This window comes from Papaver somniferum, chromosome 1, assembly GCF_003573695.1.
Source record: "Papaver somniferum cultivar HN1 chromosome 1, ASM357369v1, whole genome shotgun sequence".
Classification (NCBI taxonomy): domain Eukaryota; kingdom Viridiplantae; phylum Streptophyta; class Magnoliopsida; order Ranunculales; family Papaveraceae; genus Papaver; species Papaver somniferum.
The window spans coordinates 64,289,223-64,361,311 of record NC_039358.1 but is presented as its reverse complement, the minus strand read 5'-3'; the positions used below and the strand labels follow the sequence as shown (position 1 = coordinate 64,361,311).

General features: G+C 37.1%; 4 protein-coding genes across 6 annotated transcripts; 3 read left to right on the top strand and 1 right to left on the bottom strand.

Moving 5' to 3' along the window:
* Positions 1 to 26,624: 26,624 nt before the first annotated feature.
* On the top strand, positions 26,625 to 27,167 carry LOC113324237. The gene has a single exon (XM_026572581.1). The coding sequence runs from the start codon at positions 26,625 to 26,627 to the stop codon at positions 27,165 to 27,167; it is 543 nt and encodes a 180-aa protein (XP_026428366.1).
* A 15,771-nt stretch (positions 27,168 to 42,938) lies between these two features.
* LOC113289418 lies at positions 42,939 to 46,666 on the top strand. 2 transcript variants are annotated; one of them, XR_003331012.1, is made up of 4 exons: positions 42,939 to 43,650; positions 45,194 to 45,400; positions 45,502 to 45,664; positions 46,211 to 46,666. XR_003331012.1 is itself a non-coding variant. In XM_026538670.1 (3 exons), exons 1-3 carry the CDS (start codon positions 43,099 to 43,101, stop codon positions 45,589 to 45,591), a joined length of 849 nt encoding a protein of 282 aa, XP_026394455.1. In that variant the 5' UTR covers positions 42,939 to 43,098; the 3' UTR covers positions 45,592 to 45,867. The 2 variants fall into 2 exon arrangements, 1 of the variants encoding a protein (XP_026394455.1); XM_026538670.1 differs by lacking the exon at positions 46,211 to 46,666 and having other exon boundaries at positions 45,502 to 45,867.
* A 4,274-nt stretch (positions 46,667 to 50,940) lies between these two features.
* On the top strand, positions 50,941 to 55,930 carry LOC113289395 (squalene synthase-like). Of its 2 annotated transcripts, XM_026538645.1 has the most exons (13): positions 50,941 to 51,256; positions 51,926 to 51,968; positions 52,270 to 52,359; positions 52,785 to 52,860; positions 52,943 to 53,012; positions 53,465 to 53,608; positions 53,710 to 53,814; positions 53,941 to 54,087; positions 54,580 to 54,655; positions 55,102 to 55,190; positions 55,286 to 55,377; positions 55,465 to 55,510; positions 55,587 to 55,930. In XM_026538645.1, exons 1-13 carry the CDS (start codon positions 51,062 to 51,064, stop codon positions 55,641 to 55,643), a joined length of 1,230 nt encoding a protein of 409 aa, XP_026394430.1. In that variant the 5' UTR covers positions 50,941 to 51,061; the 3' UTR covers positions 55,644 to 55,930. The 2 variants fall into 2 exon arrangements, with proteins under 2 accessions (XP_026394430.1, XP_026394438.1); XM_026538653.1 differs by lacking the exons at positions 50,941 to 51,256; positions 51,926 to 51,968 and having other exon boundaries at positions 52,270 to 52,399.
* A 404-nt stretch (positions 55,931 to 56,334) lies between these two features.
* LOC113289409 lies at positions 56,335 to 59,389 on the bottom strand. The gene is made up of 2 exons (XM_026538660.1): positions 59,008 to 59,389; positions 56,335 to 57,061 (listed from the first exon to the last, which is right to left on the bottom strand). The coding sequence occupies exon 2, from the start codon at positions 57,056 to 57,058 to the stop codon at positions 56,558 to 56,560; it is 501 nt and encodes a 166-aa protein (XP_026394445.1). The 5' UTR covers positions 57,059 to 57,061; positions 59,008 to 59,389; the 3' UTR covers positions 56,335 to 56,557.
* Between the last annotated feature and the right edge of the window lie 12,700 nt (positions 59,390 to 72,089).

The window sequence follows — 72,089 nt, the reverse complement described above, 5'->3', positions numbered from 1 at the left end:
AAACTGAAATTGTACCAGAAACTCAAGTAGAGTCTCCTGCTCTTGAAATGTGTAACAAAGGAAAAGCAAAGGATATTGATCAGAGAATAGAAAATACTACTCATAAGAGCTTATCAAACACTTCTCAGATGGGTCCTTTTGTTAACAGATCCACTGCTCTGAAAATCTTTGATGTTGGTCCTGTTCAACAACATTCGACCCATCTGGAGAATGGCTTACCAATCATTCTCAAGAAGGTTACCACTCAAAACGTTACTGTTGAAGCCTCTATTTCTAGTCTTGAGCCGACACCTAGTGGTCTGATTCGTACTACCAACTCATCAAGAAGGTTCAAAACTGTTGTTGTCCCAAATACCAACCCAATCATCACTAGAGGAGCATTTAACTCAAACGAACAGGATGCTCTAGCAAATCTCAAAAGGAAGATTAACCCCAAGGCTGATTTGAGGAAACGTACAAGAGCTAATTCTAATTTGGCAAGCATTGTGGTTATCCCTGAAGAACATGACACTACTGCACCTGATTATGCTCAATTGTGTCCTTCAATTACCAAATTTGGGGATTTACCAGCCATCGACCTTTCTTCCTGTTCTCTCAATACCCAACCAACGTTCAATTCCTTTGGGAGATATAATGTACCTGCTGACAATTACCCAAACAACAATGGTGTCCTCAATAATTCCATTCTCAATGTTGCTACTTCTAGTCTCGTTTCTTCCCAAAATGCTTCTCAAAGTGGTGAAGATATCAGTGCTTCTCTTGGTGGTGGATCTGACTCTACCACTCAGGTAAATCAATCTCAACCAACCCCTTTAATTTATACTGCAAATAATACTACAAACCCCTTCCCTGTTAATAACATCAACCTGATTGTTTGGAACATTAGAGGATTTGGAAAGAAATCTGCTAACAAGGAACTTAGTCTACTGTGTAGGAATGTCAACCCAGACATTATTTTTCTCTCTGAAACAAAAATAAACAAAGATATGGTAGCCAGGAAACTTAAAAATATGGGTTACCCATGTACCTTCAACATTGTTTCATCCAGTATGAGGGGTATCTATGTTACATCTACCGACATCATTCATTCTAATATTTTTCATATCCACTTCATGTATGGTGAACCTAATAGTAGTCTTAGACAAGCCTTTTGGTAACAACAATGTCAGTAACCTAATGCTCCCTCTGATGAACCTGTTTTCTTCATAAGAGACTTTAATGCCCTCTTAGGTACTGAGGATAAAAATGGTGGCTTAGAAGTTGATGATCCTGATTTTGAAAACCTTAGAAATCTCTGTTTTGTATTTAACTTGCATGATCCTGGTTTCTCTGGACCTAGATTTACTTGGTCTAATATGCAACAAGGTCCTGATTTAATTCTCGAAAGATTAGATAGATGTCTAATAAACCAAACTGCTGAGGAACTTTGTCCTAAACTTTGTGTCAACAATATCCCCAGGGACTCTTATGATCATTGCCCAATGCATATAAGTTTTAATTATGAGGATGTTTGTATGCCTAGACCTTTCCATTTTATGGATATGTGTATTGAGGATCCTATCTACAGATACATCATTGCTAACTCTTGGTCTGTCAATGTGGTAGGCTCCCCTGCCTACAAGCTCAAAGCTAAATTGTTGAGTACTAAGAAAGGTCTAAGAGATTGGAATAAATCTTCTTTTGGTAATATTCAAACTAATATATCTACCATTAGAAAAGACTTGGCTGATCTCCAACTCTCAAACCCAACTGATACCAATAATACTGCTAGATTAAAATCTAGACTTGAGTACCTTTATAATTTAGAAGAGTTATATTAGAAAGATAAATCTAGGGAGGTCTGGATCATGGAAGGTGACAGAAATTCACCCTATTTCCATAGAGTAACTCTCTTTAGGAGAAAAATAAATGCCATTAGTTGGATTAAGAACTCCTTGAATACTATTCTAACTGATAGAGATAGTATTGGAAATTCTTTCATAGATTATTTCAAAAGCCTTTATTCTTCCCACCCTCAACAGTTTCAAGATGAAATTCTTGCTGACCTTCCTATTAAATTTTCTGAGGAAGATAATGCTTTGTTAAATATGCCTCTTACTCCAGAGGAAATAAAGAATGTTGTTTTCCAAATGGGGGTGGGGGGGAAGGCTCCTGGACCAGATGGTTTTACTGGTCTTTTTTACCAAAAACATTGGGATATTGTGGGAGATGATGTCATTGATATGACACAAACCTGTTTCAGAACAGGGCATATTGCTAAGGTCTTTAACCATAATAATATCGCTCTCATTCCTAAAGTCCCTCTTGCTGAACTTGTTACTCAATACAGGCCAATATGGCTCTGTAACTTTATCTATAAAATTCTTTCAAAAACTCTGGCTAATAGACTCAAACATTTTATGAACAATATAATTTCCCAAAATCAAAGTGTCTTTATTCCTAAAAGGAGTATGCTGATAATATTCTGCTTGCCAATCAGGCCATATATGCTGTCAACCATAATGACAAAGTTGAAGGCATAGCTGCCATCAAACTTTATATGTCTAAAACTTATGATAAGCTTGAATGGGATTTTCTAGAAAAGGTTTTAACTAAAATGGATCTGTCTAACCACTGGGTTAAGCTCATAAACCAGTGTGTGTCCACTTTTTCCTACTCTGTCCTTCTTAATGGGAGCCCAACGGGTTTTTTCCAGCCTGAAAGAGGTCACAGACAGGGAGACCCCCTTTATCCCTATCTTTACATCATTTGCTTTGAAGCTCTATCCTCCTACATTGATAGTCTTCAAAAAAAAGGGCATTTTAGAAGGCATCAAAGTTTTTAAAGATGCCCCTGAAATAACTAACCTTTTGTTTGCTGATAATTCTCTCTTATTTTCTAAAGCTACTACTCAGAATTTTCAAGTCATTAAAGACTATCTCCAAAAGTACTGTCTAGCCTCTGGGCAAAAAATAATTTTTGAAAAATTTGGCATTTTATTTAGCAGGAAGATTCCTGAACATAGGAAATCCCTTTTGGACAATATTCTAGAAATTTCCAGCAGGGATTTAGGAGAAAAATATCTTGGCACTCCTACTGTGTTTCAAGCCTCTAAAATCCAAACTCACATGGGTATTCTCCAAGCTGTTGATGCCAGAATATCTATCTGGCTTCATAAGCTCCTATCCCAAGCTGCTAGGACTACTCTAATTAAGCACATTGACCAGGCTATCCCCCTTTTCAAATGGGAGCCTTCCTCATCCCTAAACATCTTTGTAAACAAATAGACTCCCACCTCTGCAAATTCTGGTGGGGGAAACCTTAGACCCAAAAGATAGAAAGTTGCACCTGCTTGGTTGGGACATTTTATGCTCCCCTAAAGCTGAAGGGGTTTTGAGTTTTAGGAAGGTTGAGCTAAATAATCTGGCTATGCTGTCTAGGAGTGCCTGGAGAATCCTAATTGCTTACTAGCCACTGTTCTTAAGGCTAGATACTTTCCTAGAACTGATTTCTTGAATGTTAAGTATACTGGTAAGTGCTCTTGGACTTGGAAGTATCTTCATGCCATCAAGGAACTAATCAAGCCTTTCATCTCTTGGATTGTTGGGGATGGTCAATTTATTGACCCATGGTGTGATAAATGGATACCTACTTTGGGTTCTACTATACCCAACCCTCTAGTTCCACCTGATCCTAGTATTAAAGTGTCTTATTTTATTGATCCTCAATCCAGAAGTTGGGATGTGTCTCGACTTAACACCCACTTTGATAATGCTTCTGTCCAGAAGATTATCACTATTCCCTTAAGCCAGCTTTGTACTCCTGATAGGAGGGCTTGGGATCTTTCAAAGAATGACAAGTTTTCTTCTAAATCTGCCTACTTGGGCCTCAGAGGCCTTAGGCCTTCCCCTTGTAAAAACCTTTGGAAGTGTATTTGGAAAGTTAGAGTTCCTTACAGAATTCAAGTCTTTTTATGGAGAGCAGCTAGGTGTATATGGTGGATTTTCGACAAAGGATAAATTCGTAAACTCATAATTATACGAAGCTCTGATTCAACAATCAGACGTGAGTATCGAGACACGGGTCTCTCATCGAATTCTCAACGGATAGTACTTTCTCTCAGAGTACATGTAGATATGTAGTCTCACGACTGGACAACGGCATATCTCATGAATACTGAATACTTTCAGTGATTATTTCTATATAGTATCACGAGATGGACGGCTCCTAGACAGCTTGCTCTGCTAGTATAGAGCGATAACGTCTTCAGGAACAAACAACAAGTTTACCCTGACTATATAAAGGATATGACTTACCTGCAAGCTCATATCGGGATAATTAATGCTCCTAGACAGCTTGCTCTGCTAGTATAGAGCCACAAAGTTGATTATTCCTAATTACAATTGCTCCTATTCCATGGTCTAATCCACGACTGGTCCCATGGAATGGCAATAATGATTGTTCTGATTCTATGATCGAATCCACGACTTGATCTCATAGAATAGCAATAACTATATTATCCCATTACTCCGATTTCATGATCGAATCCACAACTGGTCTCATAAATGGTAATAGATAAATCTTAATTACTCTGATTCTATGGTCGAATCTACGATCCCATGGAATGGTAATGCTCACTTTATTATTATGAATTTGTAGTCGAATCCTCAGCTGATCCTATGAATTAATAATAAACATCTTATTACTCAGTTTTGTGAATTATTCTCCACTGAATTCCACAATTAGTAATAAATAATCAACAACCGGGCGTCTGAGCCACCTCTAAGTAAGCCCCGATTCAAATGGTGAAGGTGTATTCAACGATGATGCACTAACAGTCACCGCACGAACGAGTATTTCAAAAATACAACGAAACGATGAACCTATGCAAAATAGAGAAGAAAATAATAAATAATTTAAAATATTGACTAGGGTGCTGGGAGAACGGACACACGACCAACCGATCGTGTCGTGGTCACTCCCACGCCAGTTTTATATTTTTAATACATTTTTATTATTTTCCATGACTTGATGAAAATTCTCTCATTTTATCAAATCTCCTTCGTCTCGAGGAAACTCCTCGGTTTCACGGTACTTCCATAAATTCATAAAAAATAATATAAAATTAAGGAAAGGAGTGTGGGGCGTGACCATTGGCCAACCGGCCGTGCCTTGGTCCCAACCGGCCCCACACCCCACGGTTCCTTATTATTTTATTATTATTATTATTTCTCTAATTTCATGAAAAAACTCATTGATTTCGTGGTATTTTTGCACAAATCATCAAATAATAATAAAATAAAATAAATTATGAAAACTTGCGGGACCGGGCCTTGGCCGGTCGGCCATGCCCTGACCGGTCCCACACGCCCCTTTGTTTTATTATTTTATTATTAGTTTTCCTTGAATTCATCAAATTCCTTGATTTCATGATATTTCTCTCAAATTAGGAAAAATTCCCTCAAATAATCAAAATACCTAAAAATATTAAAAAATTAGGGAAACTCGTGGGATCGGGCCCTAGCCGGCCGGCCATGCCTTCCACGGTCCCACACGCCCTTGTTTTTATTATTTTAATATTTTTTGCTTCCTTGAACTCATGAAAACTCCTTCAATTCATGGAAACTCCCTAAATTCATCAAATTTCTCAAAATTCATGAATTTTTCATAAAATCATCAAAATATTATAAAATTAAGAAAAAGGCACCACGGGACCGTGGTCACGACCGGCCGACAATGCCTTGACCACGGAGGTCCCACGCCTCCTCATTCCTTATTTTATAATTATTTTTCATCATCTCATGGTGTTTTCCTCAGTTTCGTCGAAACCCTAATTTTGGCATATTTTCTCGAATGCATGCTCAATTGCACGCCAGAAAATATCAAAAATCTCAGGACTGAGACGCGGACGCCTTGGGGACACGAGCACGCTATCTTGACCGACCAAGATTGGCTCTTTGGCTCACAAAAGCCGGTCCCATCAATTTTCACAAGTTTTGACCTAATTTGCACAATTGCTCGTATTAGGTCCAAAACTCTCCCAAACACTTTGGATTTTCATGAAGTGATCGTAAGGCGGTCACGGGACAACCCAGGGTCGGTTTCATGACTCCATGGTCGGTCCCTCACCTCGTCATAATTAATTAGGTTTCTCACCTAAGGCTCAGACGAGCATTTTTGAATAAATGATTAAGTCAGCATTTAATCATTCTTCCACCAACAAATCGTCAACTCTTCAAGAGTTCTTCGTATTTGCTCACGTGAGAATATGGAAACTGTATGGTTGATCCACGGTCCCATGTAGTCTCTCCCTCCTTCATCCCATGGTTGAAATTCTGACGAACCATGAATTGATAATCAATTGATCAAATTAGGGTTTCTGAATCCAAGGATCATCATTCCAGATTCTAACCTTAATAATTTTACGACGATCTCATGGTCATTAATTTTATTAATTATGCTCGGTTCAACGACCAGTATTCTAATTAATATTTTTGGTACACTGCCAATAATCCATCAGGCAAGCAACACATGCTCAGACGATCAAATATTCAGCAATTCATCACATGAGCAACACTTGCTCAGATGATAAATATTTGTTCAAACCAAGGAATATTGGTTCAACAATCAATATTCAACGATCCACCGAATGAGCAATATTTGCTCACTTCATCGTAAGAACTATACCTCTGTCTCATGACATGTTCAATTCATGAGTTTCAGAACATCATGTTCGACACTCAGCAACTACATGGACTCATCGTCCCATCAAACCACGAAGTCATCAATTGACTAACAAACCACGAGACGTCAATCGTGTCACTTGGGGGGATATCACTTAGGGTTTTGGTCTGGCGGTCTACGGCACGTGTGTTCAAACACACGATGGAATGTGAGAAAGTCGTGCAATCAGTTGAAGGAATTCACGAGGTAGTGGGTGGAAAATCGACCAAGTCTCCACACGTTGAGAAACTGGTTTCAAACACGATCTCCACTTCCCTACTCCTTGATTCCATCAACTGTCACACTTCATGGAATCATGGTGTCTACAATTCCAGCAATATAAATAAGTCTCTGAATCATGATTAAATCAGCATCATCAGTATCATCAATATCACGTCTCATCGACAACACGAGATCATCAACTCATCAATTGAGCAACTGCTCTCAATTGAGCAATTTCAATCAATCAGAGCTTATCGTATTCGAAATTCACACACCCATAATCTTTGATTACCATTGATTCCACACATTTCTCAGCTTCCCTCCTACAGATCAACCCATCCTCTCTTGTGATCGAATTTACTCTGGAACGGTCATTGTCTTGATTTGGGCCAGAGTACTGCAGATTGATCTCTCGAATCTAAAGCACCCCCTTTGCAGCGGTGCATCTGTGTGAGGTTTAACATTTCGCTCGGTTCGAGGAGTCTCCTCCGTACGTTCGTCTCCTCAATCCCTTAAAAACCAGCAAATCGTTTTTCCCATCTACAGATTAGCGACCACAGTGGGAGATCATTCTCTCAGTTGCAATCTCACAATTTCATAAGATGGTTGATCTCATGTCGGCTTCAGTTACGAATCCTAACATAAACCGTGCTAGAACTAGCAACAACAACAATCAGAATACCCCGAAGACAATTCCGACCTCCAACACTGATGGTGGTGACACTACTCCTCCTCACACCGAAGGTCATCCACTGTCTGAAGAAGTCAGAGGAGATCCACCGCCTACCATTGCTGATCTTATCAAAGGGCATGAGACTCTTGCAAAGAACCAGACTGACATGGCTGCTACACAGAAGGAGCTGTGTAATTATCTCAAAACTCTTACTGACAAGATGTCAGAGAATACTCAAGAGAAGAGAAAGGAGAAGGAGAAATCCTCAGACGACGGTCCTGAAGTAATTCCAATTCATACAGTAGAAGACGACGAAGCCCACAAAACTGCTGCAGACAACTCATCAGTGAAGGGATCATCGAATTTCATCACTCGCGAGGATCTGGAGCACCTTTTGGAGAACCATGGAAAAGACAAAACATCGCATGACCATCGTCATCAACCTCCTTATCCTACCGCTACGCAGAGGATTCCACTCCCCAGAGGTTACGTTTCTCCAACCTTCACCTTATATGATGGAACTGGCAATGCTCGGGAACATGTCTCTCGTTTTCTCGAAGCCCTGGGAGAACATGAACATAATCATGTCGTTCGTCTCAAGGAATTCTCAAAATATCTGAAAAGGCAGAGCATACACCTGGTATAACAACATTGCACCAGGGACTATCAATAATTGGGGAGAAATGGTTAACGCATTCTACAGGAAATACTTCTTCGTGTCAGAACAAGTTACCCTCTCTGACCTTGGAAGAATGTTTCAGAGGGTCAGTGAAAATCCCAATGATTATGTGAAAAGATTCAGAGTCCAAGCCCTGGATTGTCATGACCCAAACGTCACGGAGCAACAACTGGTGGACTTGTGCATCAATGGCATGCTCCCAGTCTACAGGGCCTTGCTAGAAAACCTTCGATTCCAGACTTTCTCAGAGCTTCACGAAGATGCGAAGAGGTCGGCAACCACTGCACCCGCTCTTTTGGAAAGAGCAAAGTCTACAAAGACTGAAGATTCAAAAGACACTCGAGGAAGCAAGCGTTTGATCAACAAGCAGTATAACCTGCAACCTTCAACAAATGCTGTCACGGAAGGGAGTAAGCAAAAAGCAGAACCACAACACAAGCAGACTTCCTCCACCCCTTCAAAGACACACAATAAGGAGAATTCGAAAATCCCTCCTCAGCATACGGAAGATCCAGAAGCACCTGATTTTCCCTGTTCAATGGAAGAAGTTAATGAACTACTCGATGCCTGGATTCAAGACGGCGCAATCAAATTGCATTATGTCAAGAAGGAACCAACTGAAGAGGCCATGGAAAATCCTCGGTATTGTCGCTTCCATAGATACGTCAGCCATCCCACGAGTGATTGCAAAATTTTGAAGCGCATATTCAAAGAAAAGGTCGAATCAGGAGAGCTCAACCTGGGGACTGAGGGGGTGCACAAAAAACCCCTCCCAGTTAGAACTTTTACCATATCTGAACCTCCTGTTAAGGAAACGGTCCAATCTATTTATTGCTGAAGACCTGGCTAAGCATGATCAACACTATGCTGGATACTCTCTTCCGCGCGAGTGTCCATATATGCCACAATCGTGGAATTCCGTCAAACGGGGAATTCCGAGTCAGCGGAAGATATTCAAGGCACGATCTACCAAACCTAACAAGTTTCATGAAGGGGACCAGGTTCTTAAAGCAGTTCATCACGGTCTTCATTCTACAAGGAACTCCAATTGGGAAGGACCATTCATGGTCGCTAAGTCTGTGGTCGGAGGATACTACAAATTGACCAACACAGATGGCAGAACCCTACCAGTAATTCACGAAAATTGGCTCAAGGCGTTTATCTGAAACTATTGGACATTTAAGGTATTGGGCGTTTGAAGCACTCATGGTGTTGGGATTTAACATTTAGGATTTTCTTTCATTTGTATTTCAATTCCTCCAAAACATTTGCAATACTTGCAATCAGTATTTGAATTCAGCAATTTGTCAAAATTCAGTTCATATTTCGTAAAAGAAAATCTCTATCAAATCTACAAGAAAATCCTTAACCATCAGTCAATCCAAAACCAACCCAAGTATAAACCTCACATCTCTCAGAAGTTTAGAATTCAAGAGATCAGCAAGAAAAGGCTTTCGCTCATCAGCATCCTTCAAGATTTGCAAAGCCGCCCTCTCCTTGTTCAACTCCTCGGTCAGCTTGGCAATCTTGTCCTCCTTCTCCTTCACAACATCATTGGGAAAGGTTAAACTCCCAATCAAAGAGTATATCTGGAGTCACGGTATTCCTGGGTCTCGTATGCATGTCATTCACGACACGCAAGATAACTCCTACTTGCATGGTTAAAGCATAAGCACACCCAGGGTTCCTGTCAACGGTCATGTGGCCAAACTTCTTCCATATCGTCTCGTACAAGCGTGCATATCCAATGGGAACGCTGAATCCACCGACCAGTTCATGATACGGGAGTGAAGTGTTAAAGGGAGGATCGAAAGCAACCCCTGCAGTTGGATATTCATACACTATATACGGTTCTCAATCACTGGAGCGGCTTCCACGACCAAAGCAACAGTTCCTTCGGTATTCTCCGCTGCTATCTCGGTTTCTTCTATCACTGAGGCAACAACCATCTGGTTTTCCATAACATCAGCGACCTTCTCATGGCCCGAAGTGCAGGGATGTGTCTCTTCATCAATAACTTCGGAAGGGTTAGAGTTTATCATTGGCTCCAGTATCCTCAACTTCGGTATTTAGCACCTAATACGAAGATTACATGAGGTTAGAGTCACGAAGCCAAAGGAGATTATGAAACACAGTATACCAGCAAGGAAAATCATCAAGTTCATCTATACATTCAAGGCACGAGCAAATAACATGAAAGTCATGAAACACATTTTACGATGAGTCCGTCTGAAGAAACTGAACTCTGCCCTGTACTAGAGACGAACTGGGAGCAATATACAAGGAATCGAGGATGGTCATATTCCATTCTCTTCGTATGGATGTCCCTATGACATGTCAAAATTTCATGACAATCCGATGAACGAGCGAGTAGATGTGGCCAAAATATCAAGTGATGCGCAATCTGAAAAAGTTCTGGAAGTCTCCTGGAAGTTTACTATTTCGCCTTTTTCAGGCTCTGAACGTGCTCAAAACTTAAAAAGCTTCTTTGAAAAGCTTGGAAATTTTCCGGGCTTGAATTTACATGCAGATCATCAAAATCCGACTCCGGACGAAGATTCTACAGCGTTTTACTAAAAGCTGGGTTCTGAATTTTCTGACGACGAAGTTCGACTAAGTTTTCATATATTCACATGGGTTCTCATTCATTCATTCACAAGTCAGCACTTTTATACTTCTATGAAGAATATACAGGATATATACTTACTTGAGGAGTCTCCAAAGTGTCCAAGGGGTTGGAATTGTCCACATCAACGACAAGAGGAACATCACTTCCATCCGGCTCCGAATCTTGGGAATTACCTCCATTCCCATTCCCAGAGGATGATTGAGTTCCAGAATTCTCCATCTCCATGACGACATCCTCCTGTACACGTCCTTTACAATCAATATTTTCATATGAAGCACCACATTTGAACATGTGAAGAAATACTTACAGTTTCCTCCGTCCACAAATCAGCGATTGCTTGTTCAGTAGCAGAAAATTGAAGACCTTCAAGACTCGATGGAGTAAAATTCTGCAACAAAATTAACAACATTGGCTTCATGATTCTAATGTTAATAGCAATGAAAGTCACGGTGAGAAATATTGGGAACTCACCAAAGCACCAACTGGGGACTTTACGGTATTGGGTAACAGCTTATAACCTTTATGCCTGCCTTCTCCGCCATGAATAACCGCCTCAGTCTCTGAGAAATCTACACCGATTCGAGGTCGTATATTACGACCGTCCTGTGGTGAAATCCAGTAATATAATCAGAATACAGTTCTTATAATTTCGTGAAGATTATATGAAGAAACATACCTGAGAGCATCCTGGAGACGACTTTCGTTTATCACCAGAAAGATACTTCAATCTTGGTCGACTGGAAATCATCTCAGCCGAAGGAAGATCCTTGAATGGAGGTCTGGGAAATCTTACAAAGCCACGCAAACGCCCAAGTTGCTGATCCCAGAATTCTACATAACCTGGGGTTACATAGGCGAATCTATCAGAACCAGGAAACCAGTAGCTACTCCCTCCACGTGAGTATGATCCAAATGAGTCCTGAGTTGCTCAACTGATGGCTTCCTTCTCCGTATGGTTGGAACACACTGATCCATACCCATTTGTCGAGCTGCTCTATCAATGTTATACTCCTCCACTGAAAGCTCTCCAAACGTGACTGATAGCAAATGACCAGGGTGCAACTCAACATGAAAGATCTTTCGCCATCACTCAGATGCGCACCAGACGTCAAACTCGTGCTTTCTCCAGTATTGAAAGTCATCGGCTGAGAAACATAATCAGGGACTGACACCCACGGCGAAAATTGAACTCAGATTCTTCATCTAACACATCAATAAAGTATTTTAGAACGAGGCTGCTTGTGGACCAACGCATGATCCTAGCATTATCTTTCTCAGGGAAAGTATGGCGCGCATCAGTATTCGGTCCTTGCAGAACATTACGTGGAGTAGGTGCATAATTCTTAAAATGCTCCCACATCAAAGCTTGAAGAAACATCGTGTTGGCATAACACTCAATCTTCATAGAGCCGTTCGACACACTGGAGTCTATAATCAAGGAGTCCAGGTTGTAATACAAGGAGCCTAAGAATAAACTACCTATCGGAAGTTGCTCACCTTGAGCCATCTTAATAGCAAAGGGAATCACAAAAGGCTTCAACAAGTTTCCACTGTCTTCAAAAACGTCTCTGGACAACCATAAACATAAGAAAGCAGCAATGGGTAACATACCGTCGATGGGTTTATCAGAAACCTCGTCTTTGGGCCACCAGTGTGTCAACCAGGAAGCATAGCATCCTTTACTACCAGCCTTATTCGCTTTCTCCATTGCAGCTGTCAAGACATGAGAAACGGCGGTCTCCTCATCTGAAAGATCCCCAGGAAGATTGCCCGTGATCGGGAGATGCATCAGAGCCGCCACGTCTTCCAAGGTAATGGTAAACTCTCCTCTACATATGAAAGTGTGAGTGGGAATGCACCAGCGAGCAAACAGAGCCACAATACCACTTGCGTCATGATAAATGAACAACTCTCCAGAAGCTTGAATAGCTCTCGTCACCTGCGCCTGGTCGAGCATAGTCCTCACATGAGGAAAACCCAACATATGCCTCGCCCAGCCGGCAAATTTCTCCAAAGGTCGTCGAGAAAGCTTAAACTCTATGATTGATGAGGAAGACCCCTCGTTCAAGACAAAATCGAATCACTGTCTTAGGAGTCACCAATTTCTTCTGAGTAACAGTTCTGGGATTTATCAAAAGACGATACACTGGGGATTTCAAATGTTGCTCAGCTCCTGGAATATCTTTTTCAAAGAATGCATCATCTATGTTCGGGACATTCTTAATCCCAGGGATTTCGTCTTCGTCTCCCCCAACGGAAGTTTCATCCATGCATGTCTCATCTCTGGAGATACCATCATCAACGCACATCTCTTCCCTCGAGGCGTCGTCAGCTTGGGAATTGGTCATCTTTGCTAAGTAGCTGAAAAGGTTCACACTACATTCTACTTCAGTATGCCGTCCAGATATAAATCAAGGAAATACAAGCAAAAATGGTAACTCTTAACTCTTACCTTTTATACTTCCACTAACAATAGTGATAGTAATGCTAGAGTTAACACCTCAAAATCGTTCGTCTCTTCGAAAACTGCAAAAACGAACGAAACTTTATTTAATTTCCGAAACTGATTTTTCATGAAATCACGGACACAATTTTCATAATGTGAACATTCACACAACTGACCTATGAAGTTTACAACAATAAAATATTTCATCATAAATATATTGTCTATCTTCGAAGGTTCCTCAAAACCACGTTTGATTTTTCGAAAAAACAGCAATTAATGCAACTTGCATACATAAACTCTCAAGGATTTTATTTAATGAAAACAAACTCATGAAAATAAAATATATCATCATATTTTGCACAATATATGTCACGGCTGCATATATATAAAAAAAATTATTTTTCCTTCGTGTCGTCGTTGTTTGTCTTTAAAATAAAGGTTTATTTCAAAAATATTGTGAAAGCTCACATCTCATGCATATGATAAAGTTTTTTATTTACATGAAAGCTCATAAGAAAATTTTTATCACTGGACACAAGTTCATCATACATATTTTCCTTCGTGTCATCATTATTTGTCTTTAAAACGAAGGATTTTTCCAATTTCATGAAAATTCACTTCTTTTATGATGAAACCTTGGTATACATGAAAGCTCATACACTAAGTTTTATCACTGGACCTAGGTTCATATTAAAAAAAAATCTCTCCTAAATCAGGGATTATAGTTAGTTTTCAAAACTAACGATCGAACGAACATACGTTTTCAAAAAATGAGGGTTTTTTCATAAAACTCACACTAATATACACACATGTATATAACTTCATCATGATCAAAGCATGAACAACTCCTGAAGATCATAAACATCAGCAAAAAAAACGTACCTGGGAGCGTCGGCCGGAAATTGGCCGACGGCGGCAAAGACGGCAACCAGCGGCGGCAGGTGGTGGTCCGGTGGCGGCAGGTGGTGGTCCGGCGGCGGCGGGAATCTTCTCCTGCTGGTGTGAAGGTGCAGAGATGATGGAGACCTGGTCGTGGGAAAAAAAAAAAGGATTAATCCCTTTTATATCAATTTTATTTCCAAAACCTAATTTTCTAAGGATTTCCTTATTGGGCCCGACCCGCGAATCCTAACCGACCACGAACTCGTCGTCCAAACCAGCGGTTCAACACCAATTTATGCTCATCAAACAACGCTCCAATCATGACATTGAATCCTTCATCAAGTCGTGGTTTGCTCATGCTCTCTAAATCCGGTAATGTCTCAACTTACGACTAAGTTCAATTACTGGTATTATTATTTATGGCCGGAAAATCACCATTTAATGCTGACTGAGGAACACAACTTTCCTCAGTGAGCAGGGGACTTAATGTAGATGGTGGATTTTCGACAAAGGCTAAATTCGTAAACTCATAATTATACGAAGCTCTGATTCAGCAATCAGACGTGAGTATCGAGACACGAGTCTCTCATCGAATTCTCAACGGAGAGTACTTTCTCTCAGAGTACATGTAGATATGTAGTCTCACGACTGGACAACGACATATCTCATGAATACTGAATACTTTCAGTGATTATTTCTATATAGCATCACGAGATGGACGGCTCCTAGACAGCTTGCTCTGCTAGTATAGAGCGATAACGTCTTCTGGAACAAACAACAAGTTTACCCTGACTATATAAAGGATATGACTTACCGACAAGCTCATATCGGGATAATTAATGCTCCTAGACAGCTTACTCTGCTAGTATAGAGCCACAAAGTTTATTATTCCTAATTACAATTTCTCCTATTCCATGGTCGAATCCACGACTGGTCCCATGAAATGGGGCAATAACGATTGTTCTGATTCTATGATCGAATCCACGACTTGATCTCATAGAGTAGCAATAACTATATTATCCCATTACTCTGATTTCATGATCGAATCCACAACTGGTCTCATAAATGGTAATAGATAAATCTTAATTACTCCGATTCAATGGTCGAATCTACGATCCCATGGAATGGTAATGCTCACTTTATTATTATGAATTTGTAGTCGAATCCTCAGCTGATCCTATGAATTAATAATAAACATCTTAGTACTCAGTTTTGTGAATTATTCTCCACTGAATTCCACAATAGTAATAAATAATCAACAACCGGGCGTCTGAGCCACCTCTAAGTAAGCCCCGATTCAAATGGTGAAGGTGTATTCAACGATGATACACTAACAGTCACCGCACGAACGAGTATTTCAAAAATACAACGAAACGATGAACCTATGCAAAATAGAGAAGAAAATAATAAATAATTAAAAATATTGACCATGGTGCTGGGAGCACGGACACACGACCGACCGACCGTGTCGTGGTCAATCCCACGCCAGTTTTATATTTTTAATGCATTTTTATTATTTTCCATGACTTGATGAAAATTCTCTCATTTTATCAAATCTCCTTCGTCTCGAGGAAACTCCTCGGTTTCATGGTACTTCCATAAATCCATAAAAATAATATAAAATTAAGGAAAGGAGTGTGGGGCGTGACCATTGGACAACCGGCCATGCCTTGGTCCCAACCGGCCCCACACCCCACGGTTCCTTATTATTTTATTATTATTATTTCTCTAATTTCATGAAAAAACTCCTTGATTTCGTGGTATTTTTGCACAAATCATCAAATAATAATAAAATAAAATAAATTACGAAAACTTGTGGGACCAGGCCTTGGCCGGATGGCCATGCCCTAGCCGGTCCCACACGCCCCTTTATTTTATTATTTTATTATTAGTTTTCCTTGAATTCATCAAATTCCTTGATTTCATGATATTTCTCTCAAATTGGGAAAAATTCCCTCAAATCATCAAAATACCTAAAAATATTAAAAAATTAGGGAAACTCGTGGGACCGGACCGTAGACGGCCGGCCATGCCTTCCACGGTCCCACACACCCTTGTTTTTATTATTTTAATATTTTTTGCTTCCTTGAACTCATGAAAACTCCTTCAATTCATGGAAACTCCCTAAATTCATCAAATTTCTCAAAATTCATGAATTTTTCATAAAATCATCAAAATATTATAAAATTAAGGAAAAGGCACCACGGGACCATGGTCACGACCGGCCGACCATGCCTTGACCACGGCGGTCCCACGCCTCCTCATTCCTTATTTTATAATTATTTTTCATCATCTCATGGTGTTTTCCTCAGTTTCGTCGAAACCCTAATTTTGGCATATTTTCTCGAATGGATGCTCAATTGCACGCCAGAAAATATCAAAATTCTCAGGACTGAGACGCGGACGCCTTGGGGACACGAGCACGCTATCTTGACCGACCAAGATTGGCTCTTTGGCTCACGGAAGCCGGTCCCATCAATTTTTACAAGTTTTGACCTAATTTGCACAATTGCTCGTATTAGGTCCAAAACTCTCCCAAACACTTTGGATTTCCATGAAGTGATCGTCAGGCGGTTGGTAGCTCAAGGAATAAGTCCTAAAACTATGTTTTAACCTAAACCTGCAAGTATACAGGATCTAAAGTAGTGAGTAAGCAAATAAGGGGAAGTCCACAGGGACAAGGAGGGAGCTGGTGTTGTATTCTAAATCTTTCTAGTGACTAAAAGCACTAGGGCATTTGAATTCACCCAATAATCCTAAACTAAGGCAATACCTATTCAAATTGTGTTCTTGTTCCTTTCCAGATAAAGCTACAATGAATGATCTATCAGTTAATCTCCCTAACTCACCCCTAGTATAAGCTGTCTTCTTACAGCACAACCTATCACAGGCTCATTTGGTTTAATTAGCTACCTGTCATTCCTAAAACAATGAAGCACATTCCTTCTTCCAGAGAGGTCTCAAATGGAAGACTTATCAACCAACTTCACTAACTCACCCCTAGTATAAGCTGTCTTCTTACAGCACAACCTATCACAGGCTCATTTGGTTTAATTAGCTTCCTGTCATTCCTAAAGCAATGAAGCACAATCAAGAACAACAACATGAACATGAATTATCTTAACATATGATTATGAGTTTCATCAAAGCCCTAGTTATTAAATTATAACATGATGAACATTACTGAAAATAAACTACTACAACTTGGTGCACCGGCTACTCCGGGCATGTCTTTAACACAACCCAACAATACATATTTATACCCACAGACCCAATTTCCCAAAACTACAAAATTAGGGTTCTTCCCCAAAAATCAGTTGAATTAGGGTTACCTAATTTTTTGAAATTGATTCTTGAAATCGTCGACTCATGCTTTGTAATTGCTCCCTGACCTCTTCTCATGCGCCAATTGCAACTCTAGGTTACCTAATTCATCAGTTTTTCACGCCTAGGGATTCAGGCAAAGAAGCGTGAAAAAGTGAGAAAATAGGGAACTAGAGGGCTAGGGGGAGATGGGTTTTGGTTGTTGGTCGATAGGGTGATGATGGTGGCGGAACTAGGGTGGCTGTGGCAGGGAGAAGGTGGTGGCGACAGTTGCAGGGAGAGGTGGTTTTGCAGCAGGGTAAGGTGGAGATGAAAGAGGTCGACTGAGTTTGGGGTAGGGGGCGTTTGGTAGAGGTGTAGGGTGTTTGGTACTGTAGTGTTGAGCGGTTTCAGCGAGGGATGACGTTTCGCGATCTGGTCTGTGGGATGTGACGATGGTAGGTGGATCCAACGGTGAGATGGGAGGCTGTGGGTAGCGACCGTCGGATGGAGGAATGCAACGAAAAGGACGGCCCAAGATGGAGATGGGCGTTGCGATGTAAAGCGGGAGCTTCGGAGTTTGATGTGCGATGATGGAGCGACCGTAGGATGCTGAAATGCTTCGATCTGACGGCTGAAATCCGAGACGGGCTTGGATAGTGGAAATGGGTTTGAGAAAGGGCTTTGGGCCTTGGGTATGCCAATCCCATATCTTCTTTAAGGACAATTCTTCTTCTTCAAGCCCATTCCTAGCCTCTTGGTCTTATGCACAACGTTCTTCGCGGCTTCCTTGCGTAACTCCTCCCGGCTTTTCACTACTTTTCTGCTCTATTCCGCTCCGCAATTCATCCATACTTTATTTATTACCTAAAAATGCAAAATTAAGTAAGAAAAATATTTATTCTTGAAAACAATGAAAATACAGAATATGGGATAAAATGTAGAATTAATGCACAAAAGATGAGTTAAATGCCAAGAAAAATATATAGAAATATGCACTTTTTAGGACTCATCAAATACCCCCAAACCTGAATTTTACTTGTCCTCAAGTAAAACAAAACTAAGGAAATCCTACCTATACCACTGTCGCTGGTCTCTCGAATGCATTTAGCGTATGCACTAAGCCTTTTAAACCACTAAGTGTCCCTAGTGGACGAGTTGAAGTCTCGTGAAGGTTTGCTTAGAACGTACCTACAAAGTTCTAGGTCAAAATATAAGCTCAGATTCCATCAAATGTGACATGTGCAAAACAGTTAAGCTCACAGCAAAATGGAGATGTCAATCTAGCTATCGAAGGCACAATCCTAGCACTGATAACAAATAAGGACATGTGATAAGAGTGTAAAGTGTATCTACACATGTGTAAAGAAAGATCTGAAGTCATGACTACTAATCACCAAGAGATAGTTTCTCAGGCTAAGAACTGAGGTCGAAATCTAGCTAGCTGTCCGGACTTTACGAGAATTGTGAATGAGTTGGAGGTATTTCACAATTACTCGCGTTGTACATCAATGGCATACACCCTCCTTGCTTATTACAAAAAAAACAACAAAATGACTATTTACATGACTCTTATTTACATTGACTATTCTCTTTTTATTTTTGGAACAAGAGATGATGGAATTGATAAATACTTGATTTTTTTGTATTTTTCTGATATTTTTTCTGAATATACATCGTTTTTTTTTTTTTTTTTTTTTTTTTTTTTTTTTTTTTTTTTTTTGAAGAAGGAAACACTTTGATACATAACAACAAGAAACAAAAGATTACATGACACTTTGCAAGAGGTAGCCCTTTTTGATGCACCCAGTTAAATTCGATGGTTGTTTTTCTTAATGTAACCTCCACCTTCTATCCCAACCAACCAAAGAACAAGCTAGTCAAGTTTCGTTCAGTATTCTAAAGTGATTGGCAATCGTAACTTCCTATCAAACACCTTGAAGATCGAGGCCATACATGTATTGGTAGATCGTGCGCGTGCAAATTTCTTATCACTATGTGAATTGTGCTAGAATCAGGGTGCCTAAATATCTAGACTAAGACTCCTAATAAAAATACATATTTGCACAAGAGTCAACATTTCAAGGTAAATGAGCTCCATTTTTATGATTTTTTTTTTTAATTTTTTTAATTTTTTTTTGATTTTTCAATTTTTTTTGGAATTTTTCAATTTTTTTCAAAAAGAAGAAGGAGTTCGTTTTCAATTATGCAATTATCGTGGATCTACTCTATACCCCCAAACCTAAACTAAACATTGTCCTCAATGTTTCAAAATATGGAAAGAATTAAAATGCAACATATGGAAAGGGACATGCTGAGTAGAGTAAAAGGAGAGAGAATACCCGATTTCGGCGAAAGCAGAATTAAAACTCCGTTATTCAAGGCAAAAATCCAACATATTTCAGCCGAGATCATATTGGATTAGCAAAATATAACAAATGGAAAAAAGGTTTTTTAAGAAATTTTATCTACTGGATTATATACAAAAATTCACCATACACCAAAATCTAAAGAGTTGAGGATCAACCCAAAAGACAAAGTGTAGGTTTCAACAGCTTCAAATAATAATAGGAAAGAAACGCAAGTGAAACTGTGAAACAAAATGAGCTACCCCCAAACCTGGATTTTACAAAGATATAATTTTGAAACAAAATCGCGCAGTTTTGGGGGTTCATCATGCAAGGTCTAGCTCAAAGTGAACTGTGCTAGGGACGGGCAAACATGCTAATTCCAACTGTGGTTCCTCAAATGTATTATACTTAGAAGCAAAATAGTCCAAGAGGACTTGGGAGGCACACAGTTCCAATCCTAGATTAGGAATTTTCAGAAAAGTTGGTTTAAAATTTTTGTTACAAACCAAATCTAGGTTGGGTGGAAGGCCAACAGATTGTGACTCATGTAGGAGAATAGGTGCGTCATTATTAATCAAATCAAAATCTCCTAAATCATCTACACATGTCACATCATGCTCACAATCATCAATCAGTTTAGAAAGTTCACACTCAGAATCATCAACATCATCAACAAATTCATTCTCATGCATCGGCAAATCAGGAGAAATATCACAATGTGACCTAGGTAGAGAATCAGACACATCACTTATATTTTCATGCATAATAACATTAGTGTCTACAGAAGATTCAACTATTCCTATGTCATGTTCATCTTCACAGAATAATTGTACGAATCCCATGTCAATATCAAAATCATATGAATTACAATGAGTATTAGAAAAAACAACATTCATGAAGGTCGAGGGCGAGAAGCCATATGTTATTGAACTAACAGGTTCCACAATATTTTCATGTTCTTCTAACACATCATCATAATCATCATAATCATCATCATGGTAGCATGCATATTGGTCCTCATTAAAAGTGGTGGTGTCGTTAGTCGATTCATGTTCCTCTAAATTAGGTTCATATTCAACATCATTTACATGAATGGGACTAGACACTTCATTAGGGACAACATACATTTCCTCATGAATTTCCTCCTTTTGTAGGTGAAGCAAAATCTGATCTAAATATGCCTGAATTCGTGATGTAGATCTATCGAAGTTTTGCTCACTGAGTCTGAAAGCTTCTGTGGTGGAGTCTAAATTCATGGGAGTACAAAATTCTTTATGTTCAAATTGTGGTGATTGGTACATGTGTGCATGGTCATTAGGGTTTATAAAAGATTGATCGCAACCCTCAAAGGATTGATTATGGTCCCAATGACTACCATTCTCACAATTTATGGGCATTTCATACCTTGGATTTTCTCTAGATTGCCTAAAATTATGCAAAATATGACAATTCTCAACAGGGTGGTCTAAACTACCACATGCGGGACATGCATAGATTTTAGGTTGCCTAAGAAAATTAGATGTGACAGATTCCTCATGTGATTGCATTTCTAAAGCTGCGATCCGAGCTTCTAATTGATCCACAAGAGATGATTGTGTGAGTGAGGCACTAGCAAAATGTTCATTTTCACGTTGTGGCAAACGATGCATGTGCGAATAGTCATTAGGGTTCATGTATTGAGGCTCGGGACTTTGAAAATGTCCATAATAATTCCTATAACTATTGACATCATGGTCTGTGGGAGGTTCATAACGTGAAGTTTGTCCATACGCAAGTTCTCTAAGGGATTCGTTGTATTCCCCAACTGTAGAAAAAGATCTAGACATGATTGGGCTCAAAGGCTAAGTAAAGAGTTTACAAAGCTCAAAATTTGGTTTTTAAGGGATTGGACTTTTTGGAAAAATTTGGTTTTGTTGGGAAAAATTTGGTTTTGGCGGGAGACATTTGGTTTTAATGGGAAAAAATTTTGGTTTTTAATGTGGGAGCAGAATAAAATTTGGTTTTTTGAATTTGGGAGCAAGTAATTTTTTTTTTTTTTTTTTTAAATTATCCTATCATAAATTAGCACAACCCATAAAAGAAAATAAAAACAACAATAATAATTACAAACCCATAAAAGAAAGAAAAAGAAGAAAAAGAAAAATTATTACAAGCCCAAATAAAAAAAAAAAGAAAAACAAAAATTATTACAAGCCCACAAATTAAAAATGGAAGCCCACAGGTTGGGTTCTCTTAATGGGTTTAGGCTTACCTTTGAAGCACAGCCCAGCTGTTCAGTTAGGTTGCAAAAGCCCAGTTGGGCTTTGGATCATCCTAAGCTTTGGCTTCAACACTCAAGGCCCAGTTGGGCTTGGTTCAATTTCTTCTCCTCCTGCAGCTTACAGCCCAGTTGGGCTTGGTTCAATTTCTTCTCCTCCTGCAGCTTACAGCCCAGTTGGGCTTTATCTTGCACCAGCTTCAGCAGGCAGCAGCAGCAGCAGCTTAGGGGAGGCTAGCAGGTTGCAGGGAAAGCACAAGAGAGGAGCTGCAGGCAAGCAGCACAAAGCAACAGCAGCAGGAGAAGCAGGGCAGTTGAGGTAGCTGGAAAGAAAGCTGCAGCAGCACAGCAGCTTGGCAGCCAAGGCAGTAAGAGAACAATGGCTTCACAACTTTTAACACTACTAAGAAAACAATGTGTTACAGGACATGGAAACTCAGGGTTACAACATGAGATATCTTACAGGATATGTTACAGGACAATGGCTTACTAAAATCTACAGCATGAGATGCAAGATGAAAGAAAACACGAGAAAAATTAACAGATATGCTAAAGATACTCACATGACTTATGATGCAGGTGACTTAAACTAAATGTGAGATAAAACAATGATGCAATTGACTGAAAAGCTAAAACTACAACTAACAGTACAGCTAACACATATATACAAGTAGTATGCAAATGATGCAGAACTACACAGTTGCAGTAGTATGCTACAAAATAAATTGAACTATGAAAACTATGTGATATGGCAGGTGGTACTAATATGCAAATGGCAGAAGTTACACTAAGTCACAAAGTGCAGAAACTAAAAATCAAAAATTACAGCTAGAGATACAAAAGGAAGTTACACTAAGTTACACTAGCAATGACTGAAAAGAAAAACTAAACAAAATAGGAACAGGGTAAAGTAAAGAAAAAGAAAGCAACAATGGCACCGCTACCGAGTCCCCGGCAGCGGCGCCAAAAACTTGGTAGCTCAAGGAATAAGTCCTAAAACTATGTTTTAACCTAAACCTGCAAGTATACAGGATCTAAAGTAGTGAGTGAGCAAATAAGGGGAAGTCCACAGGGACAAGGAGGGAGCTGGTGTTGTATTCTAAATCTTTCTAGTGACTAAAAGCACTAGGGCATTTGAATTCACCCAATAATCCTAAACTAAGGCAATACCTATTCAAATTGTGTTCTTGTTCCTTTCCAGATAAAGCTACAATGAATGATCTATCAGTTAATCTCCCTAACTCACCCCTAGTATAAGCTGTCTTCTTACAGCACAACCTATCACAGGCTCATTTGGTTTAATTAGCTACCTGTCATTCCTAAAACAATGAAGCACATTCCTTCTTCCAGAGAGGTCTCAAATGGAAGACTTATCAACCAACTTCACTAACTCACCCCTAGTATAAGCTGTCTTACAGCACAACCTATCACAGGCTCATTTGGTTTAATTAGCTTCCTGTCATTCCTAAAGCAATGAAGCACAATCAAGAACAACAACATGAACATGAATTATCTTAACATATGATTATGAGTTTCATCAAAGCCCTAGTTATTAAATTATAACATGATGAACATTACTGAAAATAAACTACTACAACTTGGTGCACCGGCTACTCCGGGCATGTCTTTAACACAACCCAACAATACATATTTATACCCACAGACCCAATTTCCCAAAACTACAAAATTAGGGTTCTTCCCCAAAAATCAGTTGAATTAGGGTTACCTAATTTTTTGAAATTGATTCTTGAAATCGTCGACCCATGCTTTGTAATTGCTCCCTGACCTCTTCTCATGCGCCAATTGCAACTCTAGGTTACCTAATTCATCAGTTTTTCACGCCTAGGGATTCAGGCAAAGAAGCGTGAAAAAGTGAGAAAATAGGGAACTAGAGGGCTAGGGGGAGATGGGTTTTGGTTGTTGGTCGATAGGGTGATGATGGTGGCGGAACTAGGGTGGCTGTGGCAGGGAGAAGGTGGTGGCGACAGTTGCAGGGAGAGGTGGTTTTGCAGCAGGGTAAGGTGGAGATGAAAGAGGTCGACTGAGTTTGGGGTAGGGGGCGTTTGGTAGAGGTGTAGGGTGTTTGGTACTGTAGTGTTGACGTTTCAGCGAGGGATGACGTTTCGCGATCTGGTCTGTGGGATGTGACGATGGTAGGTGGATCCAACGGTGAGATGGGAGGCTGTGGGTAGCGACCGTCGGATGGAGGAATGCAACGAAAAGGACGGCCCAAGATGGAGATGGGCGTTGCGATGTAAAGCGGGAGCTTCGGAGTTTGATGTGCGATGATGGAGCGACCGTAGGATGCTGAAATGCTTCGATCTGACGGCTGAAATCCGAGACGGGCTTGGATAGTGGAAATGGGTTTGAGAAAGGGCTTTGGGCCTTGGGTATGCCAATCCCATATCTTCTTTAAGGACAATTCTTCTTCTTCAAGCCCATTCATAGCCTCTTGGTCTTATGCACAACGTTCTTCGCGGCTTCCTTGCGTAACTCCTCCCGGCTTTTCACTACTTTTCTGCTCTATTCCGCTCCGCAATTCATCCATACTTTATTTATTACCTAAAAATGCAAAATTAAGTAAGAAAAATATTTATTCTTGAAAACAATGAAAATACAGAATATGGGATAAAATGTAGAATTAATGCACAAAAGATGAGTTAAATGCCAAGAAAAATATATAGAAATATGCACTTTTTAGGACTCATCAGCGGTCACGGGACAACCTAGGGCCGGTTTCATGACTCCATGGTCGGTCCCTCGCCTCGTCATAATTAATTAGGTTTTCTCACCTAAGGCTCAGACGAGCATTTTTGAATAAATGATTAAGCCAGCATTTAATCATTCTTCCACCAAAATATCGTCAACTCTTCAAGAGTTCTTAGTATTTGCTCACGTGAGCATATGGACACTACGTGATTGATCCACGGTCCCATGTAGTCGCTCCCTCCTTCATCCCATGGTTGAAATTATGACGAACCATGAATTGATCATCAATTGATCAAATTAGGGTTTCTGAATCCAAGGATCATCATTCCATATTCTAACCTTAATAATTTTACGACGACCTCATGGTCATTAATTTTATTAATTATGCTCGGTTCAACGACTAGTATTCTAATTAATATTTTTGGTACGCTGCCAATAATCCATCAGGCGAGCAACACATGCTCAGACGATCAAATATTCAACAATTCATCACATGAGCAACACTTGATCAGATGATAAATATTTGTTCAAACCAAGGAATATTGGTTCAACAATCAATATTCAACGATCCACCGAATGAGCAATACTTGCTCACTTCATCGTAAGAAGTATACCTCTGTCTCATGACATGTTCAATTCATGAGTTTCAGAACATCATGTTCGACACTCAACAACTACATCGACTCATCTTGCCATCAAACCACGAAGTAATCAATTGACTAACAAACCACGAGACGTCAATCGTGTCACTTGGGGAAATATCACTTAGGGTTTTGGTCTGGCGGTCTACGACACGTGTGTTCAAACACACGATGGAATGTGAGCAAGTCGTGCAATCATTTGAAGGAATTCACGAGGTAGTGGGTGGAAAATCGACCAAGTCTCCACACGTTGAGAAACTGGTTTCAAACACGATCTCCACTTCCCCACTCCTTGATTCCATCAACTGTCACACTTCATGGAATCATGGTGTCTACAATTCCAGCAATATAAATAAGTCTCTGAATCATGATTGAATCAACATCATCAGTATCATCAATCTCACGTCTCATCGACAACACGAGATCATCAACTCATCAATTGAGCAACTACTCTCAATTGAGCAGTTTCAATCATTCAGAGCTAATCGTATTCGGAATTCACACACTCACAATCTTTGATTACCATTGATTCCACACATTTCTCAGCTTCCCTCCTACATATCAACCCATCCTCTCTTGTGACCGAATTTACTCTGGAACGGTCATTGTCTTGATTTAGGCCAGAGTACTACAGATGGATCTCTCGAATCTAAAGCACCCCCTTTGCAGCGATGCATCTGTGTGAGGTTTAACATTTCGCTCGGTTCGAGGAGTCTCCTCCGTACGGTCGTCTCCTCAATCCCTTAAAAACCAGCAAATCGTTTTTCCCCATCTACACTAGGAATGCTTTGCCCTCCAGAACTAACTTTCACACTAGAATGCCTATGCATAGTGTGAATTGTCCTAGGTGTTCTGATCCTCAGGAAATTATTATGCATGCTTTGGTCACTTGTCCCTTTGCTAGCAGAGTCTGGTTCATTTCTGATTTCAACATAAACACTCAGTTTTTCCAAAATAAGTTTTTTATTTATTGGCTTCTTCTCTGGTTAATTGAACCTCAATCTAAACTCCTTGAGGATGATCAATGTCTTTTTGTGGCCATTTTATGGTCTCTTTGGACTACTAGAAACAATTTCATCTTTTAGAACACTAGGGAAAACCATACTTTTGTCCTTGCTAGAGCCAGATTTATGCTCCTCACTAGGAAGACTAGTCTGCCTGTTTCTACTTCTATCTCTGTCAGTATTTGTGATAAATGGATGCCTACCTCTATTGGTTGGATTAAATTCAATACTGATGGTGCCTTTGATATTATCTCTGGAGTAAATGGTGCAGGGTATGTGATGCGAGATTTCACAAGAAAAGCAACCTTTTGTGCATCCTTAGTGTTTGAAGTTCTTTCCGCTGAAGAAGCTGAAGCAAGAGCCATCTGGGCGGTTCTGAAGAAAGCTTTGGAGGAACGTCTAACTCACATCATCATAGAAAGTGATGCAAAGTCCCTTATCGACCAATTTTCAGCTAGAAATTTCGAGGGGAACTCGTGTACTGATGCTATCTTTAAAGACATTCAGTTTTTCTCTTCTAAGTTAGTTGCATGTATCTTTACTTTTCAACCTCGTTATTGTAATTCTGTAGTCCATGAGCTTGCTCAATGGGCTAAAAATAATAATTCTACCATGTACTGGTCTACCCCTCCTGTCTGGCTTTTACCAACAGTTGAGGAGGACCATTAGCCTTTTTGAAGGCCTTCGTTTATTAAAAAAAAAAGAACTTTTTTAACTCCTTTAATGATCTAGAGACTATAATATAAACAATTATGGAAGTTTAACTAACACTATGGATAATAGTTGCACACAAGAAAAACAAGTGGATAACATCTGCCCGCTACAAAAATACTGTGAATAATAGTTGTACTTTGAAAAATTATGTGGATACTATCTACAGAGTATAGAAAAAGTAGAAATTTTTTAAAATCATTTAAGGAATAAGAAATTCTAGAAAAACGAATATGGGATATTTGTATTTACGATTGTTGCGTAGGTCTCTAAAAAAACTTTCTAAATTTATAAAATTTGTCAAATTATTACAGTATATTTAAGTTGGTTTGACAATTATACCCTTAAAGAATAGAGTTTATTCCAGCTCTATTATATTTTTACACATAAGGATAATCCAGCGTTTACAATATTTTATCTAATGACATCATTAGACACCTTTATTCATATGACCCTCCTTATTTTTTAGGGTCATTGCAATAAAATGAGTTAAAGAATTTTCAAATTGCTTTCAAGACCAAAGCCATTAGAGTAAGAGAGAAGTGAAGAGAGGGAAAAATACTTAATTCCCTTTTTTTTATTGGTAAGATTGGGATGCCAAAGAATAACTCACTTTTACAATCAATTAACACACGTCATTTGTGGAGATTCTTTTGCTCTAGCAGTGCTAGAGCATTTTTGAACTAGCACACTTATAACCATCCCATCCAGTGAGATATGACTCATCTAACTATGAGTTATAACCCAAGTTATCACGGAATGTTGGAGTTATCCAGTGTTAACGAATACTTTTTTCCTTCTTCTTCCGAAGACGACTCAATAAATCTATATTTCCCTTGAACTTAAATATTTTGATTTTTAGTTTACCAGAATTTTTTTACTATCATATGAAATCAGCAATAAGAATATTACAACTTGTAAAGATTGAAGAACACTACTGTAAATTAATTTTTTAAATTGTCGAACCCATATGATAATCGGTGTCATGGTGATGATGATAGTGATGATGGTGTTAATGGTGATGATGATAACCATGAATCCCTATAAAATTGATGATGATCTCCTAGAAATGGGAGGTATTGATAAGTGATGGATAACGATGACAAAAATTGAAAACCATTGAATTCTATATTGTCTTCAGAAGATCAATCAATCAGATACATGTTGCTGATTATAAGCCTTAATGATAAATCGTTTCTCCTATTAAAACAGAAAATAACGGAAACCATATTTCATAAGTAGGCAGCCATATGTAAACGATCAAAATAATTCACACGGATGAAATTGAGAAGCAGATGAAGGAATTAGAATGGTGGGTGCTTTCGTTTAACGACAAACGAATGTTATAGAAAGTCGTTAATTATGAGAAAATGATACAACCTACCCATCTATCTTTTCCAGATCAGGAGAGTTTCTTTTTTTTTCGATTGAAAAAAAGATCAGAAGTACTTTTTTCATTATCAATCTGGTGAGATAACCACAGTTAGATAGCGTCATGTCCTAGTTAGATGACGTCATATCTAACAAAATCTTGTGGCTAAGATTCTGCTAAGCGCTAGAGCAAAAAAAAATTCCGTCATTTGTTAGTTTGCTTGGTGAGCAATAAGAATCAATTAATGCATTTCTTATCAACCCGATCGTCATGATTTGACTAATACACCCATCATGTTATTTTTCATCTGCTCATGCTTTCGTATATTTTGACGAGAAAGATAAATGATCCCCTAGAAAAACCATAAAAAAACAGCATTGAAAACTATTGCAAGATCTGCAATCATCAGAATGAGTCATTATTTCATCTTCTTATGTCTTGTTCTCATGCCAAAGTTGTTTGGAATTCTCTTAACATCAACATTGCTCAAGTCATAGAAAACTGCAACAATGTCAGAGAATGGATTATCTCCTGGTTCACACAAGTCAATAATTCAAGTTTAGAAGAATTGGAGAGGTGGAGGAAAACACTTATGGTAGCTTGCTGGATAATCTGGAAAGAAAGATGTGACTGTATCTTTCAAAATAAAACTTTAAACCCTGCTAATACTGCTTCTAGAATTAATTATCAATTAGCTAGTTTCATTAGCATGAACTGCACTCAAGCCATAAGTAGGAATGATCAATTAGGTGTCACTTCATCTGTAGATCATATGCAGCCTGATAATACAACATGCACAGCATATGTTGATGCTTCATTTGATCAATATACTAACAATTGTGGCACTGGGTTGGTGCTTTTCTCTTATGCAGGTGATTACAAAGGATTCAAAGGCTCCTATGCATATAGAGTAACAGACTCAGAAGCTGGAGAGTGTATGGCTATATTGGAAGCACTCAGCTGGATTAAAGCCTCAGGGATAAACAAAATTAATGTGATAGCAGATGCAGAAAATGTAATTAACTCTATTGTTGAACAACTCCTTTGTTAGGTGGGAAAATAAGAAGATTTTCAAAGATACCAAGCTTCTTATGAACTCCTTTATTAGTTATCAGTTTATTCATGTTAAGAGAGACAACAATAATTTGGCAGATGTCATTGCTAAGCAAGTGAGAAGAGAGAAAGTTTCTATTGATGTTTCTGACAATGTGTTAAGTTGTTTACAAACTTTCTTAGGAAGGCATATTGAGCCTGCCAATATATAATAAAATGCTTCTTGTTATCTAAAAAAGACATAGATGGGACCCAAACCCCCACCCATATAAATCTCCAACAACGAGCCTCCAATTTGTGTGTGTGCGGTTTTTATGGCGGTCCTCCAAAAATTGATAATATTTTAATCAGATGAGGTGTAAACTCAAACCAGGTATTTCCATTCCCATAAACCAATCTGAAACGCGATTTGATTTACACATCTCTTCCCTTTCCCATAAACCAATCTGAAACGCTATTTTGGTTTGAATGAATTGAAATGCGGTTTCCATAAATAACTAAATAAAGTCAGAAATGATTTTTTATGAAGTACTTAAGTATCCTTGGTGTATATGATATGTATTTAACAATTTTTCTAAGATTGTGGCTATTTGGCTTTTGGATTTATGTATACCAGTTTTATTAGTAGTTTGGAAACCAAACAACCAATTGAGAAAGTTTGTTCCCTATGATTTCAAAGTCAAATTCTTAACACGTTATTTGATATTACACAATATTAGATTAGTTACTAGTGTAGGAGTGCTAACTACCTAACAATAACACTCTTAATAGTACAAGTGGGGTGTGCGTGCATTGCACGTCGGCAAATTAGGGTTTATAAATAGGTATTTTCGTAATATTGTTAGAAAATAAGGGTTTATAAATAGGTAATTTCGTAATATTGTTAGAAAATAAAGGTTTTTAGAAAGGTAATTTTGTAATATTGTTAGAAACATAATGGTTTGGTTGTAATCTGCCAAGAAGAATAAAATCGACAGTTATTTACCAAAATAGAAAACATAATGTTTGCATTTAATCAAGTACATCTTTATATCCCTTCTAATGCAAACAACAGAATTAAAACTTTCCCATATATAAGCGACATTCACCGCTGGATGGTCTAATTCTTAAATTCAGCTGTTAGATCTACAATTGGATTTTCCAGATATCACTTACAAATTACAAATACTGATATCGTCCACAAATCTGGTGAATGCTATATTATTTTCTTCTTTCATTCAAATCTTTGTTTTTCTATCATCCAAAGAGTGATGCACGTCATGAAACATATTATGTTAAAAACTGGAAAGTAATAGTATAATTATGTGACCACTTTGGATTTCAAAATAGTAAGGGACTGCTTCATTTTTTTGCTAGGACTCATGTTTTCAATGATGTGAAATGATAATTATATTGCTTATTTCTCAATGTTGTTGATACGGCTCACTTATACTACTTAGAGTAATTTATAGCCTAGAAATCTACGACACTATGGTCTTTTAAGAAGCACAAAAAAGAGGACATGCAGTTTTAGTGACTGCACTGTTATCACTTTCAAAGATCGAGTTACTCATGCCAATTTAATTTATTTATTGCATTGCGGCAGGATTAGAGCTTCTGATTTCTCCGAGTTTTAGCCTTGAGGGTGGTTGTTCGGGATATCGAAGATGTACCTGTGGAAATGGAAACACAAAATATAGATCCCAATTACCTATAATAATGTGAGAGTCGATGGTCGAAGTATTAAAAGTTTTTTTAGCCCTTTCATGTGGTGGAGTTAGTCTCCAGGGTGCATTGAGGCAGGGTGGGTAGTAGAGTGGAATCCAATATGTTGTGTTATATTAATGCAGTAGTGTTGCATTTTAGAAAATTTTGTTGTGCTGGCCTCTCTATGTTTTACGAATATTGACATTTTATCGTGTTGTTGAATTGAACATCACCGCAATTCTATTTATTTTTTGATCACAAAATATCACTTCATCACTGTTGTTGATGGTGGATTTTCGACGAAGGATAAATTGTAAAATCATGGTTTTGTGTATTTCTGACCTAGATTTAGATGAATATATCAAATTCATATTTTATGATTTAGACATGAAAGCTCATGTCATGATGATCTCTGACTGAATGTATAGCCTATTCAGAGCATGCATGAATACGTAATTATTGAAGTCTCTCAATTGAGATTTCAATATTCCGCGTATTTATATTGAGCAATTTCATTATATGTTGTGCAATCTCAATATCCACTTCTATATGGAATCAAGATGATTGGACGACTCCTAGATGGATTGACCACTAGTATAAAGCGATAACGTCTTCAGGATTTAACAATGTTCCCTGACTGTCCAAAATAAATGTTCAGAACGGGTATGCCGCTTCTACCATCTCATACCTCGATTCTCGAATAAATATAACGCTATAGACAAATCGGCTACTATTATAGAGTTGTCAATTAATTAATTCTAGTGAAATATTCATCGATTGAATTCCTAGAAAATATACTATTTCACCACAATATTCTATTACTTCAATTCACGGCTTTCCTCAGCTGAATTCCACGAATTAGCAATAAATATGCATCTTTCGGGCATATGGACCACCACCGAGTAATCCCCGAGAAAATGGTACGTGTGTACTTAGTAATACTTCTTAAACAAGCACCCAAAATATGGACGAATGAGGATATGAAGAGATAAGCAAAATACGGAAAATAAAAATAAAAAATAAAAGGGAAAGACACGTGTGGGACCGGACCCACCTTCCAGCCAACCATGCCGTCCCCCGCCTTCTCATTTCATTTTTATATTTTATATATTTTATTATTAATTATTAATATTATTATCATTCCATATATAGTTTCCTTAATTCATTATTCCCTCATTCGAGCAAACCCTCGGTTCTCCATATGTCCTAGAAATCAAATTTTCCCACGAACATTAGGTCTTTTTCACCAATAAATATTAAAATATCATTATTTTAGTGTTCTAAATATTGGACGTTTAAGAAAAAATCCTAATTGCTCATTCAAACAAACTTAAGAGTTTCAGTCAAGATCAAACTCTTATGAAAAATGCAAAATAATGCTCAAATGTCCAACAAAAAATACCAAAATTCTCAAGAATGGACGGACGCCGACATGGTGGCCCATGAATCATTGTGATCGGGATTGGCCGGACAACTTGGCCACCATGTCCGGACGGTCCCACATTCCTTATATATTTTGGATAATCCTTCACTTGGTTAATCCTCTATATTTTTGGTGAATCCTCTTTCCACCACTTGGACAATCCTCCCAATACCGCCCAACCGGTCCCTCCAACACCAATGAACGGTCCTCATACCATTGGTTGGTCGTATCTCTACCAATATTTGACAGCCTTCCATCTCCTGGATTCAGAGCTTCCTTAAATTAGGGTTTCAAACTTGATGATAATTCTAATCAATTATGAGGATTAATAATTTTCATATTTATCCGGCTATCAATATTTTAATTAATATTTAATGTTAGATTTTACTCGAACATATTATGGCTCGATTAAGAAATATTTTATTGACGGACATTCCACTTGTGCGATTCCCCAACTTTTCATTAGACGACCATCCACTTGGTTGATCATCCAATATTTACTATTATTATAATCTCTACTTTGTTATTCGACGACTCATGACATGGTGGATCGAGGATCGTTGTTCTATAATAACTCATCAATATATTATTTTCTGTCAAATACTTGACTTATCAGAATACATGGTTCATGATCGATCCAGCAATATCATCGGAATGACGTTCATCAATCCAAAATATTCGAGTATCATTGTTTCTGGCGTAATAATAAGTCACAATTCATGCATTATTGTTGTCCCAGCAGACAACTTATTGCTCAATCTATCATGATGATGAGTCACAAAGCATATTACACTCGACAATCATGTTGAACTCATCAAGGCTAAGACTCACAGTCTAGCAAGGTTAATAATTGACCAATTAAATACACGTATTCTTTGCAGACTTTGCATGAGACATCAATCATGTCACATTGGGGGAATATTCAATAGGGTTTTGGTCTGGCGCCCTACAACACATGCAATATAACAGTACATCCACGATAGGAAATGTGAGTAAGTCGTGCTAGAAGTTGAAGGAGTAAGTGATGTAGCATATGGAAAATCAACTAAGTCTCCCACGCAATATGGAACTGGTTCAACCACGATTTCCCACTTCCCCATTCTTCCACGCCTCTTCAACTGTCACACTTACTAGAGATCAATGTGTTAACTACTTTTGCAATATAAATAGGATCATCAACCTATAATTTGATAACTTAACTTACCTTGCTTCGAATTAACTGAATAGAACTTGATCAATGTGATCATAACTCATCGTAATCCAATTTATGACAGTCTATCATTATAAAACATGCATAACTCTACAACAAGAGAACTCAACACGTTCACAATCTATTAATTAGCATTGATCTCACACAATTCTCAGCTTACCTCCTACGAATCGTCCCTAATGTGTCGGGAAAACCGACTTTGTTTTACCACAAATGTACGACGTCCAAATTGTAGACAATTGCAAATATAATTCGTTCCCTCAAGGAGTGTGAAATATTACTTTTAATTATTACCAACAACTTTCTAATCAAAATCAATTCAAGTGGAAAATTTCATAATTTGATACTATGGAAACAACCTAATAAATTGAATTGAACACGGTAAACAAGGTTGTACTCAAGTATATGGAGGTGCTAAGGCTATGGAATCCGTTGTAGGATAGATTCTACTTGTACTCTATCTCAAAGGTACTGAATTTACTCATGAAAAGTGGCAATGCAAAGTAAATTCATGCAAAGTGGCAATGCAAAGCTACTATTACACGGAAGATATAGCTTTTAAGATTTGTAGATGTAAATCATCACAAAGATATGTTTGTTCTCAACTTAAAGTAGAACTTCTAAACACTAGGTATACATGGCATACAAAGTTAGAGAATGTTCATAAAGGAATTATTATCAAGGTTCAATGAGTTCTTCTAATAACCTAACAATGAACTATACATGGCATAAAACATGAAAAATTATATAAAAAGGAAATCATTGAAAGAGACACACAAACATGGATATTAAACTCAATTGATAAAAACCCGTTTTGAAGAACCCAAATGTATTAGCCTACAAGTTCATCCTTTCGCCTTAACATGAATCTAGCTAGCCATGGATTTCTCAAAATCCATAAACAAATTTAAATTAAAACAACAATCTAATCAAATGGAATTGAAATGACAAATACTCAAAACCCTTGTTTTCCTGTTGCGGCCTCTATAGCCGACCTCCTTGTCTGTCTGTCTCTCTTGATATTTATAGGTGAATTCTTCAATTAGGACCGAACAATCCAAAGGCCCAATCCCACAACTAGTTTCCCATATTAGACCAAAGCGCCCAACTTCTCTTTCCAGAATCCGACCACTAACCAATTCGCCGTCCCCTGACCAGCTAGACAACTTGCTTCACTGGAAGCAACAACTCAACCATCTAACACAAATTAACCTCATCTCACTTCGATCAAATAACACAATATACAACCCGTCCAACCAACACCTTTCTTCTTCGTTGCTATGCATTTTCTCTTACTTGAGAACTTTCAATTAAACTCAACCGAGCTATGCTCTAACATTGTATACTTTGTACTACTGATAGATGAAACTTTGCAGTTGAAAATGCGGGGGTCTAACAACCTCACCCAATATTTCGATTAGCAATCTGTATGGACTAACTCTAATATACTTATAAGAGGATCAACTAGACAGTCAGACTCAATCTTAATAAAAAGTATATCAAAGAGTTGATATCTCAATCTCTTGATTTGATCTATACTCAAACAAATAGAAATCTGCGAGTCTTTATCAAATACAAGAGATATACACTTGGACGATACCAAAGACCATTATCCAAGGATCAATCAATTTCCAATCAACAACCAAAGGTTAGATTTCACAATTGATCGATACAAGGAACAACCTGTGATATTTCAATTATATAACAAAATATAATGCGGAATAGAAATAACACAGACACCAGAAGTTTTGTTAACGAGGACACCGCAAATGCAGAAAAACCCCGGGAACTAGTCCAGATTGAACACCAAACTGTATTAAGACGCTACAGACACTACCCTACTACAAACTAACTTCGGTTTGGACTGTGGTTGAACCCCAATCAATATCACACTGATCCAAGGTACAGTTGCGCTCCTTATGTCTCTAATCCCAGCAGGATGCTACGCACTTGATTTCCTTAGCTGATCTCATCCACAACCAAGAGTTGCTACGACCCAAAGTCGAAGACTTGAATAAACAAATCTGTATCACACAGAAAAGTTTACGGTAGTAGATAAATCTGTCTCCCACAGATAAACCTACGAGTTTTGTTCCGTCTTTTGATAAAATCAAGGTGAACAGGAACTAATCGATAACCCGGACTTATATTCCCGAAGAACGTCCTAGAATTATCAATCACCTCACAATAATCTAAATCGTATGGTAGCGAAACTAGATATTGCGGAATCACAAACGATGAGACGAAGATGTTTGTGATTTCTTTTTATCTTGCCCTATCGGAGATATAATGTCAAGCCAATCTTTCAATTGAACTCCTACGATATAAAATGGCAAGATTAGATCGCTCAACTACAAGAGAAGTAGTTTCATCTGGCTTCACAATCCCAATGAAGTCTTTAAGTCGTTAACCTACAGGGTCTCGAGAAGAAACCTAAGGTTAAAGGAGATTCGACTCTAGCTAAACCAACTAGCATCACAGGGGAGGTGTGGGGATTAGTTTTTCCAGTTGCTAGAGTTCTCCTTTATATAGTTTTCAAATCAGGGTTTGCAATCAATGTTAGATTAGTAACAAAGCATTCAATATTTACCGTTAGATGAAAACTTGATTAGATACAAGCTAATATCTTTCAACCGTTAGATCGAAACTTAGCTTGTCATACACAAATGAAATGTATTTCATTTAGGTTTGAGTAACTGTACCTAAACGTGTACACTTAGTTGGTTCACAAATAGTTAACCAATGGTTATCCATAAGAGCACTTCCATATTAACTGTATTCATCTTCTTCACAACTAGTTCAAATGACTTCAAAAGAACTAGTTAAAGAGTTGTTCAACTGCTTAAGTATTTATACATAGACACAATTCAAACAAAATCGGTTTGATTCATTTGAATCAATTCATGAACAATATAACCACAGTTTGAAAAGATTGCATTCCTTATAATTTATTATTTAAGTTCATGAACTACCGATTTGAGAAAATAACCAGCTTGGGTACGCGTACGGGTATGTGTACCTTAGCAACCGGATTGAGTTGGTTTTGGTTTACAAACTCAGCATAATTTTTCGGGTAGAAAATTTACGCTAGTACGCGTACCTAAGGTGACTGGTTTACTAGTTTGCAAACTACAAACTCAGCAGAATTTTCTGGGAGGAAAGTTCCGCCAGTACGCGTACCCAACCTGTCTCATTTACCAATTCCGTATGCACACATATGCACACACTTGGTTTCCGATACATGGATTTATACACTAATATGCGAACACACTATATATTCTTATGTCCATAGATGGTTACATAATCTCAACTCTACATTTCAATAATTGGAACATTCTTCTATAATGTTATAATAGTCGTTATTCACAACTATCGTCATCAAAGCAATTTTCAAGAGATTGAAACGTCATCATGACTTTCGTCACGGATAAAGATGAAAATGGTTAAAGTGAAAGCTTACCAACACATATTTCGAGAAATAGATAGGCGAGATAAACTCGACTCGAAATAGCAAATGTGTGTGTAGGAAAACTATCATACTTATACGACTTTTATCTCAAGAGTAGGAGATAAAGTATATAGACTTTTGAGTGATAGATAAGTTCAAGTCTCCACATACCTTTTAGTCGGATGAAGTTCCACTGGTTCCTTGAGTGGTTCTTCGTCTTCGTAAGATGATCGTCGTGGAGTCTGGAGCTCAATTACACTTAACTATCCTACTCCGAGGCTTAGCTATAAGTAGACTAGATATCAAGACATATATTTTTGACAAATAAATTTGACAAACAAGCTTGAGATCGCAACGCTTGCGAGTTCGACCGAGCAATGCTCTAACAGCAGTTTGTTAAGTTAACAACGCGAGAGACTCCTTTAAATTTAAGATTTTCTTATCTGGATGATTCTGAAACTGAGCGGGTCCTGAAGGATTCTTAGTATAGCCAAAACTCGGGGGGGAGCATTAGAATTACTAAATTGACCTTGACTTTGGCCCTTAGACCACAAAAAGTTCGGATGGTTTCTCCAGCCAGGATTATAGGTATCTGAATATGGGTCAAACTTCTGACAGTTATCGAATCTAGTGTTATTATAAAGATCATTGGCTTGCTCTTCAATAGTCTGGCCTTCCCGAAAAGGCTCTACGCTACTACTAGTGTGACCCAATTCTAAAGCTTCTAACCTTTTGGATTTTGCTGATATTTTGACATCTGATTCAAAGCCTCCTTCTACCCTATTAACGTTTCATATGCCTATAAGAGTTGTTTTCCGGGGTTCCCTTCTATTTTCCCATTGCTGGGTCTTTTCGGCGATTTCATTCAAAAATGGCATCGCCGCATCAACGGTTTGGTTTTCAAACCCACTTATACACAGAGATTCAACCATGGTTGTTGTATAATAGTCTGAACCCTTACAGAGGATCTGAACTAGCCTAACCTTTTCTAAACCATGATGAAGATATTGTGTTAACAAATCATTGAACCTTTCCAAAATACCTATACAAAGATTCTCCCTCTTGTTGAGAAAATGTACAGATTTGCGTCCTAGACGGTATTTTGTGCTTAGGGAAAAACTTAATTGAAAAGGCAGATATAAGTTGTTCATATGTTTTAGTTAACTCGGAAATCAAACTACATAGCCAAGATTTGTTCTTATCTTTCAGGGAAAATGGGAATAACCTAAGCTTCAATGCTTCGTCATCCATATTCTTAATTCTTAAAGTACTACAAAATTCCTCAGAATCCCTAACATGGTAATATGGGTTTTCATTTTTTCCCTAAAAAGATTGGGAGCATCTGTATGGTCCCAAATTTCAGTTCATAATTTGCTTTTGTGCCAGCTAATGTTAGAGCATAGCTCGGTTGAACCCACCAAGCGTTGGTATGTCAAGTTTGGTTGTCATATTTTAGTGAATCAAAACTCATTTTAAGAGTCGCTTGATTATGTACTAGAGTCAACTTCGTATAGTTTAGCTTGAAAGTATTAGGATATGATACGTTACAAGTATTGCGACGACTTGAAGAAGTGAAGAAGTAAGAAGCTACAACGACAACATCATCCTTCCACTCGAGGTTAGTGATATTTGACTTGAACTGTTTCATTCCCTAACGTATCTTTCAAGTCGTGTATATTGAAAACGGAACTGCGAAGCATGAACACTCTAGATAGACATAGTATTAAGGAATACAATATGAAGTTTATTGCTTAACCATTAAACTTTGTATATAAGACATCGACATAATCGTTTAAATGCTATCGCGATTATGTATGGGTATGAGGTGAGGATTTCATCCTAGGAAACAATGTTTTTACATGTGTTTCAAGGAAGTAAGTTCATAAACTTGTTTATGAATCGAAAAGGAAATCGCTAGGCGTTATTGGGATTGTTATTCATTGCATATCTTGTGGACATCCAATATTTGTGATTTAGTATAACCGCTCACGACTTGTTTGTGTTCTTGGTAAAACTATTCACAAAGGCCTGACTTATATATTGGTATGACTTTTATTAGTGAAACCGATCTTAAGTAATTACCTGAGATGATATGATCGAGTTTGTGATTTGTTGAACCGAATCTGGGTAAAGGGGAACCGATACTATGAAGAGGTGCAACACATCACAAAGGGGAATCGATCCTTGTATGAGGTGCAACAAGTTTGTAGCAGAAAGGGGAACCGATCCTATGGACATGTGCAACAAGTTTTTAGGCAAAGGGGAACTGATCCTATGGACATGTGCAACACATATAAGTTAGATACCATATATATGTGGGGAACCGATCCTAGTACCTAGCCAACCGAATTTTGGAAAGATAGTGTGACTATGCACAGTACTCACATGGAGGTAGAACCGAAACTTGTTTTGATAGAATCGTTAAACCCATGATTTGTGATTGAGTGTTTCTTAATCAATCACATAGTTCTTGAAAGTCAGACTAACCAATTCTAAACTTGTTTGGAAGTGTGGCAAATCGGTTTCAAGGTTGTAAGTATGAAACAGGACTTACAAAGTAATGATGTCGACATACTTTGAACACGTACAATAATGTTTATCTTTTATTGATCAAAGTTATTCCTTAATAGCTACAGGAAGAAAATCCCAGGATCAAAATCTAAATAAGTTAAAGAATCTTTTAATTAAGGTTGTTAATTTTATTTTAGGAAAATGAGAATTAGTAATGTGCATTTACTAGTTGAGATTTTCCAAAGAGATTTTTGGTCATTATTTTGGACAGAGCATTTCCAGGAATTATGGAAACCGAATTTGGAATATATTGAATATCTTTGAGAATATTTTTGGTTTTGGAAATTCCTTGGTGTCCAAACTTCCTTGTCTATAAATACTTGAAGTTTGCATTTCTAGCAAACTAATCCTTCGTGACAGCAAACTTCCTCGGTTGTGTTGTTACTGGTGAAGCCGCCTATTCGGAGAGGAGAGTAACCTAATTAGGAGAAATCTCTTAAGGCCGCTCAGTTTAAAGTCTTCTTTGGGATTGAGAAGCTCTATGAGTACCGTTGGTGGGAAACTAGATAATTGCGGTTTATCTTGTGTTTTTGATTGATTTGATTGACTAACGGTGGTTGAACTTTGATTGCACCTAGTTTATTTATGCTTGAGAATCTTCTCTTCTGATATAAGATTCACTCAAACTAGATCGAAGTTTCGACAGGGATCTTTAGACTGTTATTAGTGCTAAAGACAATCTTGTGATAATCCATTGTTAACAGACTCTGTTTTGTGCGTGATTGATCACAAGAGATTCAAGTTGTTGTTTACAGGTGTTTATTGAAGATCTAAGAAGATTTGAAGACAAAGAAGATATTGAAGATTTCTGATTTGGAGTTCATAATCTTTGGTGTGCACAATACTTGTTTCGGTATAAGAGAATCCAACTATAATCGGTTTATCCTTGTGGTAGATTGGATTGATTAGTTGTGTAGATCGGCAACAATACAATTCTTTGTGATTAAAAGTATTGATTGCAAAATCTTAACAATTATCTTTGGTGATTCAACATAAGATAGATCTAAGAACCTGACGAAGGAGTTTATGTTAAGATAAATAGAAGAGCCTTTGTCCAAGTCACATCACTTGGTTGAATAGAGTTGATACCAAACAGATTTGTTGTTCCTTTACTGTTGGAATACGAACCAAAGGAATTGTTCCAAGTACGTGACTTATTCATAAGTTGGAGGCGTGGGAATACACACAGAACTAGGTGAACTATAGGTTTAGTTGCTTGGTCTCAACTATACGAAGTTGGTTTAATTTTGTGTAGCGGCTTAATCCTGAGAGTATTCAATTCTGGACAAGGTCCCGGGGGTTTTCTGCATTTGCGGTTTCCTCGTTAACAAAATCTTGTTGTGTCATTTACTTTATATTTCCACATTATAATTATTTTATTATAATTAAAGTAAATTACACAAACGTTAATTATTATTTACTTGATAAGCAATCCTATTGTGTTTGGTTAAGTCCGAACCTTTTTATCAAGTAAACATACTTCGTTGTTGTATTGTCTCGATCTCGTATCCATAGACGATCACATGAAGTGTGAACCGATTAGTTGCATTGTCTCGACTCAGTCCATAGACAATCACTTTCGGAGAAAAGACTTATAGGTAGGAAAAGTTTTAGCTTGAGGTATATTTGGGTACCCTCGTCTTTTCAGTTGTCTTAATACATGAAGGACAAGTAGTCCTAGAAGCTTTCAAAGTTGCAATTTATGACGCTATCGGAGTACTAGGGATACTCTTCTCACTAAAAGACGGACATTCAAAACTGACTTTTCCAAAAACAAAACTCTCTAGATTAAGGTATTCCAGATCCTCGTTTCCTAAAATATAAGTTCTAGTTTTTTTACTGATAAGCCGACCTTGAGCGTCTCTTTTAAGTCCTGGCATAAAAAAAATCCAAAATCAGAAGGGGATTTTAAGCAATCACAAAACAAGGCTGACTCAACCAAATCACTTTGAAAATCTAGCAAACAACAAGAATGATGGCTCCACTTAGATTGTTTCTAGACCAACTTCTAATCTTCTGAAAGGCAACTAGGTATAGCTTTAGCAGACCTCTCTAGAACAAGCTCAGAGGAGCTTTGATACCCCCACCTCTTTGGAAAAATGTTTCCTCGGGTTACAAGGAGGCTCGTTCAACTTACAATAATCATCCTGAACTTCGAGTTAAGCTAACAAGATACCCAATACATTCCTTTTGAACGACTTTCCTTTAAGCTCGTTACTTATCAGTCTCGTTCTAGACATAATTTTAAGGCTTAGGTTCATGTTGGGAACATTTTTCTAAGGCGAGCAAGAAGAGAACGGTGATGAAATCCGAACCCTTATCTTGTATCGTCTGGCCTTGCTTTTTACTAGAAAAATAAATGTTTGTATTCAGTCCTCAACATATATGCATACAAAGTAGTCCAGTAAACCCGCTGATAGGGGATTCACGGGTGTTTAGAATCTTACCTTCCATTCCAGACGGGAGATGAACCAGTTGTAGTCGACTCAGGTCACCGACTCCTATGTCAGTGTACAAGCCCAAGGTGCAGAGATAATATCTTCCTTTTCTGCAACAATTTATATAGTCGGTCTCGGACAAGATCTCATCGAAAATTTTGGCCTCGGCCTCAGTCTACGATCGAGAAGAGTCTCTTTGGCGAAACATAATGTGGTCGAAAAACTTGCCGAGACCACCGAGATTCCACCAAGATGTCGCCTAGTTCTTTGCGAGACTAAGAGGGAGTTCAAGAGTTTCTTTCAAACTCCCCCACGACTAACGGGGGTTTTTAGGGAGTTTGGAAGAATCTTCTAAAGTAAACTCTCCCACGACTAACAGGGATTTTGAGAGACTCATTCGAAGTCGAACTCCCCCACGACTAACAGGTAAAAACTGAATTACACTCAACTCCCCCGGACTAACCCCTTTACATTCATAGACCATTATATAGCCGTATTATGCATTTGGTTCTCCCGAGTCAAGTCCCATCAAATCCCAAAAAGATTAAAAAAATCGGAAGAAAAAGAAAACCATCATCTCCGTGAGCTTGAGAAACCCTGGAATCCTGAATTCACACTCACAGTAGCTAAATCCTAACCTGAAAGTTCCTTGAAACTGTTGAACTCTAGTATTGAAAAATTGCAGATAATGGCAGTCTCGATTCCTCTTCTCCACCATCTTCTGAAACCCCATCCCCCTTCTTTCCTCTTCTTAGAGCCCCTCTGTTTAACTAGCTCTCTCCATTTACATAAACCTCTACGTTCTTTCATCATAAACCCTAATTCTCATTCTTCATCTTCTAGTGTTTCTTACTTCCTTAAACCCTCTTCTTCTTACTTATCTTCATCTTCTTTTTCACATCCCCAAACTCTCTCCACTAGGGCTTTGGTTAATCAAGACAGAGAATTCGACCTTGACACTGAAAATGAATTCGAAGAAGAATTCCTAACGGAAGATGAAGGAGTGGAAACAGAAGAAGTGGAAGAAGAAATAACAGGTGAAGCTCAAATTGAACAAGAACTGGAACCGTTGACAGAATTTGAAGTACCTGTTTTGACTATGAAAGAAAAGAAAGAACTTGCATCTTATGCTCATAGTCTAGGGAAGAAACTTAAGTCTCAACAAGTTGGTAAATCTGGTGTTACTTCTTCTCAAGCTGCTGCATTCATTGAAAACCTTGAATCCAATGAGCTCCTTAAGGTAAGCTCATATTTCATTCTAATTATGCTTTTTATTTGATTAAGTGATGTTTTAGTTGTTTTGGATTGCCAAATGACTTGCCTGCTTGGATGTTCTTAGTGGGTTTAGCTTAGTTTGAACACGAATTATGAATGGTAGTATTAGAACAGGAATACATATGGATAATGGGTTGCTCAAGTGATCATATTAGTGGTGTTTTGAATGCAGATATGAATAGTTGAAATCTATAACAACTACAGGACCTTCAATTCTGTTAAGGATTGGCCTTTACTAAAATAGGATAGTTTAATTGAGGCATCGTGACACCGTAAATTTCTAGTTTGTTTGTTTGTTCTGATTGGCGGTGTTATTTAGAGAATATAGTATCAGCAATTGTTTGAGCGAACCTGTTCTTGGGGTTATATATGTGAACATTATGCAACAGAAGATGTGACTAAGTTTTCGTTCAAGGTTTTATCTGATGATGACTAGGTGCATACATGGTGGGAGCTTAATCTCAAATCATTATAATTAAATGACTAATAACCATGTCTGATCTCTTTACTCCAGCTAACTACTTGCATGAGATTAAAGAAAGTTTTTTTCTTTATCCACCGTCTCCCTGATCCTCAACGTGTATACCTATTTCAATTACCTGCAATGGTAGTAATGGGTATTGAATAGTTGGTTTTCTTAAAAATGCGTTGACTGGTTATTTCGAAGGCATCCCCTTCAATTGACATAGCGAAAATTGATCTGAGAGACTCTGATTAAGTTAAAACTGAGATTTAGGATTGCTTTAAGAAGCTTGGGGTAGTTAGTCAGTTGTTAATAGTTGAACTTGAGTTGTTTTGTTTAGCAAATGTTGTTCACTTTTTTGTTAACCCTTAGCTGGAGGTTCAGATTCATCAGATATGTTTGTCTGATATCCTCAAAGGGGAGAGGGGAAATTTGGTGTTTTTAATCAAGGGTACTGTTGTAGTGTGTACACATGTCACATGGAATTACTCTGAAATATTAGTTCCACATACTAGCAGAAGAGGTTGCTTTTTTTATTGGGCTTCATACGTCTGCGGAATAGCTAATACAACGTATTTATATATGATCAATCCTACAAATAGTTCCATCTACCAATGTGATGGATGTAATAGCTGTTGCAGAAGCTCTAACATTCTTCAGATTATAGCAATGCTGCATAGAGCTCGTCTTTATGGTTTCAAATAGGAGCTAAAATCTCATTTTGCTTTGCAAATTTTACTTGTATTATTATCCGTGTGATAGCTGATATGCTTGCATTTGAAATTTAGGGGTGTTAACTTTTCATCAACTCCTCCTTTAAATGTAAACTGTAAGCATGGTAATTTGGATACAAGAGTCTTTTCATATAATTAGAGGTCCTGATTTGTCCAACATGCTAGATTCCCTGTGATGTAGAATCTTCTTTTTCGTCTTCTTCTGTTCTCACTTCTTCTTTATTGTCATGTCTACTTATATTCTGTTTGGGTTTGTCTGTAAGCAAAGTTTTGATCTGGTAACTATCTTGGTCCATGAACTGTTCAAACAGCTCAAAATACATAACAGTTGTCCAGGGGAGCTAGTTGATGTGGTGAGGGCATTGGAGAAATCAACTGGATCAGTAGCTGTGGGTCAGATTGGCCGATCTGTAATTCTATACAGACCCAGCATTACCAAATTAAAAGCAGCAGAGAAACGAAACCAAGAAAGAAAAGTATATGTGAGAAAAGGATACACACCGAGACCCACTGATACGGTAAACCTCTATTAATTCTCTTCTGTTACTAAATCTGACTCTTGAAATGTTTGTTTACTCCTTTGCTTCTGTTTAAAATTGTTCCCTCATGATAAACGTAGTTGCTGAAGAAAGTGGAAGTACCAAGATTCTCTGGAAGCGGTCGCCGTGGAAGACGTGTTCAAACTCACCCTACCCGCACACGATCGTAGTTTGCTATAATTCTATATTCCAAAGAGAGAGGGAATGATATTTCAAAATGCAAGTTTCCGCTAGTGTAAGTTGGTAAGATCATTCTTACGCTATGTTTTGTATGGAAACCTGTTTGTCTGTGCATACGCAAATGTTTTGAGTCCATGCAATACAAAATTAATCACCAACTTAGTATAGCAGGTCTTTTTTGTTGGAGTGTAAATTTGTGTCATCATCTCTCAATCTATCATGGTAAAAGAAAAAAAAAACTTTAAGGCGCAATTTGACTTCTGGTATGTTCTGCAGATTAAACTTGCCTTTATTTTCTTGCGTAGTTGGCTTTCATATTTTAATTCAGACTGATCGCCTGATCAAGCATAACTGCTACTTAGTGATCAATTGATCAAGTATAATGCTTTATCTTATGAAGGCGGAAAGAACTAATCTCTTAGGGAACATGAAAACCCATGGTAGCAAAAGGCAGCTATGTTAGAATAGTGTGTGTATTCATTTTCTGTTAGATTTCCAAAAGCTCCTTCAAAGAGCCCTGAAGACTGTAGAGTTATTCTGTCTCTTGATTTGATGAAAATACCATCAATAATTGATTCCTCGATTAATAATGTTCTCTTATATTCCCAGATAGATTGTTGGCTGATACGGTTTAATATACCATTGACGAGTGGTTGTTCGAAAATTGCATTATTTTGATGAACTGTTGAATAGGGATGGTTTGTTCTGGGGTTTGTTGCTTAAAGGAAGAGTTAGAGTTAAGCAAAAATGTGGCTTTACTTGGAGAAAGATTAATACTCGAGTTGAGTTCACTCATGAAGCTCAAGATTGCTACAAGACATTCCCGGGAAACAAATCCATCTTTCTTCTTTTTTGCTTTTTTCATTTTTTTTCCAGGAAACTTTGATGTTTGGTTCTAAGCCCACAAAGTTAGTTATAGACTTATAGTAGGGTTCAACCGGATATTTTTTTATTTAGAGGTCCAAAATTAATTAAAACATGGAAATGACCATAATATCCATTGTTACCAAACGTGTGTGTCTGCACGTTCATTATATCGAGTACATATCGGTTACACTGATTATAAATTCGAGTACATATCTGCTACACTGCTTATAAATTCGAGTACATATCTGCTACACTACTTACAAATCTGAGTACATATTTGTCGCGTTGCTTACAAAAAGAACATGTATTCGCTAAACTGCTTACAAATTCGAGTATATATCTGCTGCTTACGAATTCGAGTATTTATCTGCTGCACTGCTTATAGGAAAAGTACATGTTTGTTAGAATCAATAATAAATGAATTAGAAAATGTTTTACATCACATATATTGTAGGATCATACCAATTAATCTCTAATATTTCTTTAATACAATATTAAATCATAGGAAAAATAAAGGAAAACCTTTATATGCACTGTAAACACAGAAAAAGCTATACAAAATGAGCACATACGTACTCATGGATCAAACAAATAAAAATGTGGCAAAACTCTGAATAAAACAAAATCAAAAGAAGTTTCTATCAGTACACCATATACGTACTGCGTATTCATGAACTAAAAATCAACTGCATGTAAATAAGAATCGATGAATTCATGAATATAACATAATCAAAGCACATATTTCAGTATTACACATACGTACTCATAGATCGAACCCAAAAACAATGGCAAAACTATGAATAAAACAAAATCAGAAGAGGTTTCGATCAGTCCGTATACGTACTGCGTATTCATGAACTAAAAAGTCAACCGCATGTAAAGAAGAAATGATGAATCCATGAATATAACCGAATCAAAGCACATGTTTCAGTATTACACATACGTACTCATGGATCGAATCCAAAAACAGTGGCAAAACTTTGAATAAAACAAAATCAAAAGAACTTTCTATCAGTACGCCATATACGTACCGCGTATTCATGAACTAAAAAATCAACTTCATGTAAAGAAAAAGTGATGAATCCATGAATATAGCCGAATTAAAGCACATATTTCAGTACTACACATACGTACTAATGGATCAGCCCAAAAAAAAAAACAGTTTGTATCAGTACGCCACATGTGTACTGCTGATTCATGAACTAAAAAACAACTGTATGTAAAGAATCTATCAAAATAACATAATCGAGAGATTCTTATTTTAGTATCGAAGATATGTACTTATGAATCAAACAACAACAAGTGATTAAACTAAGAACAAAACAGAATCAAAAGCAATTTGTATCAGTATGCAACATATGTACTGTTGGATAATACCCCTGAAACAACAAACAAGCACGATTTTGATAAAATAAAGAAGCGAAAACAACAAGATAATCAAATCGAAAGTTCAAATATGTAAAAAACATCATAATCTAACCAAAAAATTGAATAATTACGATCAAGATTCATCGAAAACAAACCAAAACAAAAAATTAAACGCAAAAAACAAACAAAAAACGAAACAAGAAAGTGAAAACGTAATCAAAACGATCCGACCTTCACAGATTCAGTTGAAAAAAACAAACAACAGCATCAGAAAGAGATATTACATAACATACCTGTAAATCTTCAAAGAGATCTTCAGAAAAACTCTAGCTCGTAATCCAAAAGCAGAAGCAAAATTTGAGCACAAGCAGAAAGAGAGCAGGAGAGCGAAACTCAGATCTCTAAAAAATGGTGATTTTTTTTAAAGAGATATATATGTATTATCAGGGAATGGGTAGTTTGGTTATTTTCAAAAGTGGATTATGACATCCCGCACGTATACCGGACCAGGGGATAAAAATTTTGGTCCAATTTTCTTTTTTTCTTTTTATTATGGACCTCTGGTTACTGGGCTTTAGTGGGTGGATCTTCCACTAACTAAGGAACGATTTTTTAGGAACCATGGTTTTTTTGAGGGGACCATGGTTTTATTAGGCCACCTTCCTTATAGTTATAAGGGGTGTTCTAAAACATTGAAATGACTAACCTACCCTTAACCTTATTTAATTTAAAACCAAACCACTAACCACCTATATATATATATATATATATATATATATATATATATATAACCACCACCTTCTCCCACCACCACATCCCACCATCGCCGATTACCACCACCACCTCCGATTATCACCACCACCAACCACCGATTATCACCACCACCACCTCCGATTATCACCACCACCAACCACCGATTACCACCACCACCTCCCACCATCGCCGATTACCACCACCACCTCCGATTATCACCACCACCAACCATCGATTACCACCACCACCGCCCACCACCGCCAATTACCACCACCACCAACCACCGATTACCACCACCGCCCACCACCGATTACCACCACCACCACCACCACCACCGCCCACCACCGCCGATTACCACCACCACCTCCTCTGATTATCACCACCATCAACCACCGATTACCACCACCACCATCCACCAACCACCACCACCACTATATATATATATATATATATATATATATAAATATAGCTTAATTTAAAACATTAACAAAGATATTCTCACAAACCCATTACTTGTCATTCGTTTTTGGTTGAATAAATGAGAAGTAATCATTAAAATGAGTTGAAAATGGAAGTTGCAAAGAGGTTTAATGGAGAGTTTTTTCAGAGAAAAGTTCGGTTATCACGAATTAATTTTTTGTTAACCGAACTCAGAGTTTGGTTGATTCGCAAAAAAATACTCTTAACCGAACTCCTTGTATTAGAACAACACAAGTCCATAAGTTCGGTTCCTTCGCAAAATAAGGATATCACCGAACTTTAGTTTATGAAAATAATGAGAAGTCCACAAGTTCGGTTCGTTCGCAAAAATGTTAAGTTTTCTTTGTAACCGAACTCTACCTTTGAAACTTCGTAACCGAACTCTACCTAATTCGCCAAGAAATAAATTTCGTAGTAACCGAACATTTGCCTAATTGCATATATGCATATATAAGCCCAGTTCGGTTGATTCGCAAAATATGTTGAAGTTTGCGAACCAACCGAACTTCTAACACTAGGTTACTTTTAACCTGCAGTTCGGTTGGGAACTTGGTTGCGCTGAAGTTTGCGAACTAACTGAACACACAAGATGTACCCAAATAAATTGTTAAGTTCAAAGTTCGGTTACCTACCATTTTATCCTAGGTAACCGAACATTACATTGTACGACCAAAACCTCCATTAACGAGCGAGTTCGGTAACCTGCGTGTTTGGAAAACGTAACCGAACTACACTTTCAGGTGTGTTCGGTTACATGCTCTTGACATATGGTAACCGAACTGGCCCAAATCTACATAAAAAATTTCATTTTCTTTGAAAGTTTGGAGCAATTCAACCAACATTATCTAAGTTTGAAGCATACCTGGGTACCCAAATACCCTTCCTCCGGTCGTGGTTGGTAAAATCCATCGTTTTTCATGTTTTCCTTCTTCATCTTCTCTAACTTTACTCTCTCAATAATTCTACTTCTTTAAAAAAACATCTGACTTTTTAATCTCACTAATTATCTTTAACTTAATCATCTCACTAATCGTTACACTAACTATTATTAACACTAACTAATCATCACCCAAAATTAATCAGGAGGGTAATTTAGGTATTAATATAAATATCTAGATAAGGGGTGATCTAGATTTACTTCTAATGTCTTTACCCAAAATAAAACCATGGTCCCCAAAAAAATCATGGTCCCAAAAAATCGTTCTAACTAAGACTACCATAATAGTGCCTATTAATAATTCCTACTTTTGGTTTTTCTTAGGCCCATGAGCTTGGTCATGCTGTGAGCCTGTGAGTTAGCACTGAATGAGTACCAAAAGCAAGCATTTTCTTGGCATGCCAAATTTGGACAAATTATGATGATAAACTGGAGGTGATGCTGCTCAACGCGGTTTTGTAGTTTAATTCTAGCATCACTCGTTTCTTCTTTATTGTGTTGTCGGACTTCAGAACTTGTCATCAGAAGTTATGAACAGAACTCATAAATGCTGTTTCTTTTTGAAACAAGATTCAGATTGCCATGTTCTTTTTGCCATTTTTTTTAGAGATGGACATCGCTAGCAATCGGAAAAGCTCTTGTCCTGGCATATGATGGATGGAAATTCGCAAAGACCTTTTTTGGTATAAATAATCCCATTCCCATCTAAACTGGCAAACCAATTGTCAAAAGGAAAAGATTTAGGTACAAACCCCGCTTAGTTAAGGATTATTGATCACATGTTTCCGAGTCCGCGTTTGTTCGGTTCATTGACACTTGCTGACGAAAATAAGTCCACAAAAAAAAAACGGGTTTTCCACCAGTACTTTTGATTACCCCCGGTCGCTGCCAAACTGGTCGTTGTTGAATTTAAAGATGGCTAATTAATTTTTTCGATATTTAAATATTTTACATCACAATAACCAGAATAGGATCAAGATTCTCTTTCTCTCTCTTTCTTTCTTGCTCTCAGATTTGTGCTGTGAGATCTGTTAGTGAAGAAGAAGAGAGAAAAAATGGTGAGCATAGGAGCAATATTGAAACATCCAGATGAATTCCGTCCGCTTCTAAAGCTGAAATTGGCATCTAAACATGCTGAGAAGCAGATCCCTCATGAACCTCATTGGCATTTTTGTTATTCTATGCTTCATAAAGTTTCTCGTAGTTTCGCCCTTGTTATTCAACAATTAGGTCCTGAGCTTCGAAACGCTGTAAGCTTCTTATTCTCTTTTTCGTTGGTATTATTGGATTCGTTAGTGGAATTGCTGTTATCATAATGTGGATTCAATATTATAAGTGAATAGGTTTTCAAGAATTTGATTTCGTTATTCCCAATCAAATTTGTTTTCTCGTAGTATTATTATTGATCCTTGCAGCAATGTCTTGTCTAAAAGTTACGAAATCTTAAAATTCAATTTCGTTAAAACATTAGTGTTGTTTCTCAATTTAGTTTCTTGGAGTTGCTTATAGATTGATTGCCTTTTCCTTATATTCATAAAATTACCATGATTATGTTACGTTATGTTGAATCCAATTGAATATCCTGTTCATTATGTGTTTCTAACCAAATCCAAGTTTTCACAATCGTGTTAGTACTATAAATCTGCACTGAAGCATCTTTTGGTATCTTTTGATTGGGATAGTTATTTCAGTGTAATGTTTTCTCAAAGCACCTTTTATTTAGTACTTTGGACTCCTTTGAATAAGTTCATGGAGAATGTTGGTTGTGGGTAAAGCTCAATAACCATGTGCGGTTACAAGCTTGTTCCAGCTTTAGTTCTCTTGTTAGAGAAGGTTCCAGTTGTTATATAATATATGCCAACATTCACTTACAACATTTCCTCTACAATTACTTGACTTAGCCGTTTGTACTTTTGCAGGTTGCCATTTTTTATTTGGTTCTCAGAGCGCTTGATACTGTTGGTTAGTTCATTATCTTTACCTTGCCTTCCTTATATTCTATTTATGGTTTTGTTCGTGAATCTTTTACAGGTTTTATTCATAGTAATGTCATGGTATACTGTCTATCCTTTCTTTTCTTTACCGATGAAGATTTTTCATAAATAGCGCGTGCATTGTGGTTTTGATTGTTGAGTTCTAATCGAGGCATGACGACCATGTTTTCGTTTTCTCATTTGTATTCTGGTGGTCTTCTTTATCTTCCAATATTACCATCACATCAATTTTTCTTATGGTAGGCTCATTCAACTCCTTATTGTTTCAGAGGATGACACAAGCATACCTAATGACATAAAGGTGCCTATTCTGGAAGCTTTTCACCGTCACATATACGATCGTGATTGGCACTTCGCATGTAAGCGTTCTGGAAATTTGACCCAATCACATTGCTCTAAGTATGTTTGCCTGTTTTCTGTTCATGATGAGTTTCAGTTGATAATGACACTTGATTAATAATAATTACAAAACCATTTTAATACTGTAAAATCCTGAATGCTACACATTTTGCATGATATTGCTTTACATTGGAACATTGTATCCCGGTTGGCCATTGAGCTGTGAAGGTACATTTCTGAGGCTGTCGTACGAACATTTTTCAGTAAGAATGAATCTTACTTTCTAATAGGGGAGTCATGATCACACTTCGTACATCATACTTGCTTCAGTTTCTTGTGTATTGATTGTTTCTGCTTGCAAAATGATTCGAATAGAACCTATATCCCGGATTCATGTTTTACTGGATGTTGACATGTTTCCAAATGTCTCGTGTTGTATGTTAAGGTGGTACGAATCACTACAAAGTTCTCATGGACGAGTTTCATCACGTTACAACTGCATTTTTAGAGCTTGGAAAAGGGTAATCTCAGACACTTTTCCTGTAACATTTGTGTGAAAGAAATTTTTTATAATGCAGTGTATAACATTTTCATTTTTCGCAGTTATCAAGAGGCAATTGAAGAAATAACCAAAAGAATGGGTGCAGGAATGGCTAAATTTATACTGAAGGAGGTTTATAGCATTTTCTTCTTTTTGACCTGTGCTATGCCAGACTTCTAGTGCTTCCTTTTATTTTAATGATCTTATGTAGTGAATAAATTGGATGTACAATAGATATGAGGAAGTTGACCGTAATGTGACTTTGGGAATCAAGTTTATGATGGTACACACGAGAAACCAAAATGTCAGTTCTTAGTTCTTACATATTTTCCTGCCGTGGTTACTCTGATGTAGAATTGCAGTTCAATGAAAAGGATTAAGAAATTTATGTTGACCGGAAGAGTGGTTAGGGATTTGAGTCATTAACTGCAATGGTGCCTTTGCCTAATTTCAATGGACTTCAAGAAGTATCCGAATAAGATTACAATGTGCAACTGCAGTGTACATTAGGCGTTGAGCGAAGATAGGAAATTGTTTTTCAAGTGTATTACTCATCTAATTTATTTATTTTTCCTTTGTTTTAGGTGGAAACAGTTGATGAGTACGATGAGTATTGTCACTATGTTGCTGGACTCGTTGGGCTAGGGTTGTCGAAACTTTTCCATGCTGCCAATTTGGAGGATTTGGCCTCTGATTACCTCTCAAATTCAATGGGCTTATTTCTTCAGGTGTTGTATCTCAGATAGTCATTCTCTCACCCTCAACATAGTTTTGTGCACATGCAATTAAAAAGCTAAAATACAATCTTTGTGTATTTCCCGAGTGGCAGAAAACTAATATTATTCGAGACTACCTGGAGGATATCAATGAGATACCCAAGTCACGCATGTTCTGGCCTCGCGAAATTTGGAGTAAATATGTGAACAAGCTCGAGGTGAAACAGCTTCACGCGTGCTACTTGAATGTTATATTTGTTGTGCCATAGGTCCATACTGTATTCCTATTTTACTGGTCATTTTCAGAACGCCTCATATGTTTTTGTTGTTCACCTGCATTTCAGGACTTGAAAAATGAGGAGAACTCGGAGAAGGCAGTTCAGTGCTTGAATGATATGGTTACCAATGCATTACTGCACATGGAAGACTGCTTAAAGTACATGGCAGCATTACGGGATCCCGCCATATTCCGATTTTGTGCTATTCCTCAGGTACAAATCCTCTCAAAGTTTAAACAGTTTGTCTTACTGATTTTTGTTAAATTAAGTTGTAGCCAAAGAGTAGAATAAACTATTACTATAGTAGGTCGATAGATTTAGACTCTGATTTTCCTTCCCAGGCTCTCTGGTTTTTTAGTTCCTAAAAGATAAGACTTAGAATTAAAATTCTGATCGTTCAAGACTTATTTTGAGTTCAATTGGTTGAATTCAGTGAGAACTGAGAAGAGACCGAGATAATTTACATATGTCAAACTTGAATCGTTTAGTGCTGCATGACTTGATGTATTTTGGGATCTTGGTCGAGAGACAACTAGGTCTGGACTGATTCCCAAAGGACTTCTCTGATTCATGTAGGAACCACTTGATTCAGTCTATATACATTTTTCCCCTGCTTGTATCTATCTGGTTTCGTTACAGAGAAATGATTCTGTGTTACATATATGTGGAGCCATGGAGGTTTGATTTTTTTTTTCTTTGAATCAGATCATGGCAATTGGAACACTTGCTTTATGCTACAACAACATTGAAGTTTTTAGAGGAGTAGTAAAGATGAGGCGTGGTAAGAGAAGCTAGACTTCGTTACATTTTTTGCTTAATTGCTTTGTGCAATGTTTGTGGGCTAATTTTTTTTACTTAAACCGTTCCCTTGTTATTCCTATGTTACTCTTAATGCACTGAAATGATCGTACCATCCATTATTCAGATACAGGGGATGTCTGGATGGATTTTATCAGAAATTGAGTGAACTAGTAGTGCACAAATAGGCCATAGTTCAAGAACTTTCCTCTAAGCTAGTTCCATTTCATCATTTTTGTATTAGAATAATAAGGGAAATTCCAAGCTAGTCCGTGAAAAATCAGTGTAACCATGTCATTTTGTTTGAGCTATTGATGCTATACAGAAACAGTTATCGTTGTTGTTGACAGGACTGAGTACGATCTAATATTAATTGCTTTTTTTAACGATATTATTTGCTTTTGGTTTTGTATGTTTTAAATTTTCTAGGTCTGACGGCTAAAGTTATGGACCAGACAAAAACCATGTCTGATGTCTATGGTGCTTTCTATGATTTTTCGCTAATGCTGAAGAGCAAGGTAGGTGTTTTAGTACTTTATTTGAAAGATAGTGTTCAGCATTTTGAAGGCACCGATTGTGTAATAATATTCCAAGGGCCATATTTTGATTACAGATTGACAAGAATGATCCAAATGCCACAAAAACACTCAACCGCATAGAAGCAGTACAGAAAGTTTGCAGGGATTCTGGTGCGCTGAATCACAGGTTTGTCTCTGTTCAAGTTCTATTCTAATAATCTTGGTTTCTGCTTTGATGTATCAGCTTATCCCATTTATGTTTTCCTCCCTCCAGGACCTCGTACATACTTGGCAACCAGTCAATATGCAATTCAACTATGGTAAAAATAATTACTGCTGTATTTGATTCCCTTGTTGAAGAATGTATGCTAATGTTGCTATTAATTTGGTTTCCAGATATTTGTGGTCTTCCTTGTGCTGGCGCTCATGATTGCGTTTGTCGCGACCAAGTGAGCGATTATTTCAGACATGCACAAGTGGTTGCTACAAAAATGCTTTTCATCACTTCAACTGGGAATTGAGTTTATCTATTTTTCTTTGTTTAGGTCATATTGTCTTTAGATTTCATGGTTGATATGTATATCTGGTTGGCTGACAAACTGTGCAATGAAGTTGTGTGTATTATTTACAATCTATAATTGGTAGTGCTAATCCGACTTACAATTCCAAGTATATACGCTGCTTTTAGTTTTCTAGTTCAGATCAAAAGTGTGCACACGAAGTGCATGTTTATTGCTTAATTGTTACTCCCTTTCTCCCTTAAAGTGTGCACACCTTATTGCTTAGTTCTGGTTCTTTTAAAGTTGTTCTGATATGTAACATGTAATCTTTGTTTGTCTGAGGAGATAACCTGGCTGATAAATTTTAATTTTGAGTTTGGACGAAATGAATGTTTCACATCCATCTCCCTTGAATCAAATTGGTTCTTCGGTTCTTTACTAGAAACCTATTCTTCTGCGGGTCTATGATGCCAACAGCTTTAACATTTCATAAAAAATTTCTCGTATTAGGAAACAAGGTAATCCGATTAGAAGTCATACTATGGGTCTATGATGCTAACAGCTTTAATATTTCGTAAACATTTTCTGGTATTAGGAAACAAGGTTATCCGATTAAAAGCAGTTAATAAGAAACTGGACAACCATAAGTCGAAGGTGATAACACGGTTTAGATAAATTTTGTTCAAGTTAAATTTTGTTCAAGTTAGTAGCTACTTTATGAAAAGTCGAGTGATACTGAAAAGTAATTCTTACGGGTTAACTACATCTGCTCCATCCCAATAATGTGAATCTGTTGTGAATTCATCTAGAGACCCACAGGAGCCACTGCTGATTTCGGATATTCGACTCTATCGAGTAAGTGTGACCTCACCAGCTCCTGCCTGCTTTCTTCATCCGTCTATGTAGAGTTGATGCTGACACGTTCAACGCTTTTGCAAGGGTGCGAATGCTGGTTCGTGGTTGTAGAGGGATTTCTGGGATCTTGCTCAAATCAACCTCAACAGCTTTCCTACCAACTCTAGTTGGTTTTCGTGAAGACACATCAACAGGTAAATTCTGCCCTTGAGACTCTTTACCTAGTTTCCAAATACGTTTTACTGTAGTTTCTGATACTGAAAATTGTTGTGCTGCCATTGGTATCGAGCCCCTTTGCAGTTTTCCCTTGTTGCTCTCCTTCAATAAGAAGTGGTAAATAGCTAGTCGCTGTTCATTTGTGAGGTTTTTCTTGTTTCTGGTGGAAAAACTTGTATCTTCTGCACGTGTTGTTGTTTCTTCAGGCGTCATAGGCAACTCTGAGATTGTTTCTGGAGAACAAGGGGTTGAGCCCATAACGAACTCCGTCTCCTCCAGCTCCTCGATTATCACCATCACCTCAATCAATTCAGAATTGTTAATTAGTTCAGTTAGAGTTCATTAGTTCATGAAACCAATACTTTAAGCAACCAATAAGTTCCCTGTCAATGTCAAAGAACGGATTTCTAAGAGCACTTTGTTTATCTCATATACAGATGGACAACAGTCCCGCCAATGGAAGTGTCTCAACTACTGCAGCTGTAGCTGAGAAGCAAAGACCTACAAAGGCTTCTCTTGCTTTTGATTGTAAAAGGTATGCATCTGATTCAGGGTATTTTATACTCCTGGAGTAACATTTTCTTCATGTTTGTATAATATTTCAAACCAGAAAACTTGCAATCTATCTTGGCGCACTAAAATTCGTGCCTAACACACCATAACTATTCATGCGCCATGTTAACAATGAGTCCATTTAGTTAGTATTGAGTTGACATCCAAATGAGTCCAATGGCGCACACCATGACACCACACGATCATTCTTGTGTAGACGAATGACTTGTATTCTCAGACTCAATATGGATATGCAGATATAGGCCAAAAACACCACGTCCACTACCTTTGGGAATGTTTTCAAATGAAAAGGAAGTGCATATCATATCTCAAGAATTACTAGGGTCAAGTGGATCGCATGTCTATTCTGTATTTTTCCTAATCTCTAATCACGGGAGCATAAGATTCTACATATACCCTAGATGTCATTCTACTAGTTGGACTTGTCTAACTATTTCATATGCCATGTTAACAATGAGTTCGTTCAGTTAGTATTGAGTTGACATCCGAACCAGTCCAATGACGCTCACCAATGACACCACGCAATCATTTTCGTAGTAGTGTGTAAAACCTTGAATAGACGAATGACTTGTATTCTCAGACTCAATATGTATCCTATGCAGATGTAGGCCAATGCGTCCACTACCTTGTTTTCAAATGATAATGAAGTGCACATCACTGGGTTGCGCCGATACTTGAGAATTATGTACGTACACGAATCGGATTCTCCGATACCCGTATCGGATACGATACCCTCGGATACTTCCCAAAAGGCTTATCAAAAATTTATTAGTTTTCCTAGAGGTTTTTTCTTCAGTTTTTTTTGTAAGATCGCTCTTGCTTTCACGTGCTTTGTACATGTGAAGAGGAGAAACACTTAAAAAGAAATTGAAGGAGTTTATAGCCTTCATATGAGGGTTGAGAGAGGAAATTTCAAATTTGCTAGCAATGTGAGACTGAAATGTTGTGATATATAGATGTACAATGAGTGTTTTTGGGATTAGACTGAATTTGTGTGCTCTAATACATTCTTGAGTCCTATAAGATTGCATTTGCAAATATTTATGTATGTGGTATCCATACGTATCCGTATCGGCCATTTTCGGAGATGCCGAATCGGATTCTTCGATACGTACCAGAATCGGATGCCGTACCAGTATCTGTGCAACCCAGGCACATCATATCTCAAGAATTACTAGTGTCAAGTCTATAGCATGTCTATTCTGTATTTCTCCCAATTTCTAATCACGGGAGCATAAGACTCTACATATACCCTAGATATCATTCTACTAGTTGGATTTGTCTATTTTTGCTAACATGGAATTCCTTCAAAATTTTGTTGAAAGAGAAATCAACAGTTCTAATATTTCAGCATACAGTAAAGTTCTACAGCTCACTAGCTAGATTTAGAGGTCTGAGGTTAGTTCACAACCTGAAGCATATGTTGGAAAACTAGAAATTCTATTCCACAGTAACAGGTGATGTTGTTCAGGTCAATGTTGTTCAAAACTCTCTAAATTCTGTGTGGAGTTTCATTGGTAACTGATGAAGATGAATGAAGTTTTGTTTCTGAAGCTTTCTTATCAGAAAATTCTTGCATGCAAACAAGTTATTCTCAAAGACAAAAAAGCAGCAAATAGAAGAAATTTCAGTAATGACTCGAGAGGTAATGTTTCCGAGGTTTTGATATGTACCTTGGAAGTTTTAATGTTGAAGTTAAATTCTTAATTGTTTTGAAGTATTATCTCCTTTCTGAATCTTGAATCTCAGATCTAGACTGATTCTTTTTGAAGTTTCCTTACTCTTGTTGATTTCCGATATTGAGATTGGAAGATGAAAAATCACGATAGTGATCATAAAAAAATCGAGGAATAAAGACAGAAATCATCTGATTCTTAAAGATTACTCAGAAGATTATGAAGAACCTCTGCTTCTGTAAATTAATGGAGGTATTGGAAAGTTCATGACTTTTTACGCACGGATTAAGATTAAGAAAAGATAAATCTGGAAAAATCTGGAATTAGAATTTTATTTGAGCGTAAATCTGAAGGGAAAAAAACCCTATTCTCTCTCTTCCTTGCCTTTTTGCCTCTGAAATCTATAAATAAAAAAGTAAAAAGTTAATTTGGCATTTGTATACCATTCCAAAGGTTATTTTTTGACTTCTTAAAACAAGAAAGTCATAAGTTATTTTGGGTATATTTTTAGAGTGACTTCTAGCCTGTATGGGCATGCCAGAAGTAATTTTTTGACTTCTGGAAATCGAAAAGTCAGAAATCAGTTTGGTGTCGAATTTCAAACGACTTTTAAAAGTCGAAAAGGTAAAGCAGAAGTCAGAAACAGATTTGCATCCAAACGCGTTATAATTTTTTGTGAAGTAAAAATATTTTGCTTCTAACTTTTACTTTTGGTATCCAAACAGTTACTACAATTTCAAAATGACTTCTACAAGAAAAGAAAAAAGTTAATTTTCGTGAAGCAAATTGTTTTTGCTTCTAACTTATGGGATTGATTTATCCTTCTGGGAAACCACAAGTGATCTGCTTCTGGTATCGAAACACCCTTTTAAGAACTGCCAAAATCCTGAAAAGTCACTTTATCAGCGACGTAGAGCGTGTCATTCTGCATTCTTGCTATTCTCAAATTCTTAAACCCTATAGGAAAAGAAAAAGAAAAAAGTTTTCTCTTATCCATGAAGGCATCGGGTGTGCATAGCTTTGGAATTCCTAATTTAATAAATTTTATTGCCATTTGCTAAACTGTTACTGGATCAATCGCTAAAAACACCACACGTATTTCAAATCGAGCAAAGCTATTTCAACATTGGGATATTTATATGATATTTGGAAGTAATTAACATTATAGCTGATTTCAGGTCTTATACGTGAAAGATATCGTAGATGACATGCATGCAATCTATAAGATATTGGATCAGAAAGAAACTCACAAGAAGCAATTGAAAATTTGGAATTTGCAGGAACTAGAAAATAACAAGGTTTTGACCATCCATACCTGACTTGTCAAACAGATTAAGAGCATATTTTTTCTGTGACAAAATAGACTTTTTATTATTCCTTTAAACATAGAGATCTAAGAAATAATGAAGGTCAGTCAAATCCTTGATGAAAAAATGGCCTTGTAGTTAAAAACAAATCAGTATAATATTCCTTAGAGTTATCGGAGAGAAGAATGTCACCAACATAAACGAAAAGTATGGTAATTCTGTAACCATTTATTTATGCAAATACCGATAAATGTGCAGTTCAAATCTTGAGTTCATATAAGAGAAGCACATAGAGTAATTTTCATGCTAAGATCTAGAATTTTTCTTTAAGTTGTGTAGAGACTTATGTAGCTTAAGGTGATTTATATCAGTAAAACCTAGAGGTTATGACATATAAGTATCCTCTGATAAGTCAACATGCAAGAATAGATTGATTATATTTATTTGAGAGATGGACAAGTATAATTCACATAAAAAGAGGAACTCCCCGATGTTGGACTAAAAATTTTCATTCACAAAATAAAATAATAATGAAAAAATGGGGTACAACAACCTCACCCAATATTTCGATTAGCAATCTGTATGGACAAACTCCAATATACTTTCAAGAGAATCAACTAGACTCAATCTTAACAAAGTATATCAAAGAGTTAATATCTCTCTTTCTCGATTCAATTCTTACTCAAGCAAATAGTAATCTGCGAGTCTAATTGAATACAAGAGAAATCACTTGAACGGTACCAAAGACCAATGTTCAAGTATCAATCAATTTCAATAAACAACCAAAGGTCGGATTTCCAATTGATTGATTCTAACGCAAAACCTGTGATATTTCAATTATATAACATAATATAATGCGGAATAGAAATAACACAGACACCAGAATTTTGTTAACGAGGAAACCGCAAATGCAGAAAAACCCCGGGACCTAGTCCAGATTGAACACACACTGTATTAAGCCGCTACAGACACTAGCCTACTACAAACTAACTTCGGTCTGGACTGTAGTTGAACCCCAATCAATCTTACAATGATCCAAGGTACAGTTGCGCTCCTTACATCTCTGATCCCAGCAGGATACTACGCACTTGATTCCCTTAGCAGATCTCACCACAACTAAGAGTTGTTACGTCCCAAAGTCGAAGACTTTAATAAACAAATATGTATCACACAGAAAAGTCTATGGTAATAGATAAATCTGTCTCCCACAGAAATACCTACGAGTTTTGTTCCGTCTTTTGATAAATCAAGGTGAACATGAACCAATTGATAAATCGGACGTATATTCCCGAAGAAAAACCTAGTATTATCAATCACCTCACAATAATCTTAATCGACACGGCGAAAGAAGATATTGTGGAATCACAAACGATGAGACGAAGATGTTTGTGACTACTTTTATATCTTTCCTATCAGAGAAATTAATCTCAATCCAATCGTTACGATTGTACTCAAAACGATAGAATCATCAAGATCAGATCACACAACTACGAGAAAGTAGTATCGGTCTGGCTTCACAATCCCAATGAAGTCTTTAAGTCGTTAACCTGGTTTACAAGAAGAAACCTAAGGTTAAAGGAGAATCGACTCTAGCTAATACAACTAGTATCACACAGGAGGTGTGGGGATTAGGTTTCCCAATTGCTAGAGTTCTCCCTTATATAGTCTTTCAAATCAGGGCTTACAATCAATGTTAGTTTGGTAACAAAACATTCAATATTCACCGTTAGATGAAAACCTGATTAGATTCATGCTAATATCTTTCAACCATTGGATCGAAAACTTAGCTTGTTACACACAAATGGAATGCACGATTGTAGATTTGTGTAACCGTACCCAAACATGTACATTTGTTGGTTCAACAATAGTTAACCAAATGGTTAGCCATATGAGCACTTTCATATCAACCATATTCTTCTTCACCATAACTAGTTAAAATGACTCAAATGAACTAGTTAGAGAGTTGTTCAATTGCAAGGAAATCTTATGTAACTACACAAGACACAATCGAAGCAACAACAATTTGATTCACTTGAATCAGTTCATGAACTTTATAGACACGGTTTCATTTTGCATTCCTTAGTTAATATAAATATAAGTTCACAAACAATCGTCTTTAGATATAACCAACTTAAGTTCGCAGACTTAGTTCGCGGACTTAAGTTCCCGGAATGAGTTCTCAAACTCTAGCAGATTTTCTCGGTCGAGAACTTCCGCCAGTTCGCGGACTGGGTTCGCGGACTAAGTTCGCGGACTGAGTTCACAGCTCTTGTTCCTGTTCTCTTGATCAACAAAGTTCGAAAACTTCGATTCAAGGAAAAAGGACTTATACATATATGTGTTACAATAAAATACTTATATCAATCATTGGTTATATAATCTAAACTCTCATTTCAGTCATTAAAACATTCTTAGAGGACGTTATTATATAGTTGTTATTCACAAACTATTTTTTGTCAAAGTAAGAAATTTTCAAAGTGATTGAAACATAACCTGACTTTCGTCACTAGGTAAAGATGAACTTGGCCAAAGAAAAAGCTTACCAACACATATTTCGAGAAATAGATAGGCGAGATAAACTCGGTTCGAAATAGAAAATGTGTATAATCAAAGTCTATATAGAAAAACGACTTTTGTCTCAAAGATAGGAGATAGAGTAGATAGAATTTTGAGTGATAGATAAGTTCAAGTCTCCACATACCTTTTAGTCGATGAAGTTCCACCAGTTCCTTGAGTAGTTCTTCGTCTTGTATGATGATTTCCATGGAGTTCTTGAGCTCAACTACACTTTCTATCCTAGTCCGAGACTTAGCTATAATAGACTAGAAATCAAGACTTATAGTTTTGATCACTAACATTGACAAACATGCTTGAGATAGCAACGCATGCGAGTTCGACCGAGCAATGCTCTAACAATCTCCCCCTTTGTCAATTTTAGTGACAAAACTATCAATACATATGGAATACAAAAATAAATGAATTAACTTTTGCAGCTCCAATTCCACATGCCTAATCTTTAACATTACTCGAAATCTTCGTCACTTCCAAGTACTCCAATGATCCCAAAGGTTGTAAGTTTAGCATCATCGTTGTTGAAAATCCGTAGCTATAACAATGAGAAAACAAGAGTTCTCAATCATTGTTATACGGTATCATACTATCATTATACAACGTCAAAGTTCAATTGTATCACAACTTCAACAACAATAATATGGTGATATGTATCACTCCCCCTTAGTCAATACTCCATCTCACATGGAAACCACTCCCCCTTACATAATGATCCGAAAACTATATGTATTTGTAGTGTGAACTACATATTAATTCTCCCCTTTTTTGTCAATAAAATTGGCAAAGGTACGAAAACGGGATCCTAATGAAATTTCCAAAAGAGACATTTCATGACCAAAATAAAGCATATATCAACTTATTTAGATGCAATCATAAATCCGAAGCTAAATGCATTCATCAAGGAGTTTATAAATATACAAGATAACCCCTATAATATTCCACAGCCGCACTCTCCACAAAGATTTGGCGATTAAGCACAAGTTCAATTAAGACCTCTCACCCATAATATGTCATTCCCGAAGGAACAACAAGAGCGACCTTAATTTCAAAAGAAAAAAAGGATTTTTTTGGACATAACAAATCACATACAAGTATGAATTTGAATCCAAAATACTCAATTAAATTAACCATAAGAGAACCCATGATTAATTTAATCGGAAATGCTCAACATAAGTGAACTTATGGAGTCTCAAAAATACTCAATTAGATTAATCACAAGAGAACCCATAATTAATCTAATACACAACCAAATTAATCACAAAAAGTAATCAATTTAATTGGTCATGCTCAACATAAGAGAACTTATGGAGCAATAACTAAATAACCAAACGAGGATGATTTATTTAGTTGATCATGCTCGACATAAAGTACCTCACGGAGCAACAACTAAGCTAATCATAAGCGAATGAATAACTCAGTCGATTGTGCTCAACATAAGACACCTTATGGAATAACACAGTATATGCACAAAAATTGTAGACCGGAGGTCGACCAAATATTGTGGAATAAGCAAGGATACATTCTATTTTCCATCACCATTTGCACAATGACATACAATAGACATGATCCTTGTAAACAAAAGATTTGAACCTATCTTCCATCAATAATTGACATAATAGGCTTAACTTTTGTATTGTCAAAAGTTCATTCCTTCTTTTATCAACACATGCATATCGACATATAAAAGACTTAATTTTTTACAAAGTATGGGACAATCACAGTTCACGGAAGAAAACACACATATCCCATACCAAATTGCAATATATAAAACCATAAAGATTAATACTGCAAAAATCATCTTCCAAACAATTTTAGAATTTAAACCAATAAATCTAAAAACATTAAGATGAAAACGTTGGACATAGCTATGTGTAATCACAATAATGGCTATTCCAAACTCTAGTTATTCTTCACAAAACAACAAAATAGAAGATTTACTAGGCATAACTAAACTCTTCATGAATCTGAAAGAAGGAACTAGACCCGGTCAGCAACTAGAGATTGAATAAGGACGAGCTCATCAGTTGCTTTCTTTAGTTCGTTTTTCAAAAAATAAGATTCCTTGTTGCAATTTTGTGTTGTTCACGTACGATTTCAAAATCTTGAAGAAGATTTCCTACCAGTTGTGATGACATCTGAACTGGTAGTTTGTTTTCATGATCAACAACATGATAGCAAGTTAAGAAAACAGGATTCTTGTGAAACTCGACAGTCTTCCCTTTCTTGACTTCATCATCTTTGTTACCTCCATTCATTGTGCACACCAAAAACGGTAGAACCTTTTGACCTTACGGAACTATGTGTCAAGAGATGACACATAAGTGTATATAAATAAGTTTCATGGAAAACCCTAGGAAAACTTGTAGACGTCTGTGTGGGTCAGGTGTTCGTGCACTTGTAGTCACGACCCTAATGTGTGACCAAGGGGATATAGGCCAAATTAACCAAAGCATGAAATTCGTGTGTCAAGACTAATAGCTGAGAACCAACTATTTGGAGGAAGTACACATAAACAGAGAATTTTTTTTTCTTAAAGGAGGATGATCAGAAATATCTTCAAGAGAAGAACTGGAGCGAAGCTCAACAGAATTTAAGATCATCAACTACAATTTAAATCAACAAGAGAAGAAAGAAAGGAAAACATACAACTTTGACACCACTCTCAAGACACACTTCTTGAGACTATGAGCATCCTTCTTAAACTACAAGAAGAATGCTACATTGTGTAGTCATGTTGTATTTAGATGAGCATTTTGCTCATCAATATTGACTTATTCTTTTTCTCCTTCAAGAGCATTTATAGAAAAATCACTTGACTTAGTTGATGAAGTTTTATCAAGAGAGGAACAAGAAGTACCTGAGCCAGCCGCTTTCCTTGTCTTTTTGATGCTCCGTTTGAGTCTGTTTATGCTGATCTTAAGCTCTGAGACTCGATTATTGATATGAATAAAATCTGGAGCAGAAGACTTGGATTCACAGTCTTCTTTATAGAGAGAAAAGGAACTCAACTTTTCTTTCTTTCTCCTATGCCTTTTTCTCTTTTCAGAGTTATTTAAGAAGTCAGTTGTCCTTCTTCCATTGTCGATGTTTTTTGTTTCAAAAACACAATTAAGAAACGTCTTATCACAAAAATTTTCTTGATTGTCGACAATGCCTTTTACTCCAACAATATGAGAGACATGTTTAATAACTTCTTTTGACATCCATGCAAGAATGTTGTGAAGTTTTTCATTCCTTAAACGAAAACGACATCTTCGCTCAGAATGTCCTTTATTTCCGCAATAATAGCAGTTAAAAGAATTGTTCTTAACCGTTCTCGTGTGAGTAGATTTAGAAGGAACAAAATCCTTGTTTCCAGACTCATTACATGCTGCAAAAGGTTTCTCACATGAAGAATTATTATTAGCTTTAACAAAATTGATCTTACTAGTTTTTTGAGCGTCTATTCCCTTATAGCCCAGACCACGTGTATCACGATGTTCTTTACATGCTCCAATCATAGAGGATGATTTTTTAGAGATATAATTGAATCTACTCAGATTCTCTTCCAGTGATTTCACTTTATCAAGTGCAGCAGCAAGGTCAGTCTCCAAGGATTTTTCTTTGGCTAGAAGACTAAGTTCTTTGTCATTAAAACATTTTTGTTGAGAGTCATATCTTGCTTCAGATTCTGCAAGTTTTTCTTTCAACACAAAGAGATTTCACATAAGATTATCACATTCAGAACTTTTCAAGCGTACATCTTCATCATGATCTTTAACAATAGATTGTAAGAGTTTATATCCACAATCATATCCTTAAAAGAGTTTTCTCAATTAACTTCGGTCTGGACTGTAGTTGAACCCCAATCAATCTCACACGGATCCAAGGTACAGTTGCGCTCCTTACGTCTCTATCCCAGCAGGATACTACGCACTTGATTCTCTTAGCTGATCTCACCCACAACTAAGAGTTGATACGACCCAAAGTCGAAGACTTTAATAAACAAATATGTATCACATAGAAAAGTATACGGTAATAGATAAATCTGTCTCCCACAGAAATACTTACGATTTTTGTTTCGTCTTTTGATAAATCAAGGTGAACAGGAACCAATTGATAAATCAGACTTATATTCCCGAAGAACAGCCTAGTATTATCAATCACCTCACAATAATCTTAATCGACGCGGTGAAAGAAGATATTGTGGAATCACAAACGATGAGACGAAGATGTTTGTGACTACTTTTATATCTTGCCTATCGGAGATATTAATCTCAAGCCAATCGTTACGATTGTACTCAAAACGACAGAATCAACAAGATCAGATCACACAACTACGAGAAAGTAGTATCGGTCTGGCTTCACAATCTCAATGAAGTCTTTAAGTCGTTAACCTGGTTTACAAGAAGAAACCTAAGGTTAAAGGAGAATCGACTCTATCTAATACAACTAGTATCACACATGAGGTGTGGGGATTAGGTTTCCCAGTTGCTAGAGTTCTCCCTTATATAATCTTTCAAATAAGGGTTTGCAATCAATGTTAGCTTGGTAACAAAGCATTCAATATTCACCGTTAGATGAAAACCTGATTAGATTCAATCTAATATCTTTCAACCGTTGGATCGAAAACTTAGCTTGTTACACACAAATAGAATGCACGATTTTATGTTTGTGTATCCGTACCCAAACATGTACATTTGTTGGTTCAACAATAGTTAACCAAATGGTTAGCCATATGAGCACTTTCATATCAACCATATTCTTCTTCACCATAACTAGTTCAAATGACTCAAATGAACTATTTAGAGAGTTGTTCAATTGCAAGGAAATCTTATGTAACTACACAAGACACAATCAAAGAAAAAACGATTTGATTCACTCGAATCAGTTCATGAACTTTATAGCCACGGTTTGCATTTTGCATTCGCTAGTTAATATAAATATAAGTTCACAAACAATCGTCTTTAGATATAACCAACTTAAGTTCGCAGACTTAGTTCGCGGACTTAAGTTTCCGGAAGGAGTTCTCAAACTCCAGCAGATTTTCTCGTGTCGAGAACTTCCGCCAGTTCGGGGACTGAGTTCACAGCTCTTGTTCCGGTTCTCTTGATTAACAAAGTTCGCAAACTTCGGCTCAAGGAAAAAGGACTTATACATATATGTGTTACCACACAATGCTTATATCCATCATTGGTTATATAATCTAAACTCTCATTTCAATTATTGAAACATTCTTAGAGGACGTTATTATATAGTTGTTATTCACAAACTATTTTTCGTAAAAGTAAGCAATTTGGAAAGTGATTGAAACATAACATGACTTTCGTCACTAGGTAAAGATGAACTTGGCCAAAGCAAAAGCTTACCAACATATATTTCGAGAAATAGATAGGCGAGATAAACTCGGCTTGAAATAGCAAATGTGTATAATCAAAGTCTATATAGCAAAATGACTTTTGTCTCAAAGATAGGAGATAGAGTAGATATACTTTTGAGTGATAGACAAGTTCATGTCTCCACATACCTTTTAGTCGATGAAGTCCACCAGTTCCTTGAGTAGTTCTTCGTATTATATGATGATTGTCATGGAGTTCTTGAGCTCAACTACACTTTTTATCCTGGTCCGAGACTTAGCTATAGTAGACTAGAAATCAAGACTTATAGTTTTGATCACTAACATTGACAAACATGCTTGAGATAGCAACGCATGCGAGTTCGACCGAGCAATGCTCTAACAAATAAGTTATTATTTTTCTTAAAAACTTAAAAAATCAAATTTTTATTAATTGTTTTCCCACAATCCCCCACATGAATGAAAACCTCAATAAAACACGCAAAACACAGATAAATCTTGGTAAATCAACAACCCAACCTCACGACCCAAAATGAAGTCATACTGACCATTCCAACGTCCCCTCCTCATATAAAAGTGTGTTGAACATAGGGTCATACTATGGATTGCATAAATCATAATAGTATAGAGAGCTTTCATCTTTAGTTTTTGACAGGTGAGACTAAAGGTTTCTTTCACCAAAGTGAAAAAGCATGAACTAGTGAACCCTTAGTGACCCTTAGGTCCTAAGTTTCAGTAATAAATGTAAATAAAAAAACGTAGGAAATACCGTTATAGGAAGAGGTGTCCATAAGGTATTGAACCCTTACTTAGTGAGATATTACCGGAACTACTTGCTAGAAACAGTGAACGCATGTCTTAAACTGCTAGCGTTTCATCACGTTACAACTGCATTTTTAGAGCTTGGAAAAGGGTAATCTCTGGCACTTTTCCTGTAACATTTATGTGAAAGAAAGTATGCGGTTTATTAGACTATTATTTATGTCACAGAGTTATCGAAGAATTCATTGTTTTGCAGTTATCAAGAGGCAATTGAAGAAATAACCAAAAGAATGGGTGCATGAATGGCTAAATTTATACTGAAGGAGGTTTGTAACATTTTCTTCTTTTTGACCAGTGTTATGCCAGACTTCTAGTGCTTCCTTTTATTTTCATGATCTTATGTAGTGAATAAATTGGATGTAATAGATATGAGAAGTTTGACCATAACGTGACTTTGGGAATCAAGTTTATGATGGTACACACGATAAACCAAAATGTCAGTTCTTACATATTTTCCTGCCGTAGTTACTCTGATTAAAATTGCAGTTGAATGAAAAGGATTAAGAAATTTATGTTGACCGGAAAAGTGGTAACGTATTTAAGTCTTTAAGTGTAATGTTGGCTTTGACTAATTTCAATGGACTTCAAGAAGTATCTGAATAAGTTAAGAATGTGCAACTGCAGTGTACATTAGGCGTTGACTAAAAGTGAAATTGGATGTCAAGTGTGTTAGAGCACTGCTCGGTTGAACCCACTAGCGTTGGTATGTCAAGTTAGTTGTCAATTTTAGTTGCCAAAATGCTCTCTTGATTTAGCATACTAAAGATAGTTTCGGACTAGATTAGGTCTAAGAAGTTGAATCGAAGCTATTCTTAAAGGATGAAGATTGAAGATTGAAGACTACAAGAAGACATCAACAAGTACTTCATCAAAGGTATGTGATTGATTTCATTTGGATTCTTGTTCTATTCTACCTTTCTAATCTATCAAGATATATGCTCACTATATGGAACGATTCCAATGACGGTAAATGTACATTTATGTATATATACTTGAGGTTATTTGATTCATGACCTTGGTTATAATAACCCTTATCCCTAAAAGGATCTCATATTATAGTGAATGAGCTTGTGAATCCGATGAGCCAAGAATCACTCAATTCCTAGTTATAACGAAAAGTTATGAGTGATTTAAGTTCATTAGTAGGAAACGTTCCATGGGCTTTGGAGTGGTCCGCGAACTTGGGCCCAATACGTGACTAAAAGGGATTTTTGGTCAAGTTGGTGATGTTTCCTTATCTAGGCAAGTTAGCTATTGGTCCAAACACTTTTGATTACCATATTAAAGTGTTTGTGATTCCTGCCTAAGTTAAAATGTGATTTATTCACATAAATATAATTTTTGCTAAATAAGTTATTTATTTAGTTATTTTGGCAAGAGTTTTAACTTAGGAAAGACTCCCTTATTTAGGAGAGTCTTGTAAAAGTAAAATAGCTTTTCTTAGCTTCCAAGCTATTGTTCATTATAAATAAGGAGTTCGTGAGTTTACAAGTTTTTCATCCCTTTGGAAAATTGGCGTAAGCTCTGCAGGTTGTTTTCCACGTCTTCCGTTCTTCGTGAACGAGAGTGAGATAAAAGTCTTTGTATTAGGGATCACAAAGCCAAGTTGGATTTAATCTTCGTGATTGATCATACAACTTGTAATCTAGCTTTTTCACCTCTTGTCTATTCTAAGGTTTTCTCTTCTGATATAAAACCATTCAAGAGTTGTTGATCATAAACCCTAGGTTTTGATAGATTTCAGTTTCCGATCGTATACCAACACTTGTTAGTCGAAATCGGAGACTAGAAAGAAAAACTTCTTTTGAGGCATCTCGTAAAAATCCTTGATAAGTTTTAAACAAGATATATCTAGATTTATTCTAGTTGTTTTTGTGGTGGATTTATTAGGGTTTTCTTAACTTGGAAATTGATCTTTGGAATCAGCCAAGTTTACTTACGGAAATTAGGTTCACGGACTCCTTGTGTGTACGCATACTGATTGTAAGTTAAAACCCTAGTCTACAAGTTTGTTTTGATATTACTTTTACCTAGTAATTGTTTTTATCAAAATAAACACAAGATGTCCAAAACCTTGATTCACATCTAAAGGGAAACCAAACTGATGCTTTGTGCAGACAAAATATCAAATCGTATCGATCGTTGTAGTGTATCTTCTAAAGAGAACTTTGGGTTCTTCTAGAAGATTTGTGTAAAGAGTTCCTAAAGAGAATCGTTATTCTGCTAGGAGTTCTACTAGTGCTTAAGAAGGTATTACATCTAGTCCGAATAGGTAGTAGGAATTTGGTGTAACAACTTATCATCAGTGTGTGCTTATTCTGGACTAGGTCCCGAGGTTTTTCTGCATTTGCGGTTTCCTCGTTAACAAAATCTGGTGTCTGTGTTATTTCTTTTCCGCATTATATTTTATTTATATAATTGAAATAATACAGGTTGTACGTTAATCAATCATAGTTGTTAAATCCGACCTTGTTTGTTGGATAAGACTTGATTGATCTTGAACAATTGATTTTGTTATTTTCACATTGTTAGACCAGTCTGGACTAACCCTATTTCAAGTGGACACTGTGTTGAAATATTCCTTTAGTGATTGTTGCTTGAAGAGGTTTATACACGGTGGATATTGAATAGGTTGTGATTAAAACAAAAGACTTTGTTTCAAGAGCTTCACACTAAAATCAGGTTTACGGACTTTTTTCTGTTTAACTTTGATTGTGTTGAAATAGAGATATTAAACTCTTTGATATACTTTACTCTAGATTGAGTCTGAGTGTCTAGTTGGTTCTCTAGAAAGTATATTGGAGTTTGTCTATTCAGATAGCCAAACGAAATATTGGGTGGTGTTGTTAGACCCCCGATTTTTCAATTGGTATCAGAGCAGGAAAACACGCTAAGACCTCATAAGTCTGTGTTTGTAGCAATCTGATTCTATGGACAGAGGTGATATCTCTATAAACGTACCACCAGCATTCGATGGCACTAATTACTTATGGTGAAATTTTTTTATGCGAGCTTTTATTCAAGCACGTGATTTTCAATCATGG

What these genes read in the sequence shown, in the direction of transcription:
- LOC113324237 (XM_026572581.1), top strand. Translation starts at nt 26,625, where the DNA reads ATGCTCCTCACTAGGAAGACTAGTCTGCCTGTTTCTACTTCTATCTCT.
- LOC113289418 (XM_026538670.1), top strand. Translation starts at nt 43,099, where the DNA reads ATGGCAGTCTCGATTCCTCTTCTCCACCATCTTCTGAAACCCCATCCC. An exon ending in AATCCAATGAGCTCCTTAAG is followed by an intron (nt 43,651 to 45,193) that starts GTAAGCTCATAT and finishes CTGTTCAAACAG; the next exon opens with CTCAAAATACATAACAGTTG. An exon ending in CACCGAGACCCACTGATACG is followed by an intron (nt 45,401 to 45,501) that starts GTAAACCTCTAT and finishes TGATAAACGTAG; the next exon opens with TTGCTGAAGAAAGTGGAAGT.
- LOC113289409 (XM_026538660.1), bottom strand. Translation starts at nt 57,058, where the DNA reads ATGGTGATAATCGAGGAGCTGGAGGAGACGGAGTTCGTTATGGGCTCA.
- LOC113289395 (XM_026538645.1), top strand. Translation starts at nt 51,062, where the DNA reads ATGGTGAGCATAGGAGCAATATTGAAACATCCAGATGAATTCCGTCCG. An exon ending in AGTAGTAAAGATGAGGCGTG is followed by an intron (nt 54,656 to 55,101) that starts GTAAGAGAAGCT and finishes TAAATTTTCTAG; the next exon opens with GTCTGACGGCTAAAGTTATG. An exon ending in CGCTAATGCTGAAGAGCAAG is followed by an intron (nt 55,191 to 55,285) that starts GTAGGTGTTTTA and finishes TTTTGATTACAG; the next exon opens with ATTGACAAGAATGATCCAAA.